The sequence below is a fragment of the Sarcophilus harrisii genome, chromosome 3 (genome assembly GCF_902635505.1).
Source record: "Sarcophilus harrisii chromosome 3, mSarHar1.11, whole genome shotgun sequence".
NCBI lineage: Eukaryota > Metazoa > Chordata > Mammalia > Dasyuromorphia > Dasyuridae > Sarcophilus > Sarcophilus harrisii.
In genome coordinates this window covers 267,391,824-267,463,912 of record NC_045428.1, presented here as the reverse complement: position 1 = coordinate 267,463,912, position 72,089 = coordinate 267,391,824, and the positions used below count along the sequence as shown (strand labels likewise).

Sequence of the window (72,089 nt, the reverse complement as noted above, 5' to 3'; positions counted from 1 at the left end):
GAACCAGGGTTGTTCTATAGGCAAAGCCTCAAAGAACATCCCTATATTCTTAGGATGAAGGATCACAGAAGGGATCTCAGATCCTATCTAGTCCAACTGTCTCATTTTATTTGAGGAAACTGAAGCTTGAGGAATTTAAATCAATCATCTAAGGTCACATGTAAGTGCCAGAGATCTTCTAAAGTCAGAGACTTTAGGATCTGTGTTTTTGTTAATGAAACTTACACCTTGGGTAAATGCTTCTGCAATACTTCCAGCTGCCTTCTAATCTCATTAGGTAGATTGGAGAACAATTTAAATTGACCATAGACAATCATAATTAACATTATTATCCTGTATAGTTTACTGTCAATGTAGCAGAATTTCCTGCATTCAAACCTTTCTAAGTTCTCTTTTGCCTACATATATCCTTTATTTGTAATGTCCGTAATAACATTTGACTGTTCATTTGTATGTTTTCTCCTTAAAACTTAATACTGTATGATCTACTCCCTTAATGTTTCTCCAGGAACTTTAGGGAAGTAAGGTTTTTGCCTGTAGTCTTGTCATATAGCTGCTCTTGCACTCTAGAAGTCAAATCATGTTAATACAGCAGCAATGATAATACTATTAATAATGAAATTTATATCCTTTATATTTGATTCTCACTTTACTTATAATCTTTAATATGTTTTTATTGCAAATTTATATCTCAGAATTATCAAGGCTTCTGTTGGAAGAGTAATTCAACATACCATAATATATTCAAAGTTCTCTGAATATTATGAAAACTTGACATTCAGAATCAAAGGGGATAGTGTTTCTTTGAACTTGTTGACATTTTTAATCTGGTGGTATTATATGTACTATTACATTTTCAAGTTTATTTTCTTGATCATCCATCAGTATTTGATATAAGATTAGATGTTTAAGTAACTTCTTTTTGTTCAAGATAAAAAGTACTGTATTAAATGTAATCTTTATGACATTTTGCAGATATATGTATTTTTGCATTTACTTAGTGCCAGCCTTTGGATTATCTTTTGCTGCTGTTTATATTTCTTACAAATGCTTATAGTTTTTAGGCCCTGAAAACCTCAAAAGACCTTACTTATAATTGTTAACACCTGTGCAATCATAGATCATAATAATTTATATTTATATAAAGCTTTGTAGTTTAAAAAGGTTTGTTTTACAATTCTTTGATGTAGGTAGTACAGGTAACAGGATGCTCAATTTCTAGTGGTACAAGTTGATATTCAAGTAATTCAAGCAGTTAGTATTACAATTGGTACTTTAAAAAAGTTTTCCAAACTCCACATATTATTTTTTCCCTACTATATCATGCTTCTCTGTCAATCAATGCATCAGTCAAACAAGTGGGGATACCAAAACAAAAAATAAATCTTTCTCTAAGTATTTAATTTTCTAAAGGATAGTGGCATAATATACACATATATGCACATATATGAATTATGCAATGCAGTTAAATGAAGAATAGTTTAGAATAGAAGGCACTAATGGTTGAAGGAATTAGGAAAGGTTTCATGCAAAAAATGGTGCCTGATATATGATTCATTCTAGTATACAAAGTGAAGTAGAAGAAACTATGTAATAAAGATTATATGACTTTTAATCTGAAAGAAAGTGTTCTACTTGCTCTTCTCTAGTATGCATTCAATTCTCATCACTGTCATCATACAAAAGTTACTATATAATACCTACTCCATTGACAACAAAGATAAATCCAGACAAGATACGTGAAAAATTAAAGGACTACCTGAAAACCATGATCAAAAAGAGAGTCTAGATATCTTTCAAGAAATTATCCAAGAAAACTACTCTAATATTCTAGAGCCAGAGAGAAATTTTGCAGTGAATATGTAAAAATTTAGACATTAATGCACCATTGGTGAAGTTATATACATACTCCACCATTCTATAGAGCAATTTGGAATTATGTTCAAAAGGCTATAAAGCCATGCATGTCCTTTGACCATAGGCCTATTTCCCAAAGTGATTTTAAAAAGGGAAAAGATTTTTATGTACCAATCAACAATTACAGCAGCTCTTTTAGTCACAGCAAAGAATTGGAAATTGAGAGGATACTCATCAACTGGGGAATGGCTGAATAAGCTGTTGTATAGAATTGTAAAGAAATGATGAACAGGAAGGATGATCTCAGAAAAACATAAAAAGATTTACATGATTTGATGCCAAGTGAAATAAACAGAACCAAGAGGACTTAGTACAAAGTAATCATAATATTGTAAAATCATCTGTAAATGATTGAAGTATTCTAATCACATAATTTTCTGAAGGACTGAGGATGAAAAATACCATCCATCTCCAGAGAAAGAAATGGTGAAGTCTGATTACAGATCAAAGAAGATTTTTTCTTTGTTTTCCTTCTTTTTTGTTTATTTTTTTAATCTCTTATTTTTCACAACATGACTAACGTGGAGTTATGTTTTGCATATTTGTAATACATTTAAAATTGTTTGCCTTATCAATAAAGAGTGAAAAGGAGGGAAAGAGGGGGAGGGAGTGGGGGGTAAGAGGTGAAAAATTAGAACAAGAGGTTTGGCAATTGTTAATGCTGTAAAGTTACCCATACATATAACCTGTAAATAAAAGGCTATTAAATAAAAATAAATAAATAAAGAAAGAAAGAAAGAAAGAAAAGGAGGGAGAGAGATAAAACATTTAGAGCTAATTTTTAAAAAAATCAATGTTAAAAGTTACTTTCGCCTGTAATTTGGAAAAATAAAAAAAAATACCATATATTTAGGTCAGATATTAAACAGTTTGAAGACTTTTAAGTAGTATAAAAAAGCAAATGGTCTTTTAGAATATATGGGTAACTTTTAGTAAAAATAAAGAAAAAAATCTAATATTTTTGGGAGGCAGAGTCAAGATGGCAGAAAATGGGAAGCTGCCTGAACTCTCCCCAATTCCCTTTGAAATTACTTTAAATTAAATCTCAAAATTAATTCTAGGGTGACAGTATCCATAAAAGCATGGAGTGAAATAATTTTCCAGTAGAAAGAAATTTAGGATTGCAGGAAAGGTCTGTCTCACTTGGATAAAAGGGTATCACAGCCCTTTTTAAAGAGTTAAAAAGTTAACTTTATAAAACAAAATGGAGAACAACTATCCTTTTTTCTAATACAAAACCTAGATAACATTGGTCTGGATCATTCTGATTTAATTAGGTGGGGCTAAAGGAAGTGAGTGGTGACCTTTCTACCCTCCCCCCCACCCAAGGCAATTGGGATTAAGTGACTTGCCCAGCCTCATTTCCAAAATATATAGAGAACTGACTCTAATTTATAAGAAATCAAACCAGTCTCCAATTGATAAATGGCCAAAGGATATGAACAGACAATTCTCAGACGAAGAAATTGAAACTATTTCTATCCATATGAAAAGATGCTCCAAGTCATTATTAATCAGAGAAATGCAAATTAAGGATACCACTACATACATGTCAAATTGGCTAGAATGACAGGGAAAGATAATGCAGAATGTTGGAGGGGATGTGGGAAAACTGGGACACTGAAAATTGTTGGTGGAATTCTGAATACATCCAGCCATTCTGGAGAGCAATTTGAAACTATGCTCAAAAAGTTATCAACTGTGTATATCCTTTGATCCAGCAGTGTTACTACTGGGCTTACATCCCAAAGAGAGCTTATGAAGGGAAAGGGACCTGTATGTGCACGAATGTTTGTGGCAGCCCTCTTTGTAGTGGCCAGTAACTGGAAACTGAGTGGATGCCCACCAATTGGAGAATGGCTGAATAAATTGTGGTATATGAATCTTATAGAATATTATTGTTCTGTAAGAAATGACCAACAGGAAGATTTCAGAAAGGCCTCCAGAGACTTACATGAACTGATACTGAGTGAAATGAGCAGGACCAGGAGATCATTATATACTTCAACAACAATATTATATGATGATCAATTCTGATGGACGTGGGTCTCTTCAACAATGAGATGAACTAAATCAGTTCCAATGGAGCAGTAATGAACTGAACCAGCTAGATCCAGTGAAAGAACTCTGGGAGAGTTCTACACTCTACACTACATAGAATTTCCAATCTCTCTACCTTTGTCCACCTGCATTTTTGATTTCCTTCACAGGCTAATTGTACATTATTTCAAAGTCTGATTCTTTTTGAACAGCAAAATAACCATTTGGACATGTATACATAGATTGCATTTAACTTATGCTTTAACATGTTTAACATGTATTGGTCAACCTGTCATCTGGGGGAAGGGGTGGGGGAAAGGAGGAGAAAATTTGGAACAAAAGGTTTGGCAATTGTCAATGCTGTAAAATTATCCACGCATATAACTTGTAAATAAAAAGTTAAAAAAAAAAAAAGTGACTTGCCCAGGATCACACAGCTAGGAAGTGTTAAGTGTCTGAGTCCAGATTTGAATTCAAGTCCTCCTGACTTCAGGGCTGGTGTTCTATCCACTGCACCACCTAGCTGCCCCCAGTGACCCTTTTTTGAAAGCAAAAGGCACAGCTGTTAGAGGGATGAATTCTTTGAGAAGGTGGAACAATGTACAGCAATACCGTAGGTATAAAGAAGGTGTGGCTTCTGTCTTCAAGGAGCATGTATGAAAGTTAGAACTCAAAAGCAGGACATTATAGCAGTAGAACTTGGGAAGTGATCATCTTTGGGAATTTGCACAGCAAAGGAAGCCTACCAGGAAAAAATGATTTTTTATTTTTTCTCTCCTATGCCATACTTAAGGCAAAGTCATTTGACCACACAATAGTTATGGCTTTTAGTACAACTTAGAAATGAGCTACTTCTCTGTACACTTACAAGAAAAAAGGAATAACTGATATTATGTTTATACAGATTATGCATTTACCTATTATTTTAATCTCACTTATACTTCTACCTCCATAGAGTTTAAGAGATCATCAAATAAATTATGGAATTATAAAGCTAAAATAGGAATGGATCCTAGTGACCACCTAGTCCATCCTCATTTAGTACTTTTTGTAAAAGTTATTTGTCTTTTTAAAAGGCTTTTAACACTTTATTCTGAAGCAAGGAAACTTAGCATCTATTAGTCAAGGACAAAACCAGTTTTACAAAACTTGTTTGTAAAACCTTATAGTAAAGAATGGTTGAAGATTTTAAATAGTGTTACCTTATGTGATTTGAAGCAATGGAGGGAAAACTACCTTAAAGAATACTCCTTGAAAAATTTAAGCAACTTAATTTCAAAGGTAACGAATAATTAAAATAGGGGAAAGTGACCAGACAGAATAGTGAAAATATCTACAAAAATGTTTATAACAAACTCTTTTTACCTTCAATAGCATTTGAGCCATTACATTCCAATGTTAATATCAATCTTATTGATGAAGGAGAAATGGAACTTACATTTTTAATAAAAGCAATTGGACTAGATCAAACATACAAAAAAAAATTCTATGCTGGAAGATGGGAAGCAAAATTTAAGGGTGATTTTTCAAGGTATTTGAAGGGAAAAGAGATTCGCACCACATGGAAACAATTTTAAACTTGATCATGGCCAAAAGAATGTCAAGAGAACATCAATAACTATTCACTTGTATGCTTTTCCCACCATATATAGTTATAGCTGTAACTGTATAACTACATAGTTATAGCTATACATATGCTCACATACATATATACATATGTATGTATAAACATATGTGTGTAGAATACATACATATGTGTATGCATGTATGCATTCTACATGCACACATTTATGGTATCTTCAATGAGGTTATGAATGGGTAACAGGAAGTTTTTTCCTAAGAACATTTACAAAAGGTACTATCTTTACTATAAACAATCAACTGAAAGATGCAGAAAATATGACATTCCATTGACTTGTTTGTGGAGTGCAAAAATAGAATTTGATTAGTAAAACAAAATGCTATTTTAAAAGTAGGTAACTGACAGTTGACTGATATATTATATTTATGTATATCAGTTCCTTTCACATTGAGTTTTAGACTGATACTTAGAACGAGAGTGAAAATATAAATAGTTTAACACTTTAGAAATATAAGCTCCCCAGCCTTCCTGAAGGTTAAACCATTTTTAAAAAGAGGATCAGGAAATAGATAGTAAGCCTGTGATAATATGAAACCCACATTATTTCTGTCTACTTTTGCTACTTCATCTGCAATTAATTTTAAATCATTGAAATTGTCTCAAAGAGAGAACTACAAACACACTCCTTTGGATATAGAAATATATTTTAGCTTCTTTAGAAATAAAGGATGTGAGGAATAATAGAAATTAGGGAGGCTCATTGAACAGAGGCTGAACTAAGGGAAGCAGTGGGAAGAAAAAAAACACTAGTGAGAAAGAATGGGGAAAGTAGGAGAGAGGTAGAAAAAGACAAAGGAAAAATAGGATGAAAGGAACTATGCAGTGTAATCATATCTGTGAATGTGAATCAGATGAAATCAATCATAAAATGGAAGTAGAAAGCAGAATTAATTAAAAACTAGAATCCTATACTATATTGTTTACAAGAAACACATTTGAAGAAGAGAGACAAACACAGAATAAAGGTAAGGGAATGGAACAGAATCTATTATATTCCAGACAAAGTATAAAAAAACTACCAACAATAAAAGCAGAGGTAACAATCAAAGCAAAAGCAAAAAAAAAAAAAAAAAACAAAACAAAAAAAAAACAAAAAAAAAACTAAAATAAATAAGGGAAGAAGCTTTATCTTGTAAAAGGTATCATAGATGAAGTAATACCTAAAAAGGTGATACCATAAACAAATTAAGTGAGCAAAGAATGGTAAGATTTATGGAAAAGGGAAGAATTTATGACCAAGTGTCTCTAAAAAGGCCTCATTTCTGAAATATATACAGAACGGAATTAAATTGATAAGAATACACATCATCTCTGATTTTTCTTGTTCACCATGATAATTGTGGAAATATGTATAGAAGAATTGCACATATTTAATATATATTGGATTACTTGCCATCTAGGAGAGGGGGTGGGGGGAAGAAGAAAAAAAATTGGAGCACAAAGATTTGCAAGGATAAATGTTGAAAACTATGCATATGTTTTGAAAATAAAAAGCTTTACAAACAAACAACCAAATAAATAAAAAAATATACATCATCCCCCAACTGATAAATAGTCAAAGTATATTAACAGGAAGTTAAGATAAAGAAATTAAAGCTATCCATATTTGAAATCCTCTAAATCAGTATTCATTAGAGAAACTTAAAATAAAATAACTTTGAGTTATTATCTCACTTTGATGAAGTCTGATTGTTGAGTAAAACATACTCTCTTTTACTTTATTTGTGTGTGGATATGGGTGTATGTGTGTGTTTGTATTTTGGTTTGCCTTTTTTTAGTAGTATGCCTAAAATAGAAATATATTTTTTAACAATTGCACCTATATCAAATTGCTTACCATTTCAGGAAGGGAAGGAAAGACTCTAGAACTCAAAATTTTTAAAAAAAATATTAAAATATTTGTGCATATAATTGGAAAATATTGTATTTTTTAAAGTAGTGGAAGTTGTTCAGAAACTCAATGATCTATCTACATCTTCTAGTGGCAGCCCATTCATTGGAAATATCATAGAAAAGAGGAATAATGGCTTAAGTCTGTTCAACAAAGATGAGCAATGAGAAATAAGAATGAAGAGTGGGAAGAATAAGAGAAATTAAATACTCACTATAAATGATCTGCCATGATTTCTATTTATGGTCCTCAGACAAAGATAAATGCATGTAAACTCATTTATGAGTATTTTACCTTTTCTCACTATATATTTGACTCTCAACCCAGGTCATGAGTAATAAGGGTCATTTAGAAATCATCAGAATGAAAGTGCTGACAGGGCACAAAGTAATGCTAGGAATATTAGTGACATCTTTGTTCTTTAGATTTACAGAATAAAATTTAAATATCAACTATTAGCAGTTTACCTTCCCACAAAACTTAATGATTCAAGGCATTTAGAAGTACCCACACTTCTGTTTGACATCTCTGAAAATGTATAATTTATATGTAGTGTGTATGTAAAGTCATGGTTCCCTTACCTATATTAGTTTTTATGGTTTTCTACTGTGTGCTTTAGATTTTTCTTTTCTCTACATTGTACTCTATAAGAAGAGAAGGGGCCCTTTCTTATATTCCTTTATTTCCCAAATCATTTAGCAGGGGAACATATACATAAAAGGTTCTCCAGAACATATATTGAAATAGAAAAAAAATGGAATTAATATGAAGTTATAGTCTTTCAGAACTTTCTTAAATTCTATACCTTAATCTCCAATCCATTCCCTCTCATCCTAATTTGTTCTTAAATATGAATATTTTAAATATAATATGAACCATCACCCAATAATGACCAGATTAAATACAATCATTTCAATTAAAAAAAAATGAAACCTTAAAAGCTCTGATTTCTTTTCTCTTTCAAAAATCTTATTAATGGGCATGCAGAGCTACAGCCTTTATAGGTTTCCCTTTATAGCTTGGTGATATGGTCATGATGTTCATTCTGATTTAGAAGGAAGAATCTCAGTCATGAGAGCAGACAAAAAATTTATATTCACAATTCACTTTATATACATATATGATCCTCACAATAGCCACAAAAATAGGCATTACTGTATATTATGGATAGGATAACTGAAGGTCAAAGAATTTCAAATGGTTTCTCATTTGTGGAGATGGAACACAATCAAACCTTCTGTTTCCAAATACATTGTTCTGCTTCTTACAAACCCAACCTTTCTGTTTACTTCTCACTTAACTTTAAATAGAAATTTAAAAAGAAATAAGGTGAAAGAGTTACTTAAGCCAAAGTAGTATTAATCTCTCCAATCCCTGTCCCAGTTATCAATAAAGGAATTATTTTACTTAAATGATGTTATTTTTTGGGGGGAAGGGCAAAGGAGGGGTGGTGGTGGTGGAAAAATCACATGTCTATTAATTTTAATTATCTTTAATCTAAAAATATTTTGCCTGCATGTAATTATAACCCGGGAATAAAATGTTTTGTGTAACTATATTTGCATATTAGCACATTTTATCTCTCTGATTTCAATATTAAATTAACAAAATATAGATATACAGTCTCTATCATTCTTCTAAACTGTTTCCATTGCATTTAAATTGTGCACAATTTCTTTAAACATTATCTGTGTTACTTACTGTGACTAAACAAAGGCATTTCCTTCCAAATTACATTTCTTCAAACACATTGTTTACATCTACTTCAAAATGATTTGTAAAGTGGCATAATGCATCCATACAGAGCTGGGAGGCCTGGGCAATCCACATTTGCCATTAGGAAATTGTGAAAAATAATTTTATACTTTTAATTGACATAGATGAAGGGAGAAGCATCTTTGTTCTGACTTATTCATTACTTATTTAATGTACATCCAATAGACATTTGAATATTAAACTTAGCATGGTATTTAACCTCACAGCAGTTACCTTTTAATCTCATCTAATTAGACTGAATGTCAAATCATGGCTTTATAATTAAAAAAAAATTTGGAAATGATCCCATTTGTTGTCCAAATATTGTTGCATTAAGTTCCATAGTTACTTACCAGAGTTATCTGAGTATTTGCCCTTGTAAATACTCTACATTAGTCAGCAGATGGCATTCATTGTACATTAACTATTCCACCACGTTATTGCATCTACTTTAAAACAGAAAGCATCTGGTTTCCTCAAAAAGACACATTATCCCTTCATTTGCAGTTCAGTGTTAATTTGTGAACTATTTAGTGATAATCAAAGAAGGTGATATTTCATCTCCATTTAGTTTGTGTAGCAGATTTAATCAAGTTTACAATGGTGTAAAATACATTTAGCAATTCCTTAGCAGACACTGGGTTGTGAGAGAGAGAAATCACAAAGCAAAGACTTTGACCTGCTTTTTGGCAGAAAGCTTCATTGGGCACATGAAACCTTGTGGTTGCCATACCTGAATGTTATCCACAGAGCTTCAGGAAACCTAAAACCTCTCTCTTCCCTTCCCAAGGTAACCAGTCAATCTAAGGAAGATTGGTAACTAAGGCTGCTTTTGTGCTTTTATTTTATCTCAAGTTAAGTCAGAATAATGATGGTCAAAACCTCCATCATTTCAAAAGAATCTAACTTTTATACATTACTACATTTTGTGTGGTCATAGATGCGAAATCTGGCTGGTAATAATCTAACATGATGCATACTGTGAAATGTCCATCTGTCAGAATGGCAGGATGCCTAATGCAAAGGTAGGGAACCATTTCTAAGAGGGAATAGGTGCCTGTCAAAAAGGGAGCAATAGAACTATACATTTAGAAAGGCAGGGAACACTTGGGATCAAAGTTCATATAGATTAGATAATATTATTGATTAGTTCCCATTTTCCAAGATACTTTGAAACAGCAAGTGTCCTTAAGGAATATCAACATTCTTCTTTCCAAAACTCCATAAAGATGTTACTTTTTTAGAAGGAGAATTATAGTTTTGAAAGAAGCATCATATAACAGTAATAAAATATTTCTAAATATAGAACATTGAATAAATGAGAATATCCAAGAGTTTCTCTCTTGAGTCTCACTGTCTTTCAATAGTAAAGGAAAGGTGGAAGAAATAAAAGAGATAATATGATTACAATTTGTATTTTTTAAATAAAAAGGGTAAATATATATTGCTCTGTGTCAGTGAAATATTTTTATTCTAGGAAAGCTAGCTAGACAGAAATTTAATTCTGTTAAAAATACACAAATAAATTAATACATATTCACATTTGGATTTAGACTTGGAAAAATCCTTGAGTTTGGTTTAGGCAAACTATTAAAGAGATTAAATGATTTTTTAAAATACAGAGTTGGGTTTTGAACCCATGCACTTTGCAATATAGTCACTATTGATTCTGTTGTCCTCTGTCTTTCTCTTTCTGTTTTTCTTGTTCAAGTCCTGACTGCATGTGTGACTCTGGGAAACATACTTAATTCTCTAGGCTCTAGACTTTGTTTTAATTACATAGTTAATGACATATATATTGATAGCAGGCATTCATTAATAAAATGTATAGTGTCTAAGTACATTTGTATAGACATACAAAATTTACAAAGCTGATACATGAGAAATTTTTGTTTTTAAATTTGCTGTGCTTAGGATGAGGGAATGGAGAAATCAATGAAGATATTGCTTCACTTGCCTCTCCCCCTTTTGTTCTCGATAGAGATTAAAACATTGGCAAATATTTGGTCAAAGGATATTTTAAAAACCTACCATTTTTATCTGGAAAGTTTTGGAGAATAGTATTCCTGAACTTATATTGCAGCAATTTCATAAACATTTATTAATTACCTGCTATGTGTCAGGTACTGTTCTAGGTGTTAGGGATGAAAAAAATATTCTTGTGCAATTTATTCTTGAATATATCAAATGAAAATAATTTTGCAAAAATTATATAATATTATGCCCCCTTTTGCCATCCTAGATAACTTTTTTTTTAATCTATTACTTTCTGCATTGGGGAGAGAGATTTGTTTCATTATCTGTTCTTCAAATTTTCAACTTTTTTTCTTTCTGTTCTATTTTTCTAGTGCTCTTTCCAACCTCTAACACTCTATATTCTGACATTTTACAGTCAAAAATTTATTTAAAAATTTTAAACAATGTATTGTATCAATTTAATGAAACAACTTGTAATGTTACACAATCTGTAATTTATTTGTGATTAAGTGTTATATGGTGTGTTAAGTAGAATAAGAGTATATCTCTGGGAGGGGAAGGGGATACTTTTCTTGCTGCCCTTGAAAAATATTAGATTTCTATAGTTGTTTAAGTTATATACAACATTCTTCTCTGCCAGAATTTGCTTTTTCTGTCCATCTATTTTTTCCTTCACATTTGTGGAAATAGAAAAAATCTATTTCTGTGAAGAAAACAGGTAGAGAATTTGTTACTCTGATCACCCCAAAACCTAGAAGTATCTCAAGGGTTATACCACAAATCTTTCTCAATTAGCTAAATTCTGATTGTGGGTGTATGCATGTATATTTTATTTCTAATTTTGAATGAAGCATTGTGAATTTTATAGAATGAAATGGAATCACATCCTGGATAGAACATATAAAACTCATATACAAGGGAGCTGCATGAAGATTCTAAAAGGTCCCTTACGTTAGAAAATCAACTAATATGCAAATGACTATCCCTGTTTGCACATGTCATTTACAGGAAATGGAGGTAGAGAAAACAGTGACTTTGCCTTCCCATAATGACAAGAGATATCAAAATCAAATTATAATTCTTGCTTCATAGGTCTAAGTGACCCGTAACCACAGGCAAATCGTGCCAAATACTCTAGGATTTGGCATCAGACTCATGCTCTGCATGGAAACCAGCTGGCTGTGTTTTGGAGAAACAGAAACATAAGCTTCAGCTAAAATAGGGTTAAAATATGATTCCCTAAAGGTTTACAATGCAATAGGCTTTCTTTCTTTCTTTCTCGCCCAATCCCTATTACCCAAGAATAAACATTTTTACTCAGGAAAACTACACACATTGACAAACAGGATACAATCCATAAGCTAATTTATTCCCTCTGTTCTCTGTATTCAGAGACATCATCATCATCCTACATGTGATGTTTTTCTTGTTACTAAATATCTCTCCAATAAACTTTAGACCTTTTATCAGAAAAGTATTTGAAGGGAGGGAGGGGGAGGGAGGGAGGGAAGGAGGGAGGGAGGGAGGGAGTGAGGGAGAGAGAGAGAGAGAGAGAGAGAGAGAGAGAGAGAGAGAGTCAGTCATGTTTTCAGGCCAAAAAAATGCAAATTCTACCTGTACATCACAAAAGAAAACATTTATAATAGGTGATCAAATAATGAGCTTCTGAGTGCCAGCTACTCATTGAATAGACTAGGACAGAAATCCTTTTCTGTTGTCAATTCTAGATTAGGCAAACAGTAAGATTCAAGAGAGATTACATTTTATGCATAATGGCCCTTGTTTGATACAGATTGCAGATCTTGATGAAATAATCAAGGTTATTTGTTCCAGCAAATCATACCTTATGATATATCTTTTTCTTTCTTTCTTTCTTTCTTTCTTTCTTTCTTTCTTTCTTTCTTTCTTTCTTTCTTTCTTTCTTTCTTTCTTTCTTTCTTTCTTTTTTCTTTCTTTCTTCTTTCTTTCTTTCTTCTTCTTCTTCTTCTATTGTATTTTCATTATATTTTTCTTCAAAGCTCATATGATTTCACATAAATAATTGGGAGAGAATTCTAATATTTAATTTTAGGGATATTATTATTTCCATTTGTGGGAGAGTATAGAATCAATTACTTTCCAAATTGTAAAGAAGTTATCCAATATGATCATCAGAGAGCTACCACTCCAACACAGTCATCTTTCTTAGATGATTTGAAAGAATCATATCTGTCAGGCTATATTTAATGTGATTTATAGTGATGTTGTGAGTTCATTAAAAACAATTTATGATGATATACAAATTTGTCTGAAATGATATATGATTTATGACATATTTTATTTAAGGGGGCAAATCAATATTGTGATACAGGTTTTTTCCTTTAAAAATATCTTATTTTTTGAATTGCATATAAAGATAGTTTTAAACATTCATTTTTGTACGATTTTGATTTCCAAATTTTTCATGATGTAGTTTTATTTGGGAAGTAATTTTTCCAAGAATAAATAAGAAGGATATAAAGACAGGTAAAGGGGAGCTAGTGGCACAGAGGACAGAAGGCTAGGCCTGAAGTCAGGAAGATTCCTCTTCCTGAGTTCAAATCTGATTTTAGATACTTAAGAGGTGTGTGACCTTGGGCAAGTTACTTAACCCCAACTGCCTCAGTTTCCTTACGTGTAAAATGAACTAGAAAAGGAAATGGCAAATTAGTCCAATGTCTTTGCCAAGAAAACCCTAAATGGGTTCACAAAGAGCCAAATACGATTGAAATGACTAAGCAACAATAATTTCTCCCTGGGCTTAATTCAAAAGTTTTGGCCTGGTCCTTCAAATTCATTTGAGCTTCCCAGTATTGAAACTCCTACCAATGTAGAGTCACAGCTGTTCTTCAACTTATAGTTGTGAAGAATTATCTGGAGAAGTTGTAGATTAAGTGCTTTCCTATGGAATATACAATGCATGTCAGAGGCAAAACTTCATTTACTTCCAGTGTTCTTAACTGTGAAAGTGTTTCTTTATCTCTTACATCATGTTGTTGTTCTACAATGCCTTTATTTATTATTTTATATTATCTTTATATGTGTCATATACTTCCACTAGACTGAAAACTAAGGATCATATTTTATGTAAACATCATTGCATCTCATTTAGTACTTGATAGCATGCTCTGTACATTGTTAAGTATTTTGCCAAATGGAATTTATCTTCTTGGCAAAATGGAGTTGTCAAGATATGTCAGAGATTCCTTAGCACTGGTTATTTGTTTTCTTCTTTAAGAGGGGAATGTCAGAGTCTGAAATCTTGATGGTTTCCTCTAGGTTATTATAAAGAATGATAAATATGACTAAGATGCACTCCATTCCATTTCCTTTCTATAAGACTGAACAAATATGTTGACAAAGCCAAGAACTTCCTTCTTGTGCACAGTATAGTCTATAGTAGCTGTTTTGGTAGTTATGCAGTAGAACACAAATCTCTGACTATAGAGAGTCATGTGAAGAATTACAGATTATGAATGAGAAATGCATTTCCATACATTAAATTTTGTCATGCATCTTTTATTTTTAACAAAGAAGGCTCTTAAGGGAATATTTCATTGAGAAGTGATAGTGATGCAAAAAAAGTAAAAAAGAATTTATAAAACATGTTTTTAGAAGAGAAAGAGTTGTCAATGTGTATATCTTAGATATAAATTTGAAACACTTGTAGTTGAAGATCAGTTATAAAAATTATTAGCTTTGTAACATTGTTCAGTTCACTTAATATCTCTCTTTACATATATAACTTTTTGTAGGTATGCACATATCTATATATGTATGCATATTACATGTGGACATGCATCCATCTATCCATCTGTCCATCTCTCATACTTAGATCTATTCTACCTAGCTTTTGTTTGCTGTAGATAGTGTCCCATGATTATTAAAGTATTAAAAGTTTTGATCATTAAGATTACAAAATGAATGTAGCTTCCATGGTTTGTGATAAAGCCTTATCCAAGATCATAATATATAATATAATTAATATAGTATATAAACACAAATACACCCATAGATTTATAGAGATGTAGACAGAGATTAATATTTATTATATAGGTAACTTTTATATATGCTTGATATATCTCTGTCTCTTTATTTTATAGCTAGAAATAACCTCAGTGCATTTTTGATTTAAGCCTCATATTTTCCACATTTGGGGAAACTGACTGACATTTCATTATCAAAACTAATTACTATCAGGGGGGTGGATTTGAACTCAGTGCTTTCTGACTTTAGTACTCAATTCCTAATACCACACTGGTATTAGGACATGAAGGACAAAGTTAACAGGCAAAGATTACTTCAATGTCTTAGGAGTGCTACCTTCTCTGTTGTGACCCTAGATCACTCTGTAATGATCTTTAGCAGAGCCCAGGTGACTGATGGCATTTTGCAGATTGAAAAAAGAATGAATGACAGGCAAAGGTTAATCTAGAAGTAATTTAAGCTAAAAATATGTTAAGTGAGATAATATCTGTAACAATGAAGACTCCTGGGTTCATAATACTACATACACATAAGGATTATTTATAATGGTCAGCTGCATCTTCTCATAAAAAGAGAAAGCATGATGAGAAACAGAAAGAAGTTGCTCTCATGTAATGGTATAGTTATTCTGATTCAACTAAAGCATAACAGTCAGATCCTGGTTGGGGGCTGATCTCCAAGCAGTTACTAAAACAGTTTTCATAAATAATAGTTCCTGATGGTGTGCTGGTCTTTACCCCTCGCCTTCAATTTCACTAGGTACTTTAAACAACAGTTTCTGAGACAGCTAATGGAACTCTCTGATCAAAGAAAAAGGAGAAAGGAAATTAGGAAAGGAAGAATGGAGAGAGGAAAGCAGGGAAAAGGAAGGAAGGAAGGAAGTAGGAAGAAACAGTTTTGCTGGCTTTGTAAAGCTCATACCAGATTTGAAGAATTTGTTCTGTTATTTTCTTTTATCTTTTGTAGATTTTTCTGAAAAGACATTATTTGTAGGGATGTAAAAATAACTCCTGAAATAACTCAGGTCATAGATTTTATATAATGGAGTAGATACTAACTTAACCTAAATGTTTAGTGAAGTAGAAGAATTGGTCCAAAAGAAGAAACTACATTTCTGTTCTTTCTTTTCTAAGTTTATGGAATATCTCACAATTCTTCTTTTAGGTTATATTATTTCACCTGCTATTTGTTTAACAATTTGCTTCATGTACTTATTTAGAAGATGTTAAAATTGCTAATTCCACTTGGATTTCCCACTGATTTTTAATAATTAAACAAAATCTTTATTTCTTGTGGTCAATTTTATGTTATGTCTTAAAATGCAAGAGTTTTTATGTCTTTCCTTTTCAAGTGATACTAATCTCAAACCCAATCATTTATCTTATTTTATAATCAATGATTAAGAATATATTTCTAATGTCTATAGAAAAGTAGTCATCATTAGTTATTGAAATTATGAATTATTACCCTACTTGCACTGCTATGATTACAAGTAATTATTACTTAGCTTTAAATGCATTTACAAAAAATTTTATTAAGACTATTATTACCAGTGAGTAAATTTGTTCCAGTTTGACCAACTACTCTGTGATTGAATATCCAAGTTTTCAATTTTGTATGAGGGAACCTAGGAAAAGTCAATACCTTGATGTACTAGACCCACCTGTAAAGAAGTCTTAGGATCTTTATTAAAGGAATTTGTGATTATCTTTAACCTTGTTTGTAATAGTGATTCCCACTGAGAATATTAGTCATGGTTAAGTCTTTAGTTCTAAAAGTACAATGAATGACATTAAAAAAAACATAAACAACCAACCTCTCTCTCTCTCCCTCTCTCCCCCCCCCTCTCTGTGTATATGTAGAGTATATATATATATATATATACACATACACACACACATATATATATATGTATATATATAAAACAAATAACAATTCTAAACTTTTCATTCTAATAGTGAATATTTCAGTCTAGGGAAGATAAAGTAAACAGAAGAGGAGAGTGGGGTTTATCTGTGTAGGCAAGGTGTTTTACATATTCCTCAAATTACATCATTTAGGAGCTTTCTCAAACTAACATCTTGATTAGGTTATAACCAGGTCATTATATGCTACTGAATTTTTTTTTAATTGACATAGAAGCCCAGTGCAAAAAATAGCTATCTGGATAGTAACAAAGCAGATATCAGTAATTCCTATACGTTGTCACTAAAATTTTATTTGAATTTTCAAATTTGTGTGATTTTTGTACTTGGGTCATTTACATTCTGTTCAAGGATCTCAAAGAATTATTGGTGCTTGGAATATGCTAAATAAGAAATATTATTAAATAATAAATGTTAATTTAAATCCAAGTCCTAAAGACTAAAGTCAACATTGACAGCCATACTAAGAATTCAACTGTATGTATTCTTGTTGTTCAGTTGTTCAATCATGCCTGACTTTTCATGACCGTGTGTACCATAGCATGACAATGATGTCTGTGGAGTTTTCTTAGCAAAGATACTAGAGTGGTTTACCAATTCCTTCTCCAGTGAATTAAGGCAAACAGAGATTGACTTGCCCAGGATCACACAGTAGTGTCTGACATCACATTTGAACTCAGTTTTTCCTGAATGTAGGTCTAATGTTCTATCTATTGATCCACCTAGATGCCTCCTGTTAGTCATTTTTGAAAAGGAATAAAGACATGTCTCAAGAGTCGATTAGATTTAAATGAGGCAGAGTTGCACAAAGTTGTCAGTCTCACTCTCTCTTGCAGAATCATCAAAATTCAGTGGCAAGACAAAAATCAAGATAACTTGCAATGGATCATGATGCAGTGTGTGAACTTGGAGTCTTTGATGTCTGAACTAAGCTCTAAGGACTCCAAAGCACCTGTTTTGGCTGCCTTCATGATCAGTGGAACAAACTTTTCTCATCTGCCCATTCCATAGGGGAAGCCTTGACATGCTTGTGTGTAGATACCCCTCTAAATCACTAATGGTTTTGAGATCCATTGGTTAGTCTCAATCTGGTTTAGCCCATCAGCCAAGATGTTTTAATAAGGTATGGCCACCATGCATGCATGCTTCAGCATGTTGGGACCCCAGGTGAAAGCTGAGTACCATATAAACACCAAATTACTCAGCAATCCTCACACCGTAAGTGTTTGTCTTACTTAGACACTCCTTCTTTATCAACTATATCCACTCCTTTTTGTATTTGTATTTATATCTATATCTACCAATCTATCTGTCTGTCTACCTATCTATGTATTTTATACATATACACATATACATATATAATGTAAATGTGTATATGTATGTGTATTTCAACAGAATTCAGAAGGTCAGATTCAGAAAAAAATATTATTTTTGTTATTTACTTATCAGTCTTATTGATATGTATATATATATATATACACTAAATATAAAATATTTTGTTTATAAAACACAATAATCAAGGGAATATTATGTCTGGAAATTGAGAAGATAAATTAGGAATTTTTTTGGACCTGATTAAAAATTGTAAGTATACTGAACATTTATTTCAAAATAAATGATTGATAATATCTTTGTGTGGAGTCATTCAGTTTGGTGCCTAAAATCAATTAGTAATTATGAAATAGAATATAATACAGTACATAGTAAATTCCATGACACTATGGAGGAAATGGTATAGCTTTTTCTCTAACAAAGATTTAGTACAACTGAAATACAATTAGAGCTGCTTTGACCTGCTATGAAGGAAAAATGCTCTTGATGGCAGCAGAATTCTAATCATATGTATGTTATCCACATGACATCGTTTCCATTTCCTGTTTCTTTTTTATGCTATAAGAATCCAGTGCGTGGGCAGTGGAACAGACACCTACCTCCACACCTCATCTGTGCCAGGAGTCTCTGGAAGTAGAATGGTGCATTAGAGAAATAATGATAAGTGATAAAAACATGTCAAAATTTTCATTATTTTAATGATAATAAAATGGAGGTATTCAAATTCACTTCTTCTAGTGCACTTACTTCAAGTTTACACATGAAGGTCCTCTAAATAAACTCTTGGTGATAATCATCTGATTCATTAAAAGGGATTCTTCCTGCTGCAGTGGGTGATATGGATGAGAGAATGATTTTTAAATACCTTAGAATGCTCATCTGCTTAGTTTATTTTCTGAAGTTTTAATAAAATTGTATTTTTTTATTTGTACTTGTAACAGTTTTATTTTTCTTTTAAAGTTCATAGCTAATTCTTGCTTGCTAAGGATAAGCTAGTTAATATTTTGGGAAATGTGTGGGAAAAATTCAATGGCATATTGTCATACATTACATATATAGGTATATTTCATCAAGTATTTTAAAAGTTATAATTGTTTCCAGAAACTCAGAAGAGATTGAATTTGTGAATTAAATAATCCCATCCCTAAAAAAGTTCAAATTCTAATGGTTGAGATAGTATTGCAAATAACTAGATTCTTATAAGATATGTAAAGGGGATATGGGAAGGAATTGTAGAGGAGAAGGCACTGGCCACTGGGAAATTGGGAAATGCCTTCTTGTTGTAGTTCAGCTGAATTTTAGGAGTCTAGAAAAATGCAAATATATCACTAAAGAGGAGAGCATTCTCGGATTGGGAGACAGTTAAAAGGGAAAGAGATGGGTAAGAAAGTCATGCGTGTCAGTCATTGTAAGTGGATCATAGTCTTAAACATAGTTGTATATGTTTAAGAAGACTAGAAAAGGAGGATATTGAGTTACAAACAACTTTAAAAACAAATAATTTTACACTTTATCTTTGATAGATTATAGAACCACTGGAGGTTATTAAGTAGTGAAAATGAGCAAACATCTATGTATGATACAATGAAACAACCAAATCTATTTTCCAGATTGAAATAGTATTTATCTGAATTCTAGTTATTTATTTATGTAACATCTCTTCCTAATAGGCTATAAACTCCTTGAAGGTAGGGACCATAATTTATATAGTACAGATCCAAAGACATCACTCACTTGCATAAGAAACTACATTGGCTCCCTGTTACCTAGAGGATCAAATAGGAACTGTTCAGATCAGATGCAACAAGCTCTCCATAATCTTCTCAAGAGTCGATTAGATTTAAATGAGGCAGAGTTGCACAAAGTTGTCAGTCTCACTCTGGTTCCAATTTCTTATTCATTTTACATAAGCTAGGTGATCAAGTGAATAGAGAAGTGGGCTTGGAGTCAGGAAGACTTAGCTTCATGAGTTCAAATTTGGCCTTAGAGATTTTATTGTTGTGTGACCCTAGACAAGTCAATTAATTCAGTTTGCCTTAGTTTTTCATTTATAAAATGAGTTGTAAAAGGAAATGGCAAACCACTTCAGAATCTTTGCCAGTAAAATCCAAATAGGTTTACAAAGAGTTGGACATGACTGGAATGACTCAACAACAAGAAGTTTCAGTAACATTGGATTCCTGGTTATTCCACAAACAAACAAAAATTCCCTTGAAGTTTGGCAATGGAGGCATAGAGAATAGGGGCAATGGACTTGGAGTCAGAAAGTCTGGGTTCAAATTTCACCTCAGTGAAAATGTTCAGAGTGAGAAATTAGTATTTTTTTTTGTGCCAAGAACTTTTTTTTTCTTTTAAATATATAATTACTGATGTCTTCTTTTGTTTTTTCTCTTTTATATTTCATTTCACTTTTATTTGCACTGTCATATTTGCTCCTATACCATAAGCTTTTATTTCTTCATTTTCTTTTCAGATCTTTTTCTTTTGAGCAACCTACTCTTCTGATTTAGAAAGAATTTGTTCCTTTTAAGTATCATATCTATATGGCAAGGAGAATTCAGGGATAGCTTGATTCAACAATGAGTTCTGTAAGTATGCCATTACATTTTGGGGATCTTGTTAACCTAGGTATGTTCAATGACAAGAGAATCCACATCCAAATCTTTCCATTCCATTCCATGTTACTCTCTGCATTTTTAAGCATATACAGCAAGAAATTAGCAATCTTTTTGGGCCATTGACCCTGTACCCAACCTCATTGCTTAGTCTGGGTATACCTGCCAATTCCATCATTATATTATTGGAAGGAAGCTTATGGTTTCTTCAATGTGACATCTTTCAAACACTTGGCAGCTTTTTGAATATGCATGTCATTGATAGTTTGGGTTGTTTCATGGGTGTTTGTGAAGTGGACTTGGAAATTTCTGTCCCCCGACCTGCATGATTTTGTGGGTTCTTTGGCTTAAGGAAGTACTTCACCATTTTAAGTGATTACCTAGGATGGCTCAAGGCTTCTTTTGTTTTTTTTTCTTTCTATATCTCACTTTTCCAATTATTCCCTTCCAAAAGAATATCATGAATTTCCCAGGGATCCCAGTATATCAATATTATTAACTATATTTACATCTATAACCTTTATGGGACAAGTATGTTTGAAGCCTCATAGTTATTTGAGTGGTGAGAAGAACTTAAGATAAACTGTCCCTTCCATCACCTAAATTTTGCAAGTATATAAATGTTCTCCAGTGAGTAATGGTGTAGGGAATATACCTTTCTGTCTTTGACAAAAGGCAGTAGCATTTTGATCCAGAAATAAGGTCCCTTAAGAATCATGTGAGCTGGACTGAGAAAGTAGCTTTGCATTCACTTAGTAGACATTAGACTTCCCTTGATCCAAATTCACTACTTCCATTAACATAGCTAGGCATTGCTTTAGTCTAGGAGATGGAACTAAAAAAATCAAGATATATAGTCTAGTTTGACCAGAAGTAGTAGGCAGTTGTTTGGGAAATTTATTATTGAATTAATTTCCTATTTGTCTCTTGTCTGCTGCATAGTAATCAAATCAATAGTCACTGCTACTGTACTCTGTCCTTTCTCCTTTAATAAAGGAACAATCCCTTGGCATTGCTCCCAGCTTCTCTTCAAGCTTACCTTTCCTTTTTACCAGGTAAAGTATAGAACATGTGATACCCACTCTGTGACTTTGATCTTTTTGTCCTCCACATTTTTACTCATTTTCTTTCTTACAAGAAAATTCTATTTGAATTTATTTCAGCCTACAAAGGAAGTAACTCAATGCAATACTTTTTATAATTAAAATTTGTTCCTTTTTTAGGATTATTATGAAAAATTATATGTTTATTGTCATTACTAATCATTTTGTATGTTATTTAGGTAAAGTTTTCCCTAATGGCCATGACTGAAAGTTAAAAGTATTATTACATTCATTACTGAGCTAAGAATTCCTCTGTCATAGAAGTTCTTGTGTTTGTGTGTTCATTTCCATCTTGAATTCCTTTTGCACTTTCTTGCTAGTGAAATCATGACAGAAAGAGAAAAAAAAATTAAGGTGGATAACCTGGCAGTCATACCAGTTCATTCAGTGACTTTATCAAAGATACTTCTTATCATAGAAATTTGAAGATGTAGTAGGAAGTCAATCAAGGGTCCAATATTGAATAGATTTATCACGCAAATAATCATAGGATGAAGGAAGAGAATCATGATCATCAAAAAATCTTGGACAAGAACACATAACCTCCAGAAAGCAAAGTCTCCAGATTCCTGCTGAAGATCCCAACTGAAGAAACAATTTCACTTTGAAAGGCAAAACTAATTGAATAGTAAATTTGCTGCATATAAATCATCTAGGAGACAAAAATAAGACAAAGGCTTGAAGTCCCCAGAAGTTAAAAAATTGTGACAACTAGGTCAGTTTTTGATGGCCAAGGAAAGAAATATTATAAGATGTAAATGATTTTTCTAATCCAAGGAATTCATAGGACAGAGATAGAACTAGAATGTCAGCATGAGTTAGAAAAAAAAAGAGCATTATATTTAAGATAGGAAGACCTAGTTTAAAACCATCACTCTATTACTTATTTTTCTACTTATTATTATGTCAGCCTTTTAGACCTCTGTTTCCTGCTTTGTAAAAAGAAGAAAGCTGTACTTGTTTATGATCCTATTACTTTATGATTTTGAGAGGTATTTCAAAATTGAAAACAATTGAGAAGGCAATTGTAGGTACTTTGAGATTTGTAGTTCAGGGGACAAATGGTTAGGAAATGAGAGATACAAATGTCCTAGAATCTGGGCTTTTTCCATCCTTAGCATTAAGGTAAGGGAAACCAGTTCTAGAAGTTATAAACACCAAGAGGCTTGGCCAAACTGAATCCTAGAATGTGAGTATTGGAAGAAACTTTAAAGACTATCTAATTAGTCTCACATATACATGAAAGCAATCCTTCTCATAATATATCCAATAAGTGGTCATTCAGCCTCTGCTTTAAGACATTTCAATTCCAGAAAAAATTAATGGTGAGGAATTTTTAATGAAATCGAACCTAAATTTAGTTCTTTGAAACTTTCACTTATTTTCCTGGTCCTTCCCTCTCTGGCCAAAAACAACAAATCTAGTCCCTCCTCCATATGGCAATTCTTTAAATACTTGAAGACCACTATGTACTTTGGCTAGGGATTTTTGTACTTGGCCTGAAATATAGCTCAGCCAGAATTAGACTGTCTGCCTTGAAATATAAAATTTGCAAGAGAGAGTTCAGTCACATAAGACAAGGGCATTAAGAAGATTTATTTTCCTGTTTACCTGCATGCAAGACCAGGATAAAATATTTGTAATCCTCTCTTCTGTTTTTTTTTAATCCCTCCCTTTGACATGTTTCCCTAAAGATATCCATAGTAAAATCTTCAATTTTTAAACAATGGGGTATTCCTTATTTTTAGGAAGCAGAAAAGAAAAGAGAAAAATTTGGATAGTTTTCCATTGGAAAATTCTGTGAGTGTGAAGGCATCCATATTAAGATAGAGATGTGGTGACTCAGCAACTAGCAGGAGACTTCACTAAGTGAAGAATACAGGCTTGCTGGTTGAAGAAATTAGGCTCATGAGAGTCAGAACATCTCCATTATGATAATAAATATCTGTTAATGTGCCCTTTTTAGCCTCTCTCCTCTTCCTAGTTATTAGTTCTTTCTTGGTTCATTTTTTCCCCCAAACTTCCTCTCTTCCAAACTTCTTTATTTCTATCAAGGGCACCATCACCCTCCAGTCAACCAGTTTCACAACCTGAGTGTTATTTTTTACTCAATTTTTTACTCTTTCTCTTCTTCCATATCCAATTGTCAATTTTATCTCCATAACACCTGCTGAACACATTCGGTTTCCTGACTCTAACTGCCTCCTTCATGGTCTAGACTCTCATAACTTTATGCTTTGACTATTGCAGTAGGTTGACAATTGAAAATATCTGTTATAAGCCTCTCAGCATTTCAGTACATCCTTTACTCACTCAATAAACTGATTTGCCTAAAACAGAGATCTGACTGTGTCATATGCTACTTAGTAAAATCAAGTGGTCTATCACCAGTGGTATCAATATAAATCTTTTGTTTTTCAAACACCTTCAGAACTTGAACCTTTTCTATATTACCCACTTTCTTCTACCTGTTTTTCTCCTCTTATATATGTTGTGTTCTAGTAATACTTGTCTCCTTGCTATTCTTTAAACAAGATATTTCATCTTCTAGCACCCAGCATTTTCACTGGCTGTTCTCTATAATGCTTTCCCTCCTCAACTCTACCTTCTGTCCTCTCTGACTTTCTTTAATTCTAGCTAAATTTTCATCTTCTATAGAAAGCCTCCTTTCCTTTAATTCTAGTACCTTCTCTGTGTTGATTATTTACATTTACCCTGTATTTAAGTTCTTTGCACATTGTTGTTTTCATGGTGTCTTCCCCATTAGTCTGTAAGATCCTTAAGAGCAGGAACCAAATTTCAACTTTTTAAAATTAAAAATTCTCAGTACTTAGTGCAATGTCTGACACATACATAGTAGGCACTTACTAAATGTTTATTGCCTGATTGAAATAATGCAAATAATGAATACAAATATTCCATTTGATGGCAGTAAGAAAACATCATCATATTTTTAGGGAAACTGCTGGGGTATACTTTGATTATTAAGAACTGAAAATTTCAAATTCTTAAGTAGTCAAGGTTTTCTGTGGTCTATAATTACCCAAATAACCTATAATATTTATAAAGTTCTCAAAGTGAGACAACTTGTAACATTAGAGGTATTTCACAAGCCTGAAAGTCTAGGCTGTATGCTGTAATCAGAGAGGACCCAATCCATCTGTGGAGCATATCAAGGGAATTTTCCTTTCCTCCAACTCATCTCATGAATATTCTAATTCAACTTTGAAGTGCTTAAAATTATATTTGCTTTACTTTACTCCTCCTCTATTACTAGTATACCACTCCTATCTACCTCTCAATTCCTTGGTTTCCTTAGTTCTATAATTTTTATGCCCTAGATGATAGCCAAGATAAATATGGAATAAATACAAATATGGAAAAAATACAAATAAATACAAAACAGTTGACTAACAACTCTTATCCAAAGATAATTAGTAAAATAAATAATAAACTAAAGTTAACTAAAGTTAATTAACTAAAGTTAATTTCCTCAATTGAATTAAAATGGGAAACTGCCATTAAATATCTGAGAACTGGCCATGCTTCTGGTAATCCTTAACACTAAAACTTGACAAATGTCCATTCAAGCCAAACAGAAGCTGATGATCCACAGAAGAGCCAGGAATCAAACCAGAATCCAACCACTCAAAAGAATGACTTTTACTTATTTGGGGAGGAAGTATTTCTTTCCTTGACTTGCTATTAATTGTGAGATTTTTAACTAGAGCTAGTCACTGAACTGTAGACATGTCTGCTAGAAAACAGTCTTCAAGCAGTTTTTACAATTGTTTGGTTCAGAGAGTTGCAGGAACAGTTGAGATATATCCAGCAGAAAGTAGAGAGACAAATTTTCTATGGAAACAGAAAAGCAGAACAGTTTTCAAGATAAGCAAATGGAAGTAGGGTTTTTGTCAGCAGAGAATAGAGATGACTATGAATTTAAAAGAGAACTAGATTTGGAGGTTGAGAGTCAAGATGTAAAGAAGAACAGACCTGGGGGACCCAGTTGAGCTACTCACCTTGGACAAATTTGGTGCCCACAGTGAATAGAATGAAGCCTCCAAAGAGAAATAAAAAGAACTTTGTTTTACCTTCTATATAAGTGTTCCCTATATATGTGCCTCCCTACCATTGTACTCTGTGTTCACTCTTCCCATGTGTACTGTGTAAATTTGCAGGGGAATATGCTGCAGATTTATAACAATACCTCTGTGAATAATCCTCGAACCCAGCAGTAGCAAAGGCCTCATTGAGAATAAACCCATGAAATGCAAGTTGGGGAAATTAACCCAAAAGAATCTTGAACAACATAGTTTTGAAGCTCTGAGACCAATACATTCCCAAATAGAAGAAAATACTTGGGATTGGTATTGAAAGAACCCAGGGATTCTAAGACATGGTAGTATTGATAGAAAGTGCTTCAAGCATGAGGAAAATAGAGCATAAAAATCTGAAAATGGGTCTCCACAAAAGAGGAAAAGAAAATAGAGCAGTATGGTTCAGAGGGAAATACTATGTAAAAAGATTAGAAAAAGAGGCCAGGGTGTGACAAACTTTAAATGTCAGAAAAAGGAGTGTTTATTTGATTCTAAAGCTATTGGAGTTTATAGAGTAGGGGAGTAATATGTCCAGACTTGATCTTTAGGAAAATTGCTTTGCCAGCTATGCTGAGGATAGATTATTAAAGGGGAGAAATTTAAGGCAGGGAGACCACTTAAATAGCTATTTCAATAATCTCACAAAGGAGATAAGGACATGAACTAGTATGGTAGTAGATATGTGAGTGGAGAGAAGGAAATACTACGTGTGTTATTGCAGAAATAGAAAAGATAATATTTGGCAACTGAATAAATATGTGAGATGGGTGAGAAGGAAGACAATGTTGAAGTTGTGAACCCAAGTGACTATAAGAATGGTAGTACTCTCAACAGTAAGAGGAAAATATGGTAAAGGGAATATTTGATGGTCAAGAAAGATAATAGGTTCTCTTGGACATAATGAGTTTAGATGTCTAATGGACATCTAGTAAGAAATGTCAAATTGACATCTAGTGATGCAATACTGGAACTTAGAAGAAGACTTAGAAAGAGTGTGTGTGTACGTGTCTGTGTGTGTGTGTGTGTGTGTAAATCTACAATCAGTGAGCTCATCATTTCTTATACCACAGTACCTATATCGCAACTTGTTCAGCCCTTTCTCAATTGCTGGGCATTCCCATAATTTTAAATTCTTTGTCACCACAAAAGAGTCACAATTAATATTTTAGAATATATAGGTTCTTTCTTTTTACCTAATCATTTCTGGAAATAGACCTAGTAGTAATATTGCTGGATCAAAGGTTATAGGCAGTTTAAAAACTCTTTGGACCTAATTCCAGATTGCTTTTCAAAATGACTTGATCAGTACACAGTTCTACCAACAGTGAATTAGTGTTCCAATTTTTCTATATCCCATTCAACATTTGTTGCTTTCTCTTTTAATCATTTTAACCAATCTGACAGGGGTAAAATATCTCCAGTTTATTTTAATATGAATTTCTCTAATCAATAATAATTTAGAACATTTTTTTCACATGACTATAAATTGCTTTGATTTCTTCATTGGAAAACTGTCTGTTCATATCACTGACTAGTTTAAAATTTTATGTAGTTCATGGAAACTTTCTCCATTTCATCCCATGCTGCCATGATCACAGTAGAAATGGAAAGATGCTTAAGTCCATTTTATATTTTCCTTTCTTATATGGTTAGTCTGGGCAAAAGAATTCATTACCTGGTAATTAAGAAAAATAATTATTCCTTTTATATTAATAACCAGTTATTGAATTAAGACTGAGGTGTTTCCCCATCCTATTTCCTCACTCAGAAATCAGTCATGAGTAGATTTAGGATTAGAGTAAGAGTCAGAGGGTGGTTAGGGTGAGGTTATCCAGCTAGCCTATGAAGGGCAGGGCTGATGATAAGATGAAATATTACTCCTCAAGATGCACTCTACTGGGAAAACTCAGATTTAATCAAAAAGTAAAAACAAACAAACAAACAAAAAACCCTCTAGTTAAAGTGGTGAATTCTGGCTTATTGTAATTTTATCAGGTCTGAATAGAAGATGACACCCTCTTTTATCAAAATTGCTTCAGGCAGGGTTTAGTCTAGTATAGATGAGTGTTTTTGACCAAGATCTGATGATCACTCATGTTCCTCAAACCCTCACTAGAATAAGTCCATCTTTCATTACAATATTCATTCTCTCATTACTTTTTAACCAATTATAGTTGATTTCTACTCTCAGGTATACTCCTTTAAAAAAAAAATAAGTATTCAAGGTTCCACAGGTTAGTTCTCTTTGTTCATTAAGAAGAATAAATGACATCATTTTATTAATCGTTTGCTAGATGAAATTAATAAAATAATTAAAACTTACCCATAAACTTTCTCTTGGAAATTTTTACTCTCCACATCACCAACAAATCTCTCTATTTCCATGGCTGATCATCTGATAACAAACACATTTCTCTAATTGTGACCATATTACAAGACTTCCTAGAATGATAGTGCTAGGCTAGAATTCATATTCTGCTTTTGAGAACTCAGGTCATTTGTATTTCATAGAAAGGAAATAGAGTAGGGCACTATGGAAGCTCTTAAATATTAAATATGAATGAGTCTATTATATCATCACAATCATCATTTCTGTTTTGGGGTTTTGTCATGACAAGCCTCTTATAATAAGAAAAAAAACAAAGTAAATCTACTAACAGTGGTTTCATCTGAAAGCGCAGACAAAATTCACATCTGGATCATGCTATATCTCTATTTTTTAAATGAATTCAAATGTGTCTAAGGCTGGATTGAATTTCATGACTTCAGTCCTGTCACTTTATTCATTGTGCACTTAGCTACCTGTCCCTCTCTTCTGCACCTGTAGGGGAATCCGTGCAGGTCACCCCCCCCCCCCATATATACCCCATACCCACACACCCACACCCACACTCACACACTCACTCATATATCATATAGCTGTATGTGTTTCTCCTCTCTTTTTTTCTCTGTCTTTCTTTCTCTGATTGTCTCTGTCTGTCTGTCTCTCTGTTTCTTCCTCCCTCATTCCATATCCCAAATCCATCACCCATCATATTTTATCACCCAGTCTTATAAAATAATTTTCAGTAATATGCAGATACATATCCTCTAGACTCATGGAAGGATGCACATTTTCCTCAATAGATTCTCCTCAGAGAGCTGAAATAAGATGTTTGTGGTGTACCATATCATAATGTGCATCTCTAATTCAAATTGAATGCTTGAACTAAATGTTAGCTTTTCCTGAAGTTTGGACATTCTGTTTCCTATCAGAGTCCAGCAAGTCTGCAGTATCTGTAATTACTGACTAAAGTAGTTTAGATAGATAAGTAATTTTATTTCAGACTGATTAGGAAAGCATTGTAGTTGACACATATAGGAATCAGAACAGAATATCTGAAAAGTTTCTAAATAGAAATTTCCTAGTGAAATGTGGTCATTTATTTTGATTTCCTCCTCTGAATTATCCCTTGGTAAGCCTCACTTTGTAATGATGGTATTAGCTCACATTTTGCTAACAGATATGTTCTTATTTAAGGAAGATATAGGAGACAGTCTATGTGTGGTGGTAGGAGATAAAATAAGGGAGCTAAGTGATATAGTGCATAGAATTCTCTGCCTGGAATCAGGAAACCTCAGTTTAAATCTTGCCTTAGACACTTACTAGCTATGTGATCCTGGGCAAGTCACTTAACTCTGTCTCAGTCTCCTCATTTATAACATGATCTAGGGAAGGAAATGGTAAACTACTTAATTAGCTTTGCCAAGAAAACATTAAAAGGGGGCATGATTAACCATGCGTGGCTGAAACAACTGCATACAAGCAATAGGAAATAAAATACAATGCCTAGAATCCAGCAAGTAGGCCAGTTTGGTTCAAATATAGAATATGTGGACATTAGTAATGGATTTTCAAGAAATGGTAATGATGGAGGCAAAGCAACAATCAGGTCATGCTTGATCATGCCTTTTACTTTAGGATCATAAGTTTTTAAGAATACAGATCCTGGTTAGTGATGCAGGCTCTAGACATAGATAATAAATAAATTCACTCCCCCACATAAAAACTGAAATCATAATCATGGGGTGCATTTATTATCCTGTTCTAAAAAAGAATAAAGATAGCTGCTATAATAAGACCAAAGATCTATAGTGATAAAAATTCAGTTCAAATGCTTAACATTTTCCTCAGTTCCTCTGAGAGAAAAAAATTCAGAATTCTATCATAGAATACCAACATAGCAGAAACCTCTGATAAGATTTAAGTCTGCTTATATCTATCTCAATTTCTATATACTATACATAGTATATAGATTAGTATATATATATATATATATATGTACACATATATACACATACGTGTATGTGATAAACACAGAGAACTCATGCAATTTGTTTATGTTGCTAGTTATACTCATACCCAGAAAAAGATCCACTAATAAATTACTTAAGATATTAGTATTTAAACACCATACCAATAGCACGAGGCTAATTATGTAAGAGTTTTTGACTTCAAATCACATGCATAGGGCTTTACACATTAATATGATGTACTGAATTTTCCATTAGTTCTAGTTCCTTTATTTTTAAACTCCATTTATTGCATTTCTAGTGAAACTATTCTTTGCTCCTTTTCCCCATTAATGCTTTCTGTGTCAAGTTAAGTAACCTCTCTCATGAAGAGACAATGAAGACTGGCCTATTTTTTGGTCTGGCTTCAAATATTTCAGTGATTAAGCAGTGAAATAAAAGAATGAATTTCCATCATTGGGTAGAAAGTTTCTCTGGGCTTTTGAAAGGTATGCCAGAAGTGCACAAACTTTGGCAGGTTGTACTAAATAGAAAGCCTTTGAATATAGTAAATACCTTGTATTTGTATTGCACTTTAAAATTTACAAATACTTGTAACAGAGTTATCTCATTTGATCCTTCCAAATGTATTATTGATAAAGAAAATGAGATTGAAAAAAGTTAAATGACTTTCCCAAGATCACATGGTTAGTAAATACCTAAATCAGAATTTAAACTCCAGCCTTACTTAATCCAAGCCCAACCCTCTAGTAATTGTGCCATCAGCAGGAAAGATAAGAGTTTTTGCTATCTGAGAAGCAGCCATGTTCTCATCAAAAGAAAGTTTGTCAATTCATAATGCATTTGTTGACCACTTAAAAGAAGAAAAAAAGGATCTCAGTCCTCTGAGGCTCTCTGATAAAGACAGTATAAGAAACAAAGGGGATTAAAAATCATGTGTTTGTTATTTCTATATCTACCACATTCCTTGCACAAGTGCCCTTTTCTCCATTCATAAATATGCTTCTCATTCAGGTCCTTATTACCTTCCATTTGACATTAAACTAGCACCTTAATTATTCTCTCTGCCTTATCTCTTCATATTCCAATTATTGAACTCAGAGATTTTTCTCTATGTAGTAATTTTCCTCAAACACAGGTATGACTACTCATTTCTCTACTCATTAACTAGTGGTCCCCATTATCTCTAGAATCAAATATATATTTCTCTATTTGGCATTTAAAGCTCTCATCACTTTGTCACAATTTAACTTTCTATCATTATTTCACATTACATCCTTTCAAATATGTACATATATATACATCTATATATGGATATACACATATATACATATATTTATATACACATATATGTGTACACATACATACATACATACATATACACATACAATAAAGCTAGCTGGCTTTACTGTTCCTTACACAGAACACTCCATCTCCCAGATTTTTTCTTTTGCACCAGCTGCCTCACCTACTATTTCTGAAATGCCTTCCCATCTTAATTGTACCTCATAGAATCCATGGTTCCTTTTATATTCAGCTCAAGTGACCTTTTCTATGTGAAACCTTTTCTAATTTCTACAATTACTAGTGTCATCTTCCTCAAAATTATCATTTTATTTATTTGAACATATTTTGTATATATTTACACATGTTTATTTAATTTTTTTTCTACTGGGAAGTGGAGCCAAGATGTCAGAGTAAAGGGAGGAAATCACCCAATCTCCCCACCCCAAACAGCTCCAAAATCCTTTAAATAATGACTCTAAACAAATTTAGTACCTTAGAATAATCCAAAAGAGAAAGAGCAGAACATTTTTCCAGCTGAAGGCAATGTAGAAGGTCAGCAGAAAAGTCTGTGGTACTAGGTGGTAGTCCAGCATGCAGTCCCAGTGTAGATCTTGCCAGTGCAGTCTCGGACCCAGTCCCAGCCTTGGCCCGACCCCAGGCTTGGGCCCAGACCTAGACCAGGTTCCAGCCCATGCTGATCCCCAGCATCAGTGAGGTAGAACTCTGAATCAGCAGCTGTGCAGGAGGCTTCTGGACCTCTCAGCCAGGGAACATCATGGAGGACTAGGATAGTGAGTGGAGAAGAGTGCGGTCTGCTGAACAGTGTTAGCACAGGCCATATCAGCACAGCCTTGGGTGATGCTGCCTTATTACACCAAATCTTACAGTTACAGGGATACCCCTATAGCTCCAGAGCAGAAAAGAGTGTTTGTGATCAGATTCCTGGAAGGATCTCTGAAAATCATAAAACCCCTGAAGCTTGGAACAGTGCAACCTCTATCTGGAAAAATAAATCTACTTTAAAAAAGTTTTCAAAGCCAAGTAAACAGCTAGGAAATTGAGGAGACAATTAAAAAAAAAATTCTGACCATTGCAAGTTATTATTATGACAAAGAAGATTAAAACACTACTCAGAAGATGATAACAAAATCAAAGCTTCTCCCTTCAAAGTGTCCAAGAAAAATAAGAACTGGGTTCAGGTCATGGAAGAGCTCAGAAAGGACTTTGAAAATCAAGTAAGAGAGATAGAGGAAAAATTAGGGAAAAAATTGAGAGTAATGCAAAAGGAAATTCAAAAAGGTAATGCCTTGAAAACTGGCCAATTGTGAAAGAAGGTAATAAAACTCACTGAGGAAAATAATTCCTTAAAAGAAGAATTAAGAAAATGGAAGTTGATAACTTTATGAGAAATCAAGATACCATAAAACAAAACCAAAAAAGTGAAAAAAATAGAAAAAAATGTAAAATATCTCATTGGAAAAACAACTGACCTGGAAGATAGATCCTGGAAGAGAGAATTTAAAAATTATTGGTCTACCTGAAAGTCATGATAAAAAAAAAAAAAAAAAAAAAGAGCCTGGGCATCATCTTTCAAGAAATTTTCAAGAAAAACTGTCCTGATGTTCTAGAATCAGAGGGTAAAATAGAAATTGAAAGAATCTACCCATCACTTCCTGAGATTCCACAATGAAAACTCCCAGGATTAATATAGTCAAATTCAGGAATTCCCAGGTCAAGGAGAAAATATTGCAAGTATCCAGAAAGAAACCATTCAAGTATAGTGGAGTGACAGTCAGGCTAACACAAGACTTCTACTTTTAAGAGCTGGAGAAATTGGAAATTGATATTCTACAGAGTCATGGAGCTAGGATTGCAACCAAGAATCACCTACCCAGCAAAACTAAGTATAATCCTTCAGAGGAAAAAGTAGTCATTCAAGAAAATAGAATTTTCAAGCATTCATGATGAAAAGCTCAGAGATGAATTTGATTTTCAAATACAGGATTCTGCAGAAGCATAAGGAGGTGATCAAAAAGTGATATCATCAAGGTCTTAATAAGGTATATCTTTTTACATTTCTACATGGGAGGATGGTACTGCAACTCAGAATTTCTCATTTTTACGGCAGCTAGAATGAGTATGTATAGACCCTGAAGGCATGAGTGTGAGTTGAGTATGAAGTGATAATATCATTTTAAAAAACTTATTTATTTAATATTTTCCCAGTTATATTCAAAACAATTTTTTAACATTTTGCAAATGTTTGAATTCCAGTTTCCCTCCTTATCCTCACCCAAAATTAAAAAACCACTTGTGAAGTTATGCAAAATATTTCCAGAAAAGTCAGGTTATGAAAAAAATAGATCTCCCATCCTAATGAAAATTAAAAACCCTTAAGAAAAATTAAGTTAAAAGAGAGCTAGAGCAAGAGAGTGAGAGCAAGAGCTAGAATGAATGCTTCAATCTGTATTTAGATATAGTCAGTTCCTTCTCTAGGTATAAATAAGATTTTTTTATCCTAAATCCTTCTGAGCAGTCATGGATGATTGTATTACTGATAATAGCAAAGTCATTCACAACTGATCAGCTCAAAACATTGTTATTATTTTGTATACTGAACATTTCACTTTGCTTGAGTTCATGGAGGACTTTTCAGGTCTGTTTGTTTGCTTGTTTTCCCTGAGAGTGAGATAAGTATGTTTTTTTTTTTTAATCATGAAATTTAAGGGGTGAGGAAGGAGTGTAATAGGAGAAAGAGAAGGGGAAAAGTAAAATGATGCAAATTATCAGTCATAAAAAAGGGACAGGGGAAAAAACAACTTTTATAATGGAGGGGAAGAGTGGGAGGAGAGGGAGAGTGACTGAACCTTACTCATCAGAATTGGCTCATATAGGAAGCAACATACATACTCAATAGGTTTTTAAAAATCTATCTTACCCTGCAGGAAAATAGGAGAGGAATGGAATATATGAAGGAGGGGAGAGTGATAAAAAAGAGAGAGCATTTGGGGGGAGGGAGTGGCCAGTAGCAAAACTGCTGATGAGGGACAGGGTGAAAGGAAAGAGAATAAATGCGAGAAATACAATTAGCAATAATTGCAAAAATAATCAAAGTAAGTTTCTCTAATAAGGCCTCATTTCTCAAATATAGAGGGCACTAAGTCAAATTTATAAAAAAATAAGAGCTATGCATTGATAAATGACAAAAGATCTAATCCTATCCATAATCAGAGAAAGAACTGATTGGGTTTGAATACAGATCTCTTTCCCTCCTCTATGTCTTTCTTTCTTTTTAACTTAATTTTTCTTAAGGGTTTTTATAGTCATCCCTATGCTGAAAAGGAAGGAGGTGAAATAGCTATTCATCCCTTGAGGCCACTGCTGATAGGCTTGGGAGCACTGATTTGCCACATTCCTGATGAAGAACAAGTTGTCTCTCCTTAGGAAGCCTAATGGTTCCCTGTTGTCAGGACTTCACCATATTGATACCAGAAAGTGTAGACAACTGATGAGCCCACTGAAACTTAGATTCCTGAGTTTTAGTGATGCACGTGTCTCAAACTTCACAAAAGTGTGTGTTATAGGTGTTTTTTAAAACCATTTTTTGCTTTGATTGACAGTTTATTTATTACATTGATATTCTATAGGTTAAGATATTTGTCTAATGATTAAAGAATTGCTATATTACTTTAGAAATTGAGCATTATGTATGTTGACATTTGGAGTATAAATGAAACCTTGAGACATAAAAGGGTTGTAACTAAATGAAAGCAGTTATGCCCATGGAGAGGTGAACAAGGTCAATTCAACAAATATTCATTAAGTTTCAACTATGCTCCTGACATTGCACTGGGGAATGAGAATATAAAAACAAAAAGGAAACAGTCTTTGTACTCCAGATGCCTATTATATTTGACTTGGAAATTATAATTTTAACTCATATAGATAAACTCAAGGTAACTTGTAAAAGTTTCTCATGGAAAGTGGCACCTGAGCTCAACCTTGAATGAAAAAAAAATAAAAACCTGATTTAAGGTTTTAGTTTATTCCTGGCATAGGGGATACAGTCGGAAGGTGAACAGCTGGTAAGTCAATTTAGTTGTGCATTAGAATGAATAAATATAAGCAATATAACATGCAGATATAAAGGAGGTTGGAGTCCATTTACAGAGGCCTCTAAATGCCAAATTGAGGAGTTTGTAATTTTTGCCTTCAGAAAATAGGAGCAATGAAGATTTTTAACAAGGGGAGTGATGTAGTAAAAACTGTGACTGTTAGAAAAATGGTATTAAAGAATAAGGAGAGGCAGGAAGCAGGGAGACAGATGTGAAGAACATTGGCATAATCTATGTATGAGGTAATTAGGATTTGGACGAGGAAAGTAGATTTGTAAGTAAAAGGAAAGCAAAGAAAAATTGTTGCAACAGAATTAAATTGAGAACTGATTGACTTTGGGTGTGAAGGAGAGGAAAGGATAATAGATGACTATGAAAGTGTGAATCTGGGTGACTGGAATAATGGCAGTGTGCTCAGAATTATGGAAGTTGTTTGGGAGGAAGATAAATTTTGTTTTAGACATGTCTAATTTTAGATAATTAAGGAATATCCCTGGAATTTTGTTCAGCAAGATAACTGGTGATATGGGATTAAGATTGGGATTAGAATTGGGATTGGGGATTGGGAAAGAAAAGTTGTATAGGTGTATATATATATATATATATATATATATATATATATGTATATGTATATATATATCAGCATATATGTATATGTGTATATATATATATATATATATATATCAGCAATCAATGAACGTTTGTCAAGTGTTTACTACAAATCTATTACTATACTGTGCTGGACATTAGGGAAACAAATATGCTTATGTTCTTCTGGCAAAGGAGAAAAGAGAGAGCCTTGGCTTTGGCTTTAGTCTCCTTCCTGTCCATCTTGGTAGGAAAAAGAACTTGTAAATTTCAGAGATCCAGAAGGCCTTTCATCTTCTCACTGGTGTTCTAGCAGCATCTCAAGTATAGTTGAGAGTAGTTGCTCCATTAAGAACCAAGGGAAGACTTTTTATTAGGATGGCTTTGAAAAAGCCATCCTATTTTATTTTATTTTCTATTTTATTTTAATCAAGACCCTTTTAAGGCATAGAGTACTAGAGTTTAAAATTTTGTCACTTACTTTGCATGGGATGAGGTAATTTAATTGACTTTACTTAATCAACCTTGACCTTTATACTTATATGTCTACAATTGTTGAATGTGATCAAAAATGGAAATTTTATAAAGAACTTGACAAGATTTCCTTAAAAAAAATTAAGATATAATATTTAAAATCTTCATGTGAATGTGGGTACAGGAAAAGAAGACAAAATATAATTAAGTTGATATATTTAAATATCCAAAATGAAAGACATAAAAGGTTATTGTGTTACACAGAAGCTTTATGCCTTATATATGCAAGTGCAGCCATATGTATATACTTATATGTGTGTACATAGACATAGGTATATAATATACTTTTTTCAAAAAAGTTGTAAAGTTTGAGACATGAGATCAATTCCATAATTTCATTAAATAAATAATAATTCACAAAAATTCTTTACAACTAGACAGAATATAAGTGATATGAGTCTTTAGAATTAACTTGATATATAGTCAGATCATGAGCTGGTTAGAGCAGATATCAAAACAGGTATCAATTAAAGAAAAGAATAAAGATTAATAAATATCCTATTGTATAGAATTACAATAATTCTAATTTGACCCAATTATACCAAGTTGCTGATTCTGAAAATTTGAAATTTTTAAAAGTAAAGACATTATTATAAACCTGATCATCAAATGACAGAGACATTTAGTGGACATAAAATAATTTCTATTTTTTTTATCAGACCTGTGATTTTATGAGTAAATTGAGCTGTCAAAAGGAATGTCCCTTGCCAATGTAGTTTTGTACTTTCTGCAATTTATAGTCTCATAGAGTTTTCTGGGGCACTAAGAATTTAAGTGGCATAATACAGAGTCAATATCTGAAATAAGCTGGATCAAAAGGATGACATAACAATCCTGGAAACTATCTTAGTCAGCAAACAGAAGTTCTTTCTGGGTAAGACATAGCATTCAAAGGTATTATTTATAGCACAGAGTCATTTTCAAAATGTCACATAGGATGTTGGTAAATTATCATATGACCCCTTATCACACAAAATGGTAGAAAATAAAGGAGAGTAAAATCTGCTTCCAGAAATCCTGGCACAAAATTCAACTGTCAGAACATAGTGATAGAATAGATAGATAATTCAATAGTGCTTCTATATTGATTTTTACTCATTATTAATAACAATGAACCCTTCAGGTTCAGATTCCACCTCTCAGGAAGAAGAAAATGGTAATAACATTAAACAAATCTTGAAGAATGACCAAACTTGAGCCAGTTTATAGGGAAAATACCCATACTTTAGGGATATACCTTTAAAGCCTCTTAGGATCAATATTTCAAACATTTAAAAGAAGGGGCTAGAAAATAAAAGACTATGCCAAGTAATAGATTTCAAAATAGAGATATGAATAGAAAAAGAAAAATGAAGTACCATACACATATTTACATTGTATAAGCTTCCCAATTTTGCTGAGAAGTAGCCCTGGTGACATTGTTAATGAAGTTAAATGAGTGGTTAGCTTGTCTTTATTACACTGCAAACATGTATTATAGAAGCAAGGAATTAGAAAGATGAAAGAAGTCTTGGGGATGACATAATCTGATCCATTACTTTTTCAGATGATGAAACTGAGATCTAGAGAAATAAATGACATTATACATTAGGTTAGTGGAACCCCGGGGCTTATACCCCAGGTTCTCTAAGTCCCAGTCCAATATCCTTTTCACTTATGGCCCTGATTGCTTTTATCCATTAATTTTACAGTGATGACTTGGTCATTAGGTACTATTTTATTTAACACACACACACACACACACACACACACACACATACACACACACACACACACACACACACACACACTTCAAATTAGTGACTACTCCATTTTGACCCCTATGTTCACCAGATAAGCATTCATTAAATGTATGTCAAAGCTGGAGAGGGGGAATCAGACACAAGATAATCAAGACAAGTGTCTGAATGGTCTATTTGCTGCTGCTATTTCTGAGAATTCCCAATCTGTCACATCATTTGGAGTTGTGCACACCAGGAATGACATGAAATGATCAACCAGAATGTGAATCTGATATGTCTAATTTTAGAAATGTCTTCCTAAGGCCTAATGTATCAAATTAAATCAAGATCAGACTCACAATAGATATATATGTAGGACAGTTAGTCAAAAACTTAACTCTCACAAAATATTGTCCTGATCAATGCCCATTTATTTTCCTTCAAATTACTTTCTGATTGTTACTCCTTGTCTTTTATACTTTTCGATCCCCTTCTTCAAGAACTGACATTTTCCACTTTATTGCCTCAGGGCTTCCTTCTTAGAAAATTGCTTGTGGCAGAAGGTAGCAGCTTTTTTACGACCTTTGGGATTGAGACAAACCTGATACTAGTAACTGAAATCCTTCCAAATAATTAGCTGGTAATATCCTTAAACTATTTAGAACAATTTACTGTGAATTAGATGCAAGAATCACAAATAAAGGGATTATAAAATTTTAAGAAAAGAATTTCAGAAGACCTGTTCAAAGTAAATTACAGCTAAGCTGCAGAAACACTGAAAAAGCAAATGAAAGATGGATAAAAGTGATCTCTTGAGATAAACACAATCTCTTCCATTATGCTTATATTTCAATATCCAATCTGTTGCAAGAACTATGTATTCTACATTTGTAACATCTCTTGCATATGTCCCCTTCTCTCCTGTAATACCACTGCTATCTTTGTGGAATCCCTCATCACCTCACTACCTGATTATCAACAATACCTTTCTAGTCAATCTATTTTTCTAAATCTCACCCCATTGGAATCTATCCTCCACTCAGATGTGAAATTTCTTTTCCTAAAGCACAAAAATGATCCAATCATGCTACCACCTTCATTCAGTACACTCCAGTGCTTCCTTATTCCTTCCAAGAACAAATGTAATATACTATGTTTCACTTGCAAAGTCCTTTAAAACCCGATTCCCTTTTACCTTTCCAGTCTTCTTACTCCCATTTATCCAAGATATACCCATACTGGCTTTCTTTCTGTTTCTCACACTAAATAGGCCATCTCCTGACTCCAGGCATTTTTACTGACTGTCTCTCACATATCTAGAATTTTCTCTTTCCTCATCTCTGTCCCTTGGATTTTCTAGCCTCTTTTAAATCTCAGTTAAAATCTCATTTTAAAAAATCACTGATTTTTTAATACCAGTAATTTCCTTCTATTGATAATCTCCAATTAAGTTGTTTGTATATAACTTTTTCTGTTTTAAGTTTTTTGTCATGTGATTATTGTTCTTTTATTTTTCTTTCAGTTATTTATTTCTGCTTGAAAAAAAGGTTCTCCAATTATGTTCAAGCAATCATTTTGGATATTTGTTGGCAGGATTGGTGTCCTGTTTGATATGTGAAAAAAGGCCAAATTAACCTAGCTACTAGGACTTTGCCAAGTAATTATTCCCAATATATCCTCACTGGCACTGGGGTATAAATACCTGCTGTTTTTATTCATGGTTCAGTTACAAATCCTCAGTTGTTGCTGGTATAGGAAGGATGGGTGCCTTGGGGTTAGTCCCACATATTGATTGGCTTGAGATGTGCTTGAGGCTGCGTGGGTGATCACTGTAGGTAAAGTTGCCTCACTTCCAATAGATGTAGTGATGGCTTTAGTATCTGTCATGTTCAGGGTCACAGGTCACACTGCCCTGTGATAGGGAGAGACTGCTAAAACTGGAGTAAAATGGCTGGGCACTTTCCCTACTATTTGACCATTGCTGTTGGACTGGCTCATCTATGGACTAGATGGATTATAAGAAGGTACATAATTTTTCAGATTATCCTGAGGATTCAGGTAAGGAGGATATTTGATTGTTGGATGGGAAAAGTAGCTTGTCGGGCTGGAAGAAGGATAGCTTCTTCTGGGAATGGTAATGGTTTTGGTGACGTGTGATTGAGATGATGTAAATAAATGTAGTGAAATTTTCATTCCTACATAATCCAGTAATTGCCTATCAATGTGGGTTAAGTTATTTGTGCACCATTAAAAATTGATGAATATGTTCTCTAACTGCTACATGCTACCTTTGTGCTGCTGAAATTTGGCTTCAACATATGGTTCAAATACTTCTCCTTCTTCCTATCCATCTCACCAGTCTACCCAGCTTAAGCAGTACTTTATAGTTTCAAATAACTTATGCATGAGTTTTTGTGTATCTGAAAGATTCATGAACATAAAGATATGGGAATCACTCTCTGGTTGGCTGTTTCACTTTGCATTCTCCAGGGATTGCCTTCGTAGGATGGGCAGAAGCTAACTTGCTTATAATAATTCAGATGGGAGGACATTGAAAGGTTCATGTTCCATTTAATAGTGTTCTTACTCTGAGCATCAACAAACATTGCCTTTTAATAAGGTAGTTTGCCTTTCATTTTATTTGATAGAATTAAAAGGGCTGAGCATATAATAATTCTAAATAAGGTAATTTTGAGAGAGGGAAGGGGAAAACACATTAAGAAACAACTGGGGAAAAAATGCAAAGCTAATTTAATTGACCAGAACCAAATATAAAGAATGAAAGTAGATACAGAGATTAAATGACAGTAAATGAAAGCAAAATATGTGAACAAGACAGCAAATTGCATTGGTTTTAAAAATGTCGGAGTGATTCAGAAACAGAAACATATGCACCTATTTAACAACATGTTGTAATCTTATCTGCTAAAAGGAACTAAAATGTTATATAGAAATGCAAAGCAAATAAGAATTTAGTATATGTTGTTTAGAATATGTTGAGAACTGATGGGAGTCATTTCTATACCCGGGAATACATTTAAATCAAGGGAAAAATATCTGTTGCTTGTAAAGTCTCTTGTAGTGTGGCACAGTACTGGTGCATAGTGACTTGGAAGTAGATTTTATGAATTAACATTTCCCACTCCCGAATTTCCTTCCATTTGCATGAATAACTGTGAATTCAATGCATTATGAAAACATGCTGAGCAAGAACAAAGTATTTCCAAACCTTTGAGTGCTCAGACCAAGAAGATGAATGAGTATTTTCTTTCTGCCTGTGCTCTGCACTACAATAATGAGAAGATGGGTAAATCCCTAGAAAAGGACTAATGCTCTGTTCCTTGTTCTTATACTGTGTCTGTGATTCTCATTTGGTACTTATATAACACCTTGCAATATTATTTTCATATGTATATTTCATGTTTCCTTAAATAGATTACAAATCTCATGAGGTTGGGAATTATAGATGCTCCCTACTCTCTTCCCTCTGTCCTCATTGACAGCTTACAGATGGTAGCAGTTCAACAAATAAGTACAGTTGTCCTTTTCACACACAGAGTTTAGGGACATGCTCCTGGTGAGCTAGAAAATCGGTATAAAATACTTAACTGTCCCTTTGTACCAAAGAAGGTCTGAATTTTTTCTTTTTCTTTTATGGAATGTTTATCGCATTTTCCAGTATAATTTGGGTTAAGGTTATAGGTTATATATGGTTATAGGCCCTATGTCATCTGTTGACATTCATGTTATCTTCAGGTTGCACAAAAATTCCCCAAAATTCCCATTTAATTTCTTATGCTATGATATATGTGACATATGAAGTCACCATATGGAAATGTATTGATATCTATGACATGAATTCTTTTTCCTCTTTCAAAAGTTACTTTCTTGAAATTGTTTTTAAATTAGTCCTTCTACTTCCTTGCTGGGCCCTTCTTGGCCAAATTCCCTTCAGGGGGTCCAGAAGAAGTTGAGACTTTCCATTAATTTTGCTTTCAGTGCTCCTTTGCCCTTTATTATCTTGAATGGACACTGACAATAGCCTTTCCAATTCTGCCTCCAACTCACAAGAAAAACTGTGGAGTCCCTGCTCTACTCCAGTATTACAGCCCATGCCCCTTCTCTCAAGGTATTGAGGCAGACACCTCATGTACTTTTTCCAGAAAAACATACCTGCCCCCATAGCATGGATCAAAAGTCTACCACGAACTATAATTCTTCATGTAAGGTCATTGGTCTTTACCATCTGCTTTATTACTACTATAACCTCCAGAATCCCAAGCATTGTCATCTGATCTTCCAATGAACTCTTAAGACCTTTTGGCCTTTCTCACTTGCCGTACTCTTGTTAAAATTACATGGCTCTTTCATCTTGCCTAAAGCTGAAGTTTTATTTCTATGAATTAGAACATGAGCTCCTTGAGAATAAGGCACCTTTTTCTTTTTCTTTTCTTTTCTTTTTTTTTTTTTTTATTTTCACCACTTAAGATGTCCATTCAGTGGGGAATGCACTAATAAGTTATGGCATATTAATGTAATGGAATATTATTCTTCTCTAAGGAATGATGAGCAGCTAAATCACTACTGATTAGAGAAATGCAAATTAAGACAACTCTGAGGTACCACTATACACCTCTCAGATTGACTAAGATGACAGGAAAAGATAATGATAAATGTTGGAGGGGATATAGGAACACTGTACACTAACCCATTGTTAGTGGAGTTGTGAACTGATCCCACCATTGGAGAGCAATTTGGAACTATACCCAAAGGGTTATCAAACTGTGGATGCCCTTTAATCCATCTATTGGGTATGTGTCCCAGAGACATCATAAAAAAGGGAAAAGAATCAATGTGCAAAAATGTTTGTAGCAGTCCATTTTGTAGTGGCAAAGAACTAGAAACTGAGTAGGTATAAACAGTTGGAGAATGTGTTGAATATGTTATGGTATAGGAATGTTATGGAATATTATTATCCCATATGAAACAACCAGCCAGATGATTTCAAAGAGTCCTGGAGAGACTTACATTGACTGATGCTAAGTGAAATGAGTAGAACTAAGAGAACGTTGTACACAACAACAAGATTATGTCATGATTAACTCTGATGATCTTGGCTCTTTTCAACAATGAGGTGATTCAAGCCTCCATTAAAAAGACTTGTGATGGAGAAAGCCATCTGCAGCCAGAAAGAGAACACAGGACCTGAATGTAGAGCACAACATAGTATTTTCACCTTTTTTGTTGTTGGTTTGGTTTTTCCTTTCTGGTGTTTTTTTTTCCCTTTTGATCTGTTTTCTTGCACAACATAACAAATATGAAAATATGTTTAAAAGGATTGTATATATTTAACCTATATTGGATTGCTTGCTGTCTTAAGGAGTTAGGAAGTTAGGGAGGAAGGGAGAAAAATTTGGAACACAAAGTCTTACAAAAATGAATGTTGAAAACTATCTTTGATTTGGAAAAAATTAAATATTATTGAGAAAAAAAGCAAAAAATAATAAATTTGTATCACAACACAGATCTTGGCACATAATAAAGGCTCAATAAGTGCTTTTCATTTAGTCAATGTGGCTTTTTCCATGATGGTAATACTAAAAACTAATTTCTCAAAGGCCATCAATGATATCTTAGTTATAAAATATAATATTTTTGTTAGGTAACCTCTTTGCCCTCTCAGTTGTAATGGTAATATTTTGGCTCCTACTCCATCTGTATTCTTTTTCTCCTTAGATTCCCTCTTGATACTCTCCCTAAGTTTCTAACAATTCCTAATCTCTTAAAATAACTCATTCTCATAATTTTGTCCTCAATCCTCTTTTCTCCCTAAGTCCTATCTGGGATAAGGTATTCATTGAAATAAATCCAACTATTGTTTGTTTTCAGATGACACAGCTATAATTCTGAGCTCCAGATTTTCATTCCAATTGCCATCAACAGATCAAAGTTAGCAGGTTCAAAACTAAGTTTAATAGATTGACCCTTAAACATGCTGTTCTCATTTCAGTATTTCTGACAGTGGTATTGTCATTCATTTCATCTCCAATATTTTAAACCTCGATGTTCTCTTTGACTACAATTTTCATTTGTAATAATGTATTACTAGAGATTCCATCTCCATGATATCTGTTGCATCTATTCCCTCTTTCCAACTCCCACTACTACCAGAGCTTCACATTATCACTCATTTGGATTTGTATAACCGAATGATCTTTACTTTCATTTGTTTTGCTTCTCTACTCATCCTCAATATTTCTGTTACACTCTTCCTTTTAAATATCTTGGTAATCATTTTTCTTTGCTATTTAGTTGTTTTGTACTCATATTCAATTCTCTGCAATCCATTGAAGCTTTTCTTGACAAAGATACTGTGATAAAATGATAAACTCATTTTACTGATGAGGTAACCGAAGTAATCAAGTTAAGTGAGTTGTCCAGGATCACATAGCTTATAAGTATCTGAGGTTGAATTTGAACTCAGAAAGATGTCTTCCTGATTCCAGATTTGACACATCTATTGTATCACCAAACTGCCCCCCTTAAAAACTTCCCTCACTCCTTATTATTTAATACATGAAGTACAAATCCATTGACTTAATTGGAATTCTAGGTTTTCAACAATTTAAACATGTTATCTTTCCATCCTAATATCATGATACTACTTTCCATGTAATCTACACTCAAGATGGACTATACCCCAAAATATTTTTCCCACTATTTATATATTCTCAGACCATTTTCCAATGGTTTCATTCTGTAACCTCAGCGTTTCTGTAGAATTCTTATCTATTTGTGAATAGTTCTTATACATATGGAAATATGATAATGTATTTTCCTCTTACTAATGTAGGTGTTCCCGTTAACAATTCAGATTATAACTCACCCATGCTTGTGTCCATCCAAACTCATAAATTCCTTTTAAAGCTTTCAATCAGTATCAGGAACATTTCCCCCATTATCTTGATACCACAAAGAAAATATGGAAAATTGTGCAGCAGATATTCCTTGTTACTTCTACATGGTTGCTAGCCATTTTTATCATGCATTTCTCTGCCTTATCCCTTATCTCATTATTGTATAATTCCTTATTTTAATAGTGTTAAATTTTTATAGCTATATAACACCAGGAGAAGAATATTGATGCAATATAAAGATCTTTTAGAAGGAAGGTTGATTTCACAAAAGAACATTGAAATTGTTCCTAATTTATCTAATGCATCCCCTTCTTTCTATTTAATTCCAGGCTCTTTTTACTCTTGGCACTGTTTGCCTGAAATAGATATTTTGTTATATCTCTTAGTACATAACATAAATCAAACAGTAAGCTTTCCACATCTATTTAGTATTTCCATTTGAATGGGAGAAAGGGAAAGAAGAATTTTTTTAGGAATTTAGGATATTATTTAGTATCCTTGCTTTATTTTGGGACTGGATACTACTATTAATGTTATCTGCCAAAAAGAATGTCTGGGGTACCTCACCTTTATTAGCAACCTCTAGCTTGGATTTAGTGCATGCAAAATGGTGTTTTAAAATTTCCTTTTTTATTTCTTATCATACCTTTCACCCCCTCAACTGAGGACCACTCTTTATATACTTCATTGAAAAAAATGGGAGCATTCACTGAGAGTTTTCTGTTCTCCCCAACTCTTTTTCTTATATCATTCAGACATCATTTCCCATAATCAGTCAACCTTCTCCTTACCAAGGCTTCCATGTGAATTCTTAATCTCTTCTTTTTTCTTTTTCTCCAGAAATTGACCTCATAATCATTTCCGTATCTCCAACCTTCAATTTTTCTCTCTCTCTTTAAATTGACTCCTTCCCTAATTGTTATAGACATGCCCATGATTCTCTTTTTCTTTAAAATAACCTTACTCGAGTTTGGAACTATGCTCAAAAAGTTATCAAACTGTGCATACCCTTTGATCCAGCAGTGTTACTACTGGGCTTATATCCCAAAAAGATTATAAAGAAGGGAAAGGGACCTGTATGTGCACGAATGTTTGTGGCAGCCCTTTTTGTAGTGGCTAAAAACTGGAAACTGAATGGATGTCCATCAGTTGGAGAATGGCTGAATAAATTGTGGTATATGAATATTATGGAATATTACTGTTCTGTAAGAAATGACCAACAGGATGATTTCAGAAAGGCCTGGAGAGACTTACATGAACTGATGCTGAGTGAAATGAGCAGGACCAGGAGATCATTATATACTTCAACAACAATACTATATGATGACCAGTTCTGATGGACCAGGCCATCCTCAGCAACGAGATCAACCAAATCATTTCTAATGGAGCAGTAATGAACTGGAACTAGCTATGCCCAGAAAAAGAACTCTGGGAGATGACTAAAAACCATTACATTGAATTCCCAATCCCTATATTTATGCACACCTGCATTTTTGATTTCCTTCACAAGCTAATTGTACAATATTTCAGAGTCTGATTCTTTTTGTACAGCAAAATAACGTTTTGGTCATGTATACTTATTGTGTATCTAATTTATATTTTAATATATTTAACATCTACTGGTCATCCTGCCATCTAGGGGAGGGGGTGGGGGGGTAAGAGGTGAAAAATTGGAACAAGAGGTTTGGCAATTGTTAATGCTGTGAAGTTACCCATGCATATATCCTGTAAATAAAAGGCTATTAAATTAAAAAAAAATAAAAAAATAATAATAAAAAAAAATAAAATAACCTTACTCGAGCTGATCATGTATTAGTAGCCCCAGTCTTATGACTCTTTCCCTTTCTAACCCATGAAAACCATCTACAACTAGTCCCTCTACTTCTCTCAATATTTTTCAACTCTATAAATTCTAGTTTTAGAACTAATCATTTAAGCAAAAACTGTTTTTTTCAAACTTATGCCTAGAATTGTGCCTGACAAATTAAAATTACTTGATAAGTGTTTGTTTATTGGTTATTTTTTTGTTTACTAAGGCAACTTTCCAGAAATCATATCACATAGACAACTTATACTTATTCTGTTAACTTATATGGCAGGTATTGTACCCAGAGGTAGTGAAATACAAATCAAATGACATTGACTTGATGTTTTTCTTTTCATTACCACCGTTTTATCAGGATTAATGTCCTCTTGGGTTATCTGGAGCTGTTTGTATAAACACCTTAGTTGTCATCCTGAGATCATTCATAACCTTTCTTCTGGGGATGCTAAAAATTTCAAGGCTGTTTTATTCTACCCACAACCATCATAGCATATAGTTTCATTTTGAAATTCTTCCTCTTGCCCCAAGAAAAATTTGTTAACTCTTTTCCAGCAACCAAATAACTTGGATCACATTAAAATGCTTATTAAAGCTTAAACCAAAAGGTAATTAAAAGAGGATAGGAAGGAGGATAATAATGTTGCACTTATTTCTCATGGAGAAGCCCACAGACAACATCGTTTCCACCCTCAAATTCCTCATTTCTAAAGTAATGATAATAATAGCACTTATCTCCCAGGACCATTGTGATCATCAAATAAGATGATTATAAATACTTAGCACAGTGCCTGGCACAAAATAAGTGCTGTATATATGTTATTGTTTATTATTACCTTCTAATTAGAGCTGAGCTAATAGCAATATAAAAATCAGATAATCATGGAATTTCAGAGCTGATAGGGAAATAAAAATCACCTAATAATCTCTTTTCTATCCAGGAAGAAATTACATCAGCCCAAACTTTTACATTGCATTTGGCTACTTACATGATACTTCATATTCTCATCCAGGGAAAACTGACCCTCAGGACCCATAGCACATGTCAATTTGAGCTTCCAGCTGTCTCAGTGAGGCTGGCAGAAGTTACTTGAGTGACAGCAGAATCCCTCGCCAGCCAATTAGACTTTAGCAGAATTGGAACAAGTCTGAAAGGAGAGAGGAACAAAGTGATGTTACAATTCAAGAATGAAAACCGTTGTGAAGCATCTTGCACCTAGCAGAAATGATTAGGCCTGATTTAAATTTAATTTTCCAAAGTTGGAATTGGTGTATAGGGCAGCCAAATTTATAGGAGCTGATAACACTTTTTGAAAGTTGACCACCCTGAGAAAATACATATGGAAATTAGCATGGTAAGAGCATAGTTAAGCAAAACAAGATTCATTATCCACATTTCATTTTTATATAATAAGCTATAAATCACATTGCATATTAATTTTACCTGTTCTTTTGCTACCTAGAGCCCATTTTTTGTGTGAGAAGAACATTCTTTTTTGAAGTCTGAAAAGAAGGATTTTATGTTTAATATAGGTTTGGATAGTAGGTTTTTAAGTAGCTAGTTACTAACATTTAATTAATCTAAATGATATCTTAATGATTTAATATTTCTCACAATGGTTTCTATAAAGTCCAAATTTTCTGAAAAGCAGTTCTCTATTGCTGTTTTTAAAAGGTAATAAGATTGGTTGGGTAAATTGTGGTATATGAATGTTATGGAATATTATTTTTCTGTAAGAAATGACCAGCAAGATGAATACAGAGAGGCTTGGAGAGAATTACATGAACTGACAAAAGTGAAATGAGTAGAACCAAGAGATCCTCATATACAACAACGATATGTAATATGATGGAAGTGGATTTCTTTGACAAAGAGACCTAATTCAGTTTCAATTGATCAATGATGGACAGAAGTAGCTACACCCAAAGAAAAATCACTGGGAAATGAATGTAAACTGTTTGCATTTTTGTTTTTCTTCCCGGGTTATTTTTACCTTCTGAATCCAATTCTCCCTGTGCAACAAGAAAACTGTTTGGATCTGCACACATACATTGTATCTAGGATATACTATGACATATTCAACATATATAGAATTGCTTGCCATCTAGGGGAGGGGGTGGAGGGTGGGAGGGAAAAATCGGAACAGAAGTGAGTGCAAGGGATAATATTGTAAAAAAATTACCCTGGCATGGGTTCTGTCAATAAAAAAGTTACTATAATAAAAAAAAGGTATTAAGATTGTATCATCAATTAAATAATGAACTCTAAAAAATTGCTACTAACTCCTTGCTAATGTTCATTTGAAAGATAATTTAACCCTTCAATTGGGCTTATGCATAAAAACTATTATTTCCTGTTTTTGGGAAAGTGTCTCTTACTGTCATGGTATGAGGTTCAATAATCTTTTTTTTTTTTTTTTTTTTTTTTTTTTTTACTCAGAACATTTTCTCTGATGTCAGTCAGTAGATAAGTATTTATTAAACATGCAAAATATGGTAAGTGCTTTGATAAGATTATATGTCTATATGTGTGTGCAAGAAAGGCCTCATGAAAATATAAAATGGCAGGTTAAGTATTAAATGAAGTAAGAAATGTGAAGAGGAAGAGGTGAGGGAGTAGATCATTTCTGGAAGAAGGACTAGCCAATATGAAGGCATGGAAAAGTGTTGGAGTGTATTGTTTGGAGGCAAGGACTCACTTTTTGCCTCTTTTTGTGTCCACAACACTTTACACAGTACTAGCATATAGTAGGTAATTAATAAAGACTTATATACTAACTGAGGAATAGCAACTAGAACAGTGAAACTTGATTGTCAAATGTGTAAAAAAAAAAAAAAAAGAGATGAGCTTAAAAAGACTAGACAGGTAGGAAGTGGACAGTTGTAAAGAACTTTAAGTTCCAAACAGAGAACTTTATATTTGATCCTGGAATTAATAATGAGCTACAGGATTTTATAAACTGAACCTCTTTCCTACTAACCAAATGAAAAATGTTATCCTGTCTGTCCCTTGAAAATTACTAATTACTTTTCTTTTTAATTACATCTGTGGAATTCTTCTGTAGCAACAGAATTCAAGATAATAAGACTGGAAAGCATTATGCTCTAACAGTGATGTTGAATGTAATTTGGATTCTATATTTGAACACATGAAGTAGTCTCTTATTATTGTTATAGATTACTTTAAAGTAACTTTATGTTTATAACTCAATTGCTCCTAAAATCAAATGACTCACACAGTCAATTGTTTTCACCAACTATTTTTGTATGTCCCTTTAAAAGAATTCAATTGCAACTATTTTTGTCATGATGCTTAATAGAATGACTTCAGATTTCCCACTCATTCCTTGTTGTTAGTAAGTGAGAGAGAAGGTGAAGGTGTAACACTAGCTTTTTAAATTTTTCTTCAACCTAATATTCTAACATTACTCAATAATCCCAGAGCAATTAAGAACAATTGAAAAAGATTAACAATGGAATTACATATATTGATTATACACACTACTCTGTATATTGTTTATACACAATACTTTGATGGTATTTCTATTACCATTATGTTAATAAGACTCTCTTTTTTATAATATATTAATGTTTCAAGAAAAAGTGGTTTGTGCAATGTGAGAACTCCCTCCATTACTTATATTTTGCAAATAATCTTTAATGACTTAGCAGATAGTAACCACCATGTTTTCTGAATATGGAAGAGGTTTAAGTATTGCTCATAGTCACACAACAAGTGAATGCCAGAGACAAGATTTGAAGCCAGATGTTCCTGATTCCAAGTTCAACAATCAGTTGAACAATCGGTTCATTATTATTGCCTCTCAGCTATATTAACAATATCACATATATGTATGTACTATATGTATATAATATAATAATAATAAATTATTTTTTTCAAATACCATGTGAGTCATCTTGAAAACTAAATTCTAATCATTTGCCTAAGGTTAATTTTCTCCTAATATTTCAATAGTGCCTTTATTAGAAACTCAATAATCTTCATTTCTTTTATTTTTTTCCAATTATTTTATTTTACTAAATATTTTCCAACTACAAGTACAATTTTAAAAATTTTTTTGAAAATTTTGAGGTCAAAATTATCCCCTCTCCTCTTGTTCTTCCTTCTCTTTAAGAAGGAAGAATTTGAATATTCATTATGCATGAAAAGTCCTGCAAAAAGATATTTCCATATTCACCATTTAACAAAAAAATAAAACACACACCAAAAGATGAGAACAACAAAGCAAAAAAGTATACTTCAATCTAATTCAGAATTTATCAGTCCTTTCTCTGAAGGTAGGTAGTATTTTTCATCATGGGTCATTTGAAATTTCTTGATTCATTCTCTTAATCAGAGAAGTTAAGTCAGTCTTTCAGAAGTGATCATCTTTATTGCTATAATTGTGTACAGTGTTCTGGTTTTATTCACTTCACTTTGTATGAGTTCACATAAGTTTTCTCAGGTTGTCTAAAACCATACTATTCACTATTTCTTACACAAAAGTATTCAATCATGAGACTATATCACAAATTGTTCATCTATTCCCCAACTGCTGGGCATTCCTTAAAGTTATATTTTCAATGAAACAAAACTGATATTTTATTCTGGTAATGTTCTATAGCCATTTAGACTTACCATCAACTTATCTCACTTTAATTAGAGTCACTATTTCTTACACAAACGTATTCCATCATGAGTATATATCATAAGTTGTTCATCCATTCCCCAACTGCTAGGGCATTTATTGAAGTTATATTTTAAATAAAATAAAACCGATATTTTATTCTGGTCATGTTCTATAGTCATTTCAACTTACCTCACTTTAATTAGAGTCAGATATTACTTCCTTTCATGTGTGGACATATCGATTTTCTCCCCCTTTCAAAAGGGGGAGAAATTAAATTTTGAAAAAAGTAATAAAATTATTATTGAATCTTTTTGAGACTAAACACAGCTTAATAAAATGTAATAGAAAATAGGGAATACAGAGCAATCTCTTAGATAAATCTGGGGAAGAACTTGCTTAAAGTCAGAGAACTGACTGAGATGATAGTTTGGTCCATTAGCTCATTTGCATGTGACTGTCAATCAGAATTTTAAAAATTGTACCTGTGAAATTATAAATCAAATAACTGAGGACTACAGGGATATTACATAAGTACCCTTGGGGTCAGGCATCACATCATAAATTAGACGTGTCAGTGTTTATAGGGAAACACTGATTTGAAGCTCGATAAACTCAAAGGAAGCAGTAAGCTGAAGAAGAATGGGGGTTGGACAGAGAACAGAAAGTATTCTTAGGGACTGAAAGCACAAAAGCTGATGATAAAAGTTGTTTAGAGAAGAAAGTACAATCAATTGATGGGCTGATTTGAGCCTGATAGTGTCTGGAAGCACATTCAAAGGCAAGTAAATCCTGCTTGCAAAGCTTTCTGGGTTTATTGCTCTTTGTTGTTGGTTTCATTTCATTCATGTCCAACTCTTCAGGATTCCATTTAGGGTTTCCTTGGCAAAGATATTGGAGTAGTTTGTCAATTTTCTCTAGCCCCTTTTACAAATCAGGAACTGAGGAACAAAATTAAGTGACTTCTCCAGACATCTTCCTCACTCCAGAGCTTTATCTATTCCTCCACCTGCTGTCCTACTGTTCCCACACCTACACGTGGAGAGGATGCCAAAGAACAGGAGGGCAGCTACCTATACCCCTCTCTGGGGGTGTCTGTGTTTCCCCCTATGACATTCTCCAGTTGTAGAGAGAAAAGCACAGGGCAAAAATAGACTTTACATTTGCTTTTCTGGGAGACGAATCTTGGCTTTGCTGAAAGCTGATTGGACAAAGCAGAATTCTTACTGTTGGAAAAGTTCATTGGGAAAATGCTGCAAAAAGCTGGAGAAATCTCTCAGCTTAGCTTAACTGAGAAGTTTTGGCAGATCTCTGCTTTAAGCAAGCTCTTTGTCCCTGAAGGAATGTAAAATGTTTTCAGCATCCCGCCCAAGGGAATTGAAGACTCACATGAGTTTGTAACTGCTCTTGAAGCCTGCTGGTAGTAGAGAAGCTTCTTTGCTTCTCAGAAGAAGATTAAGGACTACATTAGGAGATGGTGGAGAAATTTTGCTCAAGGTGTGGTATATGGTTCAGACTGGTACATCAAGTCCTAACTTAGGGAGTTGTGAATTGTCCAAGAAACATAAGTGTCTCTACCTACCTGACTTGTGTGCCCACTTTTCCTCATGAAAATTGAAAATTGGTCCGAGAATTCACTCAAATTTGTAGATGAACTGTTACCTTTGGATTATTTTTGCTTTTGCCTTCTATTAACTATTTCAAATTGTCACCGCTCTTATATTTTATATAGTTATGTTATATATTATTATGTTACATATGTTTATATTTATAATATTTAGTATTACATAATTATATATCATTACAGTTAATGTTATAAATCTTGCTCTTTATTTCTATTGAGTAAATGTTATTATTCCTGATTTTCCCTTATAATGAGCAAATGAACTAAATTCTTATTTTAGGCTTGTAATTGAGTAAGTATTTCATATTTGTGTCAATACCATCTTTGTGAATGATTTTGTCTAAGTATTAGACATGTCAGTTGGGGCTAAGAAGGTAGAATTGCAAATTGAAGTGTGTAACATCTCTCCAAACTCTTCATATTTATCACTATTTATTACATCCCTGAGGATGAAGAATAGCAATTTGTCTTCCCCCAACAACCATACCCTAAAACCTACAAAAGTGAAAAAAAGGAGAATAAAATTCTGGGGGAGTTGGAATTTAGCACTACACTTGGGCTTCTTTAATCTACCCTGTCATTTGTATTATTCCTGCTTGTGTTCTTTGCTATAAATATATTGGTGCTCTTTGTATTGTTTTTCTCTCTTTATTCTAGTACTTAGATGACTTCCAAATTGTATTTTGTATTGTATCTTTAAAAATTACCAAGGGCATGATGAAAGAAATGTTGCTAGAGAGCAATTTGTTTGACTGAAAAAGATGTGGGGATTTGAGTGAACCTACAATTTCAGGATTAATTAACAGCGTGAAAGGGCTACCAAGAAAACTAAAGCAAGGTTGAGAAAGTGATATGGTGTCCAGAATTTTGCAGATGAGAATCCTGTTGTACTTTATTTGGATCATATCACAATCTGACATGCTCTATTCGGTTCTTCTCATCACATTTTAGAATGGGTACACTAATTAAATGGAAGGTAGCCAGGATGATTAAAGGGACTTAAATAGGCTATACTTTTCTTGCTCAGTCATTTCAATAGTGTCTGAGTCTTTCTGATCCCATTTGGCATTTTCTTGATAAAGATACCAGAGCAATTTGCTATTTTGTTCTTCAGTTCATTTTATAAATGAGGAAGTTGAGGCACACAGGATTAAGTGACTTGCCAGGGATCCTTTAGCTAATTTGAGGGCAGATTTCAACTCAGAAAGATGAATTTTCCTGATTCCAGGAGTAGCATTCTATCCACTGTAACATCTAGCTGCCCTAATTATATCTTATCACATTTGGCCCAATATTCTTAACTGAAAATATTTTTTTAAGGATCCTGACTCTATAATCCTCTCCTATACCTTCTGGTTTTGCAAAAATTCCACATTGAATAAAGATGCCTTGTAAGCCTTTACAGAAATCACAGATAAAGCCATCATGCCAAAATAGAAAACTCACTTCAGTATTTGGAAGACCTAAATTTAAGTCTTGTCTGTGACTCATAATGGATATATAAAGTTAGATATAGAAACATATCCATACATACACACACACACATATATAAATATATATATATATATATACATATATACACATATATACCCACATATATATGCATACCCACAAAAATACACAAATATAGATATATAATGACAAATAGTTATACATCTACAGATTCATATTTATATTATATATATATATGTAGGTATCTATCTATATCTATCATATATCTAGGCTGATATATGGATTGTTTAAAGGAGAAATATCCACTCTGGTGTGAGGACTGCTGAACTGTTTTTGTAACTTCTCATCCACTCTGGATGGATTCATACCTATGGTTCTAAGACGCTGTAGCTTGCACAGTAGCCACATCCAGTAGATGGACTAGACTAGGTTGGGGGAAAGCAATGGGTATCAAACCTGTCCTTGAATGATGAGAAATGTCTACCCTAAGCATGTGAATAATTGCCTTGCTAAAATTGGCAACTGAGAACAATTTATACAAATACCCATGAAGGCTGCTGAATCAGGACCTTGGTGAGACAGTAGACACCAAGGTCAACTATGATATCACTGGTGCTCTTTGAAAATGAAAGACAGAAAACAACAATAAATTTGTATTTTGGAAATGGCTACCTTTATTCATTTGTAAGATTCTTTCTTTTTCAACCATTAGTGTCCTACATAGTTTCACCTCCTATCTAAAGTCTTCCTTCCAAATTGAGTGGATGCCCATCAATTGGAGAATGGCTGAATAAATTGTGGTATATGAATATTATGGAATATTATGTCAGTAAGAAACGACCAACAGGATGATTTCAGAAAGGCCTGGAGAGACTTACACGAACTGATGCTGAGTGAAATGAGCAGGACCAGGAGATCATTATATACTTCAACAACAATACTATATGACGACCAATTCTGATGGACCTGGCCATCTTCAGCAATGAGATGAACCAAATCAGTTCCAATGGAGCAGTAATGAACTGAACCAGTTACACCCAGTGAAAGAATTCTGGGAGATGACTAAAAACCATTACATTGAATTCCCAATCCCTATACTTTTGCCCACCTGCATTTTTGATGTCCTTCACAGGCTAATTGTACAATATTTCAGAGTCTGATTCTTTTTGTACAGCAAAATAACAGTTTGGTCATGTATACTTATTGTGTGTCTAATTTATATTTTAATATATTTAACATCTACTGGTCATCCTGCCATCTGGGAGAGGGGGTGGGGGGAAGGAGGGGAAAAATTGGAACAAGAGGTTTGGCAATTGTCAATACTGTAAAGTTACCCATACATATAACCTGTAAATAAAAGACTATTAAAATAAAAAAAGAATAAAGTCTTCCTTCCTCAACCAGCAGAAATAAAAAGAGAAACATTAGCTTGATCACTTGGCATACCTTCTCTAAATCTTGCCACATATTTTAAACTTAGTGTACTCTCATCTCATCTTCAACTTTCTGTTATATTTTTATGCACTATAAAAAGAGACTTTTAAAAAATTACAACTTCCTAACTTGATTATACCCTATGATCACATAATGGAATCTTTTTTCATCAAGAAAAATTGCTAGAAAATTTGTGTACTTGATAAAAAAATAAAATGCTTGAACTCAATCTAAAAGGCTGATAACAGGATTCCTGATAACAGGAAATATTAATTTCAACAGATACAATATACATAGCCTTTATTTTATAATTTTCATTATTTATATGGAATTATTCATTTTGAAATATTGATTGTGGTAGTTTATCCTTTAAGTTAAATTCTACTTAAAATAACAAATAATTCCAGCCCCCATTTAATAATTTACCATGCATAAATCAAGGACCATAATTCAAAATACTGTAATGTATTCCAGAATTCACATCCTTCCATATCATAATCTCTCACAAACAGTTGTGTAGATATTATTAAAGATACCTATATAAAAAAGTATTTGAATTAGTAGCTCATTACTTACCCACTCCATTAGCCAGCCTCATTGCTGGATTATATCTTAATTTTTCTTAAGGTTTACCAAATATGTATCAAAGATAAAATATGAAAATTAAGATATAATTCACATCAAATAAATATTTATTAAATGTGATTTTATATAATACTTGTTTTGCTAAATGCTAGGGATATAAATGAATGAAAAATAGTTTTTGCTCCCAGTAACCTTATGATCTGTTAAGAGAGAAAGAACTAAATAGTAATGTTAGTACCCCTCCAATTGAAGTTCTAAAGTAAATGGTGGTGACAGAAGAGATAAATATAGTCTAAATTAATTAAGAAAAGTTTGATCTTTAGTTATTAATTCTTTTCTCCATTTAATTGATGAAGAAATTCAAGTATAGAAAGTTTAAGTAGGTCTAGGGCCACACAACAAATAAATATGTACTCAAAGTCCTATGTTCTATCCTTTGCATCACTTTGCTACTCCACAAGCATTCTATTCTTGTTTCCTTATTTGTGACATCAAGATTTTGGATTAGATGACTTCTGAGTATCCTTGAAATCTAAATCTATTATTATCCTAGATATTGAACTGCTTCTTGAGAACAGGTTAGATATTTTACAACTGGATAGAATTTAAAATCTGTGCTATTTTTAGTCAAGTAGAACTTGTAAAAGGGTAAAGAGAGACTATCTGTATTCATGGTAAGCTGTTTTCTCTTGAGAAGAACCATGATATAATTAAAATACTACTTGTATTGGAATCCCAGCTCTTGTACTTCTTGAGCAAGCAACCTAAATTCTATGTGCCTCACTATTCCCATGTAGAAACTGAGGCTAATAATGTTTTCTTTTTAAAATACATTGCACAGATTAATTGTGAGAATCAAATAAATGTATGGAAGTATTTTGTAATCATGAAGTAATTTATTACTGTTAGTTTTCGTTATTTCTTTTAATGTTATTCTTAGTGTTTTTGTTTTTAGTAAATATAAGAAAATACTTTTCTATGGTTATTAATATGTTATAGAGATCTACTTTGTAGAATTCTTACTGAAAAAAGTTCTTTTAATAATGGAGCAACAGAGACTTGTGGTAGTAATGTTATTCAGTCATTTTTCAGTTTGGGAACCATCTGGGGGTTTTCTTGGTAAAGATACTAAAGTGGTATTCTATTTCCTTATCCAGTTCATTTTACACATAAGAAAACTGAGGCAAACCTGGTTAAGTGACTCATTAAGGATCACATAGCTAACAAGTGTCTGAGACCAGATTTGAACTCAGCAAGATGAGTCTACCTCATTCCATGCCCAACATTCTATTTACTGTGCCACCTAACTTCTCAGACAAGTGGTAGTTAACCTGAATAGCTGAATTAAAGGAAGTTAGACCAGGCAACAAAGTATTGGAACAATTCAATCCTATATTCAATGACTCAAACAAAGTATTGGTGCATTGGTGGAAATGAACTAAAATCATTCAGTAGAACACATTGGAACTATGCTCAAAGGACTAGAAAACCATATATGTTCTTTGGTCTAGCAATACCACTATTGGTATATATTTCAAAAGAGATTAAAAAATAAAACAAAAAGAGAAAGGACCTATATAATTTCTGTATCAACACATCAGATTTTTAAGTCACAAAATCAATAGTATTGCTTATTTACATATCTATTTTTCTTCCATATTCCCTAGAGGTGCTATATATATTAAAAGAAAAATGCTGGCCCCAGCACCCTGATGCAGTTCCTCATCACCTACTTCTAAACTAATGCAATAACTTGTTGCTTGATTTCTTTGCTATAAATTTCTCCTAACTCTGATCACTCCTCCACTCGGCTGTAAAGTGATCTTCTTAAAGTATAGGTTTGATCATGTCATATCCATACTCAATAAACCCAAGGTGCTGTCACTTCTGAGATCAAATATAAAACCCTGGAAAGGGTCTCATACCTTATATCCCCATTATCTCTCCCACTGCTTTACACACATTGCAATCTAGTGATGATGGCTTTCCTTCTGTTTCTCAAAGTTATTCTTCCAATTTCCAAATCTTATCTTTTTAAAAATATATATTCAATTAAATCTTAAAAATTTACCTCTTTTAAAAATTATAAATTCTTTTTATCCTTTACTTTTTCTCTTCCTTAAGAAGACAAACAACTTGGTATATGGATTATACATGTACAGTTTATGCTAAACATATTTCCATATTGGTCATATTGCAAAAGAAAGGACAGACCAAAAAAAAGAAAAGGAAAAAAAAGAAAAAAGTGTGCTTTAATCTGCAAATTCCATCAGTTCTTCTTCTGTGATAGAGAACATTTTTTCATAACTTTTAGAACTTTCTTGGATCATTGTATTACTGAGAACTGCCACGTCATTAGCTATTGATCATTATATGATATTACTAGTACTGTATTTAATGTTTTCCTGGTTCTGATCACTTTACTTTGTGCTTTTCCAGGTTTTTTTAAAAACCCATCCTGTTCATAATTTCTTATAACAAAAAGTATTCCATCATAATCATATATCATAATTTGTTTAGCCACAACTTTTTCAGCTTTTCCCTGACAGACATCTCCTCAATTTCCATTTCTTTGCCTCCACACAAAAGAGTTCCTGTAAATATTGTTGTATGCATAGGTCCTTTTCCTTTTAAAAATTAATATTTTATTTCTCCACTTATATGTAAAAACAATTTTTAACATTTGTTCTTAAAACTTTGAGTTCCAGATTCTCTGCTGTCCTATTTCCTCTCTCCCCAATTGAAGAAGCAAGCAATTCAATAGAAGTTATACATGGGTAGTCAAAGCATTTCCATTAAAGACATATTGCTCTTACTGTGTATATAGTACATTTCACTTTGTTTTGGCTCAAAGAAGCCTTTCCAAGCTTTTCTGAGAGTATCTGCTCATCATTTATTGCACAAAACTATCCCATTATGATCATATAGTATAATTTGTTCAGCCATTCCCCAACTGATGGATATCTTCTTAATTTCCAATTCTTTGTCCCCAGAAAAGAGCTGCTCTAAATATTTTATTCATATAGGTCCTTTTTCTTTTTGGTTTTTTAAATCTCTTTTGAAATATATACCAATAGTGGTATTGCTAGACCAAAGGACATATATGGTTTTCTAGCCCTTTGGGCATAGTTCTAAATTGTTCTACAAAATGGTTTTAGTTAATTTCCACCAACCATGTGTCTATGTCTTACTTTCCCCATATTCCCTCTGATGTTTGTCATTTACCTCCTCTGTCCTATTAACCAATCTAATATGTATGAGATAGTACCTCAAAACTGTATTAACTTGCATTTCTACAAACAATAGTGAGTTAGAACATTTTTAAATAGCTATAGTTTAAATTACTTCATTTGAGACAGTCATATCTTTTGATCATTTATCAATTTACTAATTTACTAATCAATTTACTACTTTTAGAAATTTGATCCAGTTCTCTATTTTAGAAATGATTCCTCTATTAGAGAATCTTGCTTAAAAAGTCTATTCAAAATTATTACTAATGGTATTTCTTGCTTTATTCTATTCTCTTTCTTCTTTCATCCATACCCTTTTCAAAGTGTTTTGCTTTTGACTACCACTTCCCCCAATCTACCCTCTCTTCTATTATCCTCCTCTAATTCCCTTCCCCTCATACTTTTTTGTGAGATTAGATAGCTTTCTATACCCAATTGACTATTTATGTTATTCCCTCTTTGAACCAATTTCCTTTTCTTTTATTTCTTTGGAATAGAGTTCTAGTACTCATATGGTATGACTTTTTGTTCATATTTCCAAATTGTTGAGCATCATCTTTATTGTTCATCCCTAATATTTGCAATATTCTATTGATCTCTGCTTTCTGGTTTCTCTGGCTTCCTTTCGTAGTTGAAATGTGCCTTTCTACAGGAATCCTCCTAATTTCTACTGGTTTCTCTCTATTGATTTTCTTAAATTAATTCTTCTCAGGTTGTTTTCTCCATTAGACTGTGACCTCCTTGAGAGTAGGAATTATCTTTAAAAAGGAATTCTTTTTAATTCCCAATATATCTCACATTTTTAGTACTACTCTGATAAGAGTTTATTCTTTTATCAAAAGCAGATTGTAAGACTTACCTAGCACATAGTGGACATTTAATAAATGTTTATTACCTTACTGGTATATCTGCTCATATAAGTATTAAGGACCATGGCAGTAGCTAATGAACAGTTAGAGGGTTCATCTAGTTTTATGCCTTATTGAAGAACTGATGTCTGCCAAGTATTCATCATTTTGCCTTAGGTTATATGAGTAGTAAAATGACAGAGCTGGGATCTGAACCTTTTGACTTTAGTTCCAGAACTCTGAAAATTAAAAGCAAAATAGCATAATGAGAACTTATTGACAATTTTAAAGAAATTACCCCCTCATTTGGTGAGTATAATGGATCTGATTTAGAATCCTGGAAGATGAATCAAATTTGTTTAGATTTGATTTCATTTTTTTTCTCCAGCTTAGGAAAAGATAATTCCTAAAGAATAAATTTTCTCTGCATTCATTAAAAGTGAAAAAAATAACATTTATATTTAAAAAATAAAAGCAACCACATTTTGATTCCTTTGCCCTTTTTTTTCTAGCTTTTTTTTCCTAGCCCTGCCTCAGTTAAGATGGTTAAGATTGGTCTTATCACACTAAAGCACAGCTTTATCTTTGAACAGACACAGTAACTATGGTGAGGAAAGAGTCAATATCATTTGAATCTAACTAATTTAAATTGATCCTTTTAAACAAGTAACTAAATGCTATGATGATTTTTGGATTGCTGCCTAAGACATGAAGCCAAAAATCAAACTATGAATTCTGTTGTGCTAGAAGAAAATTTTTAACATTTATGTCTGCTCTCAGAGTAGTTTTCATTGGATTATCAACAAAACATGTGAAGAACAAAAAAAGAAAAAAAAGAAATCAACTATTTTCAATATAAATGCATTTTTAGCATTCTGATGTTTATTGCCACAAAATTTTCTTAGTAAACACTGACTCAATTAATAATCTAGAGTTTCCATTCTAGTTAGAGTAATGCTGAATTCCCTTTAATTTCCTGATCTCTGCTGGCTCTTCTTGCAGATCAAAGGTTTGTGTATTTTTCTCTCTTCAGAGAACAGTGGCTTTTTCCCCCTGCAGTGATAATGACCTTGGAGATCTTACATATACATTCACATGCTAGCCTAACCTTGGAATTTGAGTAACAGCCTAATAGATTCTATGCTCTTCTCAAAAACAGACTGCAAGACTTGTGTCCACATAGCTAATTAGCAACATTAAATTCTGTACTTTGGAACATGAAGGGCTTAAGTCCTTGCAGACTAATTCTAAGCTATAGCCACCCCTGGAGAATGCCCCTAAGATATTCCTGCTTGGTGTTTTGACCAAAGAAAATTCATAACAGCAATAACAGCCACCCTTTCCCAAAAAAACAAACAAGAAACAAAAACACAACTCTTTTCTTCAAAATGAGTAAATTGGTTGTTGGAACAGCTCTTTAATAAAGAAATAAAAATTAATCAAGAGGGATATATCTTTCACTTTAATTAGATTCCTCAAATCTTACTTACCTATAGTACATTAAAAAAACAGCATCCAATTAGTTCTCCTTTAGTTTTATAATGATGTTGTTTGCCTTTTTATTTTTAATTATAATGAATTTTAGTCATATTTGAGAAATTACCATAGAAAAATCTCTTATTTAATAGAATATAGCTTACAATATAATTAGCCAAACAATTTCAAAAGCATTTATGAGGCCTTTACTATGTGTCATGTATTGTGTTAGAGGTAAGGACTAGATATGTGATTTCAATGGTATAGATAACTCCTAGTTGATCAATTCTGTCTAACTATGTAAAGTATTATCTTCTCCGATATCTATAATATATAGTTTTATGGAGTTGCCTAGAATTCTAAGACATAAAATAATTAATGTGTCAAAGGTGGGAGTTAAATCTTGGTCTTTCTGGCTTCAGAGTCACCATACATACTCAATATCTACAAAAAGATAAAGATGAAAAAGTTTCTGCCTTCAAGGAAGTTAAAATCTATAAAGGGGATGATATGAAGCATTGTACCTACTTGTACATTTTTATCCATATTTATTTTTCTGAATCTGTATCTATACACACATACACACATATGTGTGTATATGTGTGTGTGTGTGTGTGTGTGTGTGTGTGTGTATGCTGATGGATATACACACATATACTTCTATAACATATATATATATATTCACATATCTTTATATAATAGATACAAAGCATACATATACTTATATAAATAAGAAAAGATAATGAGGAAGAGCTGAGTTGAGGAGAGTCAGATAGTATTTGGATTAAGCTTTGGGGGAAACAAAGGGGGCATATATGAAGAAAGAATGTGTGTGAGGAAGAATAAGGAAGAACTATTAATGCATTTTTATTGAATAGAAAAATATACCTTTTCTTATTTCATGAAGGATAGTTAGCATCCATGTATTCCATCAGTGCCCACACAATGTCAAAATAACATAAGGAAGGCCCCAGCATGTCATACACTCATAAATCTTTGACAGATTTGTGGAAGTACATGAGACACACCAAATGAGCAGTCATAGAGAGACTACAGTCTGTACCACTAACTATATTGAAGTAGATTTCTTTACAAAATGGATAAAAGTATCAAAATGACTTACTTTGGAAATTTTCCTCATACAAAAAATAAAGATTTTTCTTTATAGGGAAAACATAATTTCACATACTAGGCAACTTAATGGGTTAGAATGTTTATTTTATTTTATTTTATTTTTTTAGAATGTTTAAAGGTTACCTCTGATTCAGTACAAACAAATATGATAACATTTGATCAATTGTGGCCATAATTACCTTTTATTACAAGCCTGCAGCCTTAAATAATTATGAGGGTGACTTAAAAAGAAAAGAAAGAAAATGTTTTGGAGATAGCTTTTTAAAAATATTTGGAATTTTCCATCTTATTTTGCCATGAATGGATTTTCTATTTCCTAACTATGACTTTAATCATGTCACAGCCGCTTTTATAAAACTGTAGTCACTACTCCCTGTTATTGCTTCTTATTTCACATCCAATTCCCTAAGTAAAGACTCTAAGTTAACATTCCTGAAGTCAGAAAGACCTGAGTTCAAATCTGGCTTCAGACACTTAACACTCCTAGTTGTGTGACCCTGGGCAAGTCACTTAACCCCAATTGTCTCAGAAAAAAAAAAAAAAAGACTCTAAAAGGAGCTTGCCCTAAACATCTAATATGTGTCAGGAGCAAGGAACATTGGCATTAGCAGCTGCAAGAGAATGAAGCTCCTTCTCGGGTTATGAACATAGTAAAGGCCAAGAGAGCAGTAATCAAAACTTTGCTTGGATTATACCACCGGAAGCATCAAAAATTTACAGACTTTTAGAACTAGCTGGGAAAACAGTAGCTCAAAAAGACTAAAGTTTAGGATAATATTCTCCATGATCAGAGTCCAACTTTAACATAAAGTTAAAAGTCAAGAAATATACTGGAAAAGAGAGCAAAAAGCAAACAAGCAAAAAAAAAAACTAATGGTAAAAATGTTTTATGATTATAGGGAAGATGAAGACACAAACTAAGATGACAATGTCAAATCTGCAAAAAAAGTCTCCAAGAAAAAAAAAAAAAAGAAGAATTGGACACAAGACCATCAACAATTCCTGGAAGACCTCAAAAAGGGTTTTAAAAATTAAATAAGAAAGAAGAAAATTGGGAGAAGTTATGAAAGTGTTGCAAAAAAAAAAATCAAGGGGTGGAGCCAAGATGGCAAAATCAGAAAACTGCTTGAGTTTTTTTCTACTTTCTCTTTAAAAGAAAGCCTTTGAACAGAGTTTGACAGAATGAAACCTCTCTCCAGCTCAAGATATACTGAGAAAACTTCAAAAAGGGTCAGTCTCACTGGGGTGAAAAGGAATTTGTATGGAAATAGCTATCATTTTTACCTTAATTCTGCCCCAGTATCACTTTTGAGCTGCCCTGTTATTGATATCAATCTTAAACATATGCTCTACATTTCCTATGTTAAAAACAAACTATTTGTCCATGTTGAGTTCCTTAATATTGATCTTTGATATTGGCTCTTATATGTTAAATTTTCTAATAAATTTGGGTTTGGTTGATAGAAAGTCCTGAAAATCTGCAAGTTAATTAAATGTCTCATTTAATATTATAAATATTTTTACTGAACATGATATTTTTGGCCACAAGACTAGTTCTTTTGATTGTTGATAGATATGATTCCAGCACCTGCAGTCTTTTATTGTGGCTGCTAATAAATCCTGTACAATTATAATTATAGCTGCAGTATATTTGAATCATATTTTTTCTTGTTTCTTGCAAAATTTTCTCTTTGATCTTGAGGGTTTCAAAATGTAACAATAATGTTCCTATGTGTTTTCCACAAAGATCTATTTCCTCTTTCCCTTCATGTTCTATTATTCCAGGACAATTTCCTGGGACTATTTCTTTCATTATTGTATCAAGATGTTTTTTTTGGTCAAAATTTTCAGGCAGTTCAATTATTCTTATGTTTTTTCTTCTTGATCTGTTCTCCAGATCTATTGTTTTTCTTATAAGATGTTTCACATTCTGTTCTATTTTTTCATTCTTTAGAATTTGTTTTGTTATTTCTTGGTCTTATAACTTCACTGGCTTTGCCTTGCCCAATTTTAATTTCCAAAGAGTTATTTTCATCTCTGAGGCTCTGTATCTTCTTTTCTATTTGGTTAACCTTTTTTTCATAATCTTGTTTTTCTTGATTTTTTTCCTTTTCTTTTTTTTTTAAATTAAAGAAATTTGTTCTATGTTTTGGGGATGTCCAAAGAGCTTGCAATTTTCCAGTCTACTTCACCATTTTCCCAGAATCTTTCTCCCAAAGAATTATTTTATAGAGCTTGATAAAACAATAACAAAATTCACTTTGAAAAACAAAATGTCAAGAATATCAAGGGAACCAAGGAAAAATTTGTGAATGAAGGTACTCTAGTATCAAATCTCAAGCTGTAGTATAAAGTATTAATCATCAAAACAATTGTATGTTTGCTATAAAACAGATTGATAGCTCAGTGGGATAGTTTAGGTACACAATACACAACACACAACAGCAAATTATTACAGTAATCTAGCCTTTTATAAACCTAAAGATCCAAGATTTTAGGACAAGAAATAAGTATTTGATAAAAATTGGTGGAAAACTTTAAAAAATTTTGGCAGAAATTAGTCATAGACTAGGAACTCATACTGTGTCCTAAGATAAATTTTAAAAGGGCACATGATTTAGACATAAAGGTTCATGTCATTACCAAATTAGGAGAGCATGAAAATTTTACTTGTAATATATATGGATAAGAGAATAATTTGTGACAAAACATGAGATAGAAAGACTTATGGGACATAGAATGGCTAATTTTGATTACATGAAATTAGAAAGTTTTAACACAAATATAAAAACACTGAGCCAAGATTAGGAGGAAAGTAAGAAAATGGGTGTGAGAGAGCCAAAAAATATAGCAAACATCTCAGATAAAGAACTCATTTCTCACATATTTACAGAACAGTTGTGAATAAAACTGGTAAAGAGTCAACGGATATAAATGGGCAATTTTTAGGAGATATTTGTGAATATCTTATTTTTAAATACTTTAAAAAATTTTTTTATATTAATTTTATCTTCTCTTAAACCCTTTAGGTCTTTACAATCAAAGACTTCTCCTATATGGTATGTCTCAGCTGCTTCCAATCCCATATTTAAATACACACACACACATACACACAAAAACATATGTGTGTGTGGGTGTCTATATATGGTTGAACTAACAGAGCTTTCAAAATTAAACTTAGGCTTTACCTTTTTTTTTTTTTTTAATGAAGACTTTATCACCTAAATCAAAATGATCTATCATTCATAAAGGGATTTAATTCCTGAACATCCCATTTGACCCAAATGTTATCCATATCTGTTCATAAATATTCATGCCTTATCTCCTCAATGACTGTAAACATTTTGAAGGGAGGGACCCTGTATTTTTCTCTATTATGTGTCCAGTTCCTGCTCTTCCACAATCTATAGAAATATACTCAAATTCAAATTGGTATTGAGTTTTATTTACTGGTTTTATTCTACCCTACATTAATAAATAAGGTAAATGTTCACTTATTTTTTCCTTGGGAATTAAAAAAATGTCCACAATTTTTTTATTATTCAAATGGAGTACTTGTCCAGTTGTTTGGCAATGTGTTTTTTGTTTTAATAGAGATTTATTTAGAAAGATTCTGTCTTTCCTATGTTTCTCATGACATTTTTAAAAAATCTTATTGATAAAATTTTTCTCTCTCAACTGAGAGATTTCCACCACACCAAATTAGTTGGGAAAAATATTTTTGCCTTAGCTCTTTTGATGTTAGTTATCAGAACACAGTAGTGCTGCTTTTCAGTGCTTTCATATACTGTGTCTCTCATATCTATGTGAAAGTTTTTAAACTTTTATCCCCCCAAAGGGTGGAGGTTCTTTTGAAGAGAGAAAGAATTACTTTACTGTTTCTAATCACTGATTTCTTCGGGTAAAATCAAATACTTGAAAGAGTAAACATTGGAAATAAAATATAAAGGAATTAAAATGATAACTTTATACCCATTCTTCTTTTAAATACAAATTACTTCATAATTCATGAATAATAATAAAAAACTTTTTACATAGGATTTGGAAGTTTTTCAAATATAAGGCAATCAGTCAAGAAGGATTTATTTACTATAATCCAGGAACTATGGAATCCTTGCCATTACAAAAAGCTCACCTATCATCACTATTTTACAGATGAGAAAAACAAGGGTTAATTAGTTACTTGAAGTATCGCTACAGATAGTAAGTATCCAGTGAGATATGAAAAGAGATTTTTGATCCCAAATTTACCATAATATCTAATAATTTGGTGTTTCTCAAACTTTTTGGTCTCATTACTCTTTATTCTTTAAAAAAATAAGTACCCTAAGAGATTTTATTTACATTGATTATTTCTATCATGATTTATCATATTTGAAATTAAAATGGATAAGATTCTAATAAAATCAATGTTAATATAAAACATTTTATGAAAATAACTTTATTCTCCAAAGGAACATAATTTAATAAGAACTGTGGAATCATTTTATGCATTTTCGTAAATCTTTTTAATGTATGGCCTAATAGAACAATGGATTTCTTATATCCACTTCTGCATTCAGTCTTTGTGTGTGTGTGTGTATGTGTGTGTGTATGTATGTGTGTTGAAAAACATGATGAAAATCTGTCCTCATACAAATATGTTGTTAGAAAAAATTTGTATTGTTTTCACAGGTAAGTAATATCTTACTATTAGTATTATAATGTATTAGTATAATTATGAATATAGTTTTCATCTTATAGACTCTCAGGGATCTGCACACCATACTTTGAGAACTACTGCAACATATACCATTATGTAGAATGAATTTTAAGTTAGAAATCTGGCATTCAATATTTATTAAAATTGATGCAAATGTTCCATAATACAAGTAGAAGATATGGGAATAGAATCTTTGCCTTCTAAATAAAAATTGTAAAAAATATATAAAGAAACAACCTCATTAATTAATTCCTATTATCTTTAATTTATTTGCACTGGTTCCTTTACTTTCTGAGGGACTTGGAAAGGGAGTCAAACTATAGCTCCACTCTGTCCTCCAAGACTATTTTTCTTATAAAGTTTGAGACATAGAGTATCTGTTTCAAGTCTTTTATGAATCTTCTAGCATTGCTTATCTATTTTAAAACTGAAACTTGAGAGCATGTAGGCCATTGAAAATCCTAGCTTACATTTGAATAGCTTCATATATGCTAGATAGGAATCTTTGTTGGATTAAAATATTTGACTCTGATTTACTTAATCTTTAAAAATTAAAAGCCTCAGAAAAAAACATATAATATAATTTTACATGGATAATGGGAATTTCTGTGCAAGTTCATAATAAAAATTATAACAATAATAATAACTAGAATTTGCATAGTGTTTGGAAGTTTTGCCAAACATTTTACATATATGAACTTATTTAATTGTCTGCAAGTGGTAAAGACAAAATGGCTTATAGGAGAGAGTGCTGAGTTAGTGGCAAATACTACCTTGATGACTAGAGTGAACTTGGACAGGACTCAATATCTAAGTATTTCAAGTTAGACATGGCTTATGAGCTGCTTTGGCATTGGTAGAGGGAGTTTTTATTCTGGGACTTTCTTGCACTGACAGAATCATAATTGTCTCCAGTATTTATGTATGATGTGATCTAATGTAGGAAAATAACTGACCTTTAATTATATAAGGAATTTTTAAAAATTGGAAACAAAAGAGGAATGAATTAGGGACTCTCAAAAACAACTAAACACTGCTTAAACATTCAGATAATCTCATATGTATCTTAACCTACCAGGAATTCCCTTGGAACGTTCAAGGACTGCTATGAGAATTAAAGCTGATTTAGCCCATCCTTTCCTTATTCCCACCCAGATCACTGCCTTGTTGTGGGGGAGGGGTTTGCATAGTTCAATGAAATTATAAACTATTCCATAGGGTTACTCATGACAGAGAGGTCATAATGGCTGAGGTGATGGAATTCCAGCTGACCTACCTAAATCCTAAAAGATTATCTTGTTAGAGTTATATATTCATTATACTAGCAAATTTGAAAAAAAAAAGTGGCCATTGGATTGGAAAATATCAGATTATGTTCTACCACTAAACAAGGACAACACCAAAGAACATTCACATTACTCAACAATTGTACCCATTTCACATTCTAGCAAGATTATCTTTAAATTTTTCAAGTTAAGTTTAATATGTGAACCAAGAATTACCTGAAAAGCAACCTAGTTTTCAAAGAAGCAGAGGAACTAGAAACCAGAACTTCTGGCATTCACTGGATTGTGAAGAAAGCAAGGGAATTCCAGAAAACACCTACTTCTGTTTTTTTGACTATACTAAAGCCTTTAGCTGTTTGGATCACCATAAAATATAGCAAGTCATCAGAAAGACAGGTCATTTTACTTGTCTCCTGAAATTCTATATGCTGGCCAAGAAACAACTGTTAGAACTCAACATGGAACAATTGGTTTAAAATTGAGAAAGTATGACAAGGCTACATGCCACCTTTTTATTTAACTTATATGCAGAGTGTATCATACTCAATGTCAGGCTGGATGAACCAGAACCAAAATTAAGGTAGATAGTAGGAAGATCAACAATGTAAGATATATAAACAATACCACCTTGAAGGCAAAAAGTAAAGAGAAATTAAGAAGATGAGAGTGAAAGAGGAGAGTGTAAAAGCTGACTTGAAGCTTAAAATTATAAGGAATGACATCTAAAAGAAGTGAAAGGATTTCTCTAGGTCTTTTTCTAATGGGAGAGTAATACTGAAGAAGGATCTAAAAATATGATCAGCAGGGATCAAAGGATCATGTAATCATTGCTCTAGATCCTGAATCTTCCTAAGAGAAATTCTGGTACAAGCCCATAAAAATAGAGAAACTGAGGCAAAAGAATTTAAATGATCTGGATAATATCAATAAAAATTGAGATGCCTTTCCATCTGCTCTATTCTTGGCAGAAGACAGAGAATTCCTTCTAGGCAGCATCACAGATCATTATGCAAGAATCATAGAATTATAAGAACACAGCACTTTGATATGTAAAGAGACCCCAGAGACCATCTTCTCCAACCCTTACTTAAACACAATACCCATTATTACCTGTAGCTGTCCATTCTCACACTGGACCTTGCCCTGGGGAGTTTGGTGAGTCAGTAATTCCCAAAGCTGCTGAAAGAAAAACTTCTTTGGAGGAAAGATTGGGAAGGAAATGTTTTTTTAAGGTACTAAAGAGGTTGGCAAAAGGAAGGAAGTTCCTAATATATTTTAAAAGCCAAGAGTTAACAGAACTCCAGCTTAAATCTGAAAGAATGATTTTGCAAAAAATTAAAAGTATCTTCCCAGAAAAAAAGAATAGTTTGATGACAAAGAGCCCCAAGAGTACACCAAAGCTCTGCTAAGGAAATAGAGAAAAGGAAAGGTAGTTATACAATATAGTGAGTAGAGCCCTTGATGTGGAATCAAGAAAATTTGAATTCAAATCTTTCTCAGATATATATTAGCTGAGTCCCTTGGGTGAGTCAGTCAAATTCTGTCAGCTTAAATTTCCTCCTTTTAAAAATTAGTATACTAATAGCAATTCATACAATTTTGTAAGGATCAAATGTAATAATATATGTGAAATATTCTATAAATCTTAAATATTCAAAATAAACACTAACTGTGATGATGATGATGATCATGATGACAATGACAATGACAACAAATAATGGCAGAAGACCTCGCAGATTTATTTCCAGCTTTAGATCTTTGATCTTATTAATTAAAAGAGATAAATAGTAAAAGTAGAAATCTCGAGGACATACTTGAAAGAGGAAAAAAAAGCAATCTAGGACAAAATCTATAAACTTATACAAGTAGAGGATATCACAAAATACAGAATGGAAGAATCAGAAATAAAACATTCAGTGATAAAAACTAGTTTTCCAATTAAGTCAAAAGAAGGAAAATTAGAAAGAATGTAAAATATTTACTGTCAAAAATGACTGATCTGGAAAATTGAACAGGTAGAGACCATTAAGAATCAGTGGTCTCCATAGTAAAACAAAAGACCTGTATGTTATATTACATGGGAATATAGTGAAAAATCTGTCTGGAAT

At 32.8% G+C, this 72,089-nt stretch overlaps 2 pseudogenes; both read right to left on the bottom strand.

Annotated features, from left to right (window-relative positions):
* Nucleotides 1–20,953: 20,953 nt before the first annotated feature.
* LOC100924114 lies at nucleotides 20,954–21,466 on the bottom strand (annotated as a pseudogene).
* An 18,892-nt stretch (nucleotides 21,467–40,358) lies between these two features.
* LOC105749813 lies at nucleotides 40,359–41,008 on the bottom strand (annotated as a pseudogene).
* Between the last annotated feature and the right edge of the window lie 31,081 nt (nucleotides 41,009–72,089).